Raw genomic sequence first — 72,089 nt, 5'->3', positions numbered from 1 at the left:
TAAGGAAAAATATAGTATGTAAGTATGAAAGGAAGAACAGGTATCACAGAAGGGTATGCTATTTTTAGCTTCAATTTCCATTAAAATAACAATCTGCATTTTTGGTTATATGTTAATGTAAATAATTAAGCTTAATGGCAACTTTACTGTAAGCTTTGTGCAGATGAATGAACTTTAAACAACTAAAACGGTGTTATTCTATTAATTCATTTAAGACTCACAGTGTAAGACAAATTCTACCCTTCTTACCAGTAGGAGTAAGACAGTAAAATGCCATCTTGGCTTTTTCTTCATTATATTATATACATATATCATCTGTTGATTGCATATAGAATTGTATATGTCTGCATAAATGCACCCCTTAGATCTGTGTCTACAGTTATTACATACATTAAAAAAACACAAACCCAATGTCATAACAAAGACGGTTTTTCACTATTTAAGAGGTACAGCACGGCACATTTGTAAAAATTGTTATTTAATGTGACTGAGGGAAATTTGATATTCCCAAGTGCTGAAGTAAAATCCTCAAATCAGGAGATTTCTTAAACATTCAGGGTATTTTTGCCTTAATGAAAAATACATATATCGTGTGCTCCTTGATTTGCATCTCTAGATGCACTTTTTACATGGCTTCAGCCATCTTTCTCTGCAACCCTGAGGACTAGAAAGTTTGCCTCCTTATAATCTGAGACAAATTAATGTTGTGACTGCAGTAGTTATAAATGTACATGGGTTGCAAACCTGATAGCAAGTATTTGAGAACTGGGCATACTGGTACAACCCAGTTTGCTCAGAGCAGACTAATGGACTAGTGGTGAGTCTCCTACATGTTCACAGGCAGAAACAGCAAAACCTTCCTTACCACTAATTATCTCCCTTGGATTTTGTTTTGCTTTCATTCCTCCAGTCTACTTGTTAACTGGTGTTTGTTAGCTATAGAGTGAGTCCCCAGTAGGAAGCGGTACCTTGAGATATGCAGCAGCAAAAACTCTAAAAATGTTTGGCGTGGATGCATCAATACGTGGATGCTGTCAATAAGAAATGAGCATGGTGTGTTCTCCTAATACTCACTGAAGGTCAGCATTTTAAGAAGCAATAATTGTAAGCCACTAGGAAATGGAGGTATTATACTTTATCTACGATTATATTTAGGATGCAGAAAAGAAGATGCAATTAAAAGAGTCATCTTCTACCCCTCCTTCATAAAGAGCCTTGGCTAGTTGAGGGGAGAGTTGTCACCTTTTGAGTTAAATATGCTTTTTCCCCCCCAAAAAAATGCATATAAATTGGTGTCCATCAAAATACAAATACAGATAAACACTTGTGATTCAAGTATAACATACAGATTTTAAAGATGACAGCTACTTTCGTCTTAATAGTAGAATTGAAGCTGACTTAGAGAATCCATGAACACATGCACAGTTAAACCTGTGTACAGCCTTTGATGGTGTGTCTGTGTTTGCAAGCAGTGCTGAAAAGCAAGACCAAACCTCTGAGATGCCGATCAGTGTGCAATGAGTGGGGGAGACTGGAGATTTGCCTCAGAAGCACGCTTCTGATCTGAAGTGCTGGAGGAGAAACTCCCTTTGAGTTCTTTGCAAAAGGACCTCAGCGGTCCTTATGGATAAGGGTTAGAGGAGGTGATCAGAGTATTAGAGAAAGAAGAAAAAAGAGGTTGCATTTGTTGCTTGCCCTACTGGCTACCTTCAGGCAAGTAACAAACCACAAGAGAAAAACAGTTTTGAAGATAGATGACTGTTTCTCTGAATTTTTTGTGCAGTCAGCATTATTGCAGCATGTTTTTTATTTCTTCATTTGTTGGCACAAAGATTTGAATAAGAGATGTGAGCATTTAGTACCTAAAAAAGCATGATGGTGTGCATGTGCAAATGCATAATACAACTGGAGTGTCCTCTCACACCACTGTATTATGTTTGGTCACGCATGTAATAACTTTGCTGAAAAATGCGTAAAGTTCGGTGGGCAAACTGACATACACAAAGCAGGTAGAAAAAAAAGGAAACAGAGGGTTTGAGCTAAAAGAGAAAGGCCACTAGTGTTACATTTTGGAGAGGAGAGGGAGCAAACCATATAACAGGAGAAAGTAAGAACGTGGAGGATGTGGCAGTTAGGTGGTCACATGCGTGACATCTACCAAGAAGCAGGTCCGACAGCCCCTGTTCAAGCAAATAGATTTGCTTGCCATTGAGACTGTATAACAGAACTGCTTTTGCATTGGGATTTGTTGGGTTTTTTCCAGTTCTCCATGCACAGTGCAGTAAATACCATGTGGAAACATGTGCAGCAACACTCCTCAAAAACTTTGCTGTTCACTGGTAATTAGTTCAACTCTTTAATTACAGCAAAAAGCACGCTAAGCATTTTAATGTATTCTGATACTGACTTTCAGGCCCCAAAGCATCAGCTTTTCATAGAAAAGGGCAAACTTATCCAACACTGAAATATTTAGTCACTCAGAAAACTACCTTCCTCCAGCAATGGCTTCATTCTCAGGGAAAGTGTTTTGTCACCGGGCATCTCCCACATCAGTCATGGTTTGTTGCTCTGCAGAAATCATGTTCTGTAGATATTAACAGCAGCTAAAATATCTAATTATTTCATGTGTATTATATCTTTTCTAGGCAGCAGGAAGAAGACAAAAATAGCTCATTTTATGCTGCTAATTATGTACATATACACAGGCAGGAATAGGCAGTCGAGCATGAGGAAGACATCACAAATCAAAACAAAGGCATGTGTCTAGTATTCCTGTCCCTCTGATGTGAGTTTTGTATGCAAGCAAGAATTGTGTAGTTTGATATGCCCTCTGTGAAAGTCATCACTATTGCACGATTCAGCAAAATATAATTAATTGCTTTAGGCTACCACTTGTTTTAGCTCTGTATTGCTACCACCTAACACAACCAGAGAGATGGTTACAGACTCACAGATCTAGAAGGTCCACCCATTGCCTCAAAGCCAGAGTGAACTGCCCTTATACTACTCGTAGCACATTTCCCTGATGAGTACTTCTCACGGTGGGGATTCCTCCGCCTTCCCAGGCTATGTACTCAAACACTTGGCTATCCTTGCTAGCAGAAAGGCTTAATGTGTAAGCCAAGTCGTCTTTGTTGCAATTTCAGCCCATCATTTTTTGTGCTCTCCTTAGCAGACACAATGAACAGTTCCTCATTACCGCAACCCCTTATATCACAGAATCACAGAATGTTAGGGATCCGAAGGGACCTCAAAAGATCATCTAGTCCAATCCCCCTGCTGGAGCAGGAACACCCAGATGAGGTTACACAGGAAGGCGTCCAGGCGGGTTTTTGAATGTCTCCAGAGAAGGAGACTCCACAACCCCCCTGGGCAGCCTGTTCCAGTGTTCTGTTACCCTCACTGTGAAGAAGTTTCTTCTCATATTTAAGTGGAACCTCTTGTGATCCAGTTTGTACCCATTGCCCCTTGTCTTACCATGGGGTGTCACTGAGAACAGCCTGGCTCCATCCTCATGACACTCACCATTTACATATTTATAAACATTAATGAGGTTACCCCTCAATCTCCTCGAAGCTAAAGAGACCCAGCCTTTCCTGGAGATGCTCCACTCCCTTAATCATCTTTGTTGCCCTACACTGGACTCTCTCCCTGTTCTACTTGAACTGAGGGGCCCAGAACTGGACACAATAATCCAGATGAGGTCTCACCAGGGCAGAGTAGAGGGGAAGGAGAACCTCTCTCGACCTGCTAAGCACCCCCCTTCTAATACACCCCAGGATGCCATTGGCCTTCTTGGCCACAAGGGCACAGTGCTGGCTCATGGTCATCCTGCTGTCTACCAGGATCCGCAGGTCCTTTTCCCCTACACTGCTCTCTAACACGTCATTCCCCAACTCATACTGGAACCTGGGGTTGTTCTTGCCCAGATGCAAGACTCTGCACTTTCCCTTGTTATATTTCATTAAATTTTTCCCCGCCCAACTCTCCAGCCTGTCCAGGTCTCTCTGGATGGCAGCACAGCCTCCTGGCATGTCAGCCGCTCCTCCCAGTTTGGTGTCATCAGCAAACTTGCTGACAGTGCACTCTAGTCCCTCATTCAAGTCATTGATGAATATATTGAATAATACTGGTTCCAGTAATGACCCTTGAGGGACTCCACTAGATACAGGCCTCCAACCAGACTCTGCCCCATTGACCACGACTCTCTGGCTTCTTTCCTTCAGCCAGTTTACAGTCCACATCACTACCCAATCGTCCAGACCACACTTCCTCAGTTTAGCTGCAAGGATACTGTGGGAGACTGTGTCAAATGCTTTACTAAAATCAAGATAGATGACATCCACTGCTCTACCATCATCTATCCACCTTGTTATGTCCTCATAAAAGGCTATGAGGTTGGTTAAGCATGACTTCCCCTTGGTGAAGCCATGTTGACTGCCCCTGATGACCCTCTTATCCTTGATATGCCTTGAGATGACACCAAGAATAAGGTCACTTTTCCAGGGATGGAGGTGAGGCTGACCGGTCTATAGTTACCCAGGTCCTCCTTCTTGCCCTTTTTGAAGACCGGAGTAACATTTGCTTTCCTCCAGTCCTCAGGCACCTCTCCTGTTTCCCATGACTTAGCAAAGATGATGGAGACTGGCCTAGAAATGACTTCAGCCATTTCCCTAAGCACCCGCAGGTACATCCCATCTGGACCCATGGATTTATGGATGTCCAGATTGCTTAATTGCTCCCTAACCCAGTCCTCATCAACCAAGGCAAACTCCTCCATTGCCCTGCCTTCCTCTGGGGCCTCAGGGGTACGGGGCTCCTCAGGACAGCCTCCGGCAGAGTAGACAGAGACAAAGGAGGCATTCAGTAACTCTGCCTTCTCTGTATCTTCTGTCACCAGGGCACTCACCTCATTCCTCAGTTGGCCTGCATTGCCTCTAGTGTTAGTTTCATCTGCCATGTATTTGAAGAAGCTCTTTCTGTTGTCCTTGACAACAGCCTTATATTCTTCCCAAGTGGCCAGCCCCTACTTCCATGATCTGTAAACTCTCCTCTTCCACGATCTGTAAACTCTCCTCTTCCACTTGAGCTTGCCCAGCAGTTCCCTGTTTAACCACGCAGGTCTCCTGGCTTCCTTCCTTGACTTCCTATGTGTCAGGATGCTCTGATCTTGAGCTTGGAAGAAGCACTCTCTGAATGTTAACAAACTATCTTGGGCCCCTCTACCTTCAAGTACGCTTTCCCATGGGATTTCCCCTAGCAACTGCTAGGTCAAAGTTGGCCCTACTGAAGTATTTAAAGATTGTTCTCACACCCTTTCCTCTGTTTTCTTTTCCATTCAATCACTCCTGACAAAAATACACTCTCTAAGCCTCTGATTAGCTTCTCACAAAGATATTACCTAGACTTTGTACAACTAGCCCATGTCTTTCTTGAAATCTGGACACTCAGCAATGGGTACGGTTTTTCACTAAAAGCCCAGCATGTGCTGAGTAGAGTAGGATTTGTTCACGTGCTGCATAGACTATAACTCTATCTATACATCACCTTGCAGCATTTGCCTCGCTCACTACAACATGATACTGGTGACTCATAGTTCACCCAGGAGCCAGAATAAGCTTCAGATCTTTTCTCTGGAAAAATGCCATTTAGTTAAACTACTGAATGAAATGCCCTTTCATGGTGAAACTTCAAGTAATGATAAACCTAAAATGACCTCTGCGTGGATCTAAAAATTTGCACCTGGAATTTTGTATGCAGAGCACTTACATGTTTCTATTGACTTTTGAATGACAGTACTTTCGAACAAACACGAGTGCTTGACATTCTGCTTCTACAGACCTAGAATCTGTGTTAAGACCTTCTTGAAAACCTGAATTTCAACACTGAAAATCCTGCATGGCAAATAGCAAGACACAAACCTGGGCCTGTGAAAACAGACATTTCAAAGCTGCTGCATAAGGAATGAAGCTGATACACGAGCACAAAGGCAGAGAGAAAAAGGCAGGCAATTAGAAATTATAAACTAGTTGAGTTTAAATTATATTCTTACTAAAATGAAACCAAAATTAAACATGCTGAAGGCTGAGAAAAGGATCATGTGCAGCTCTTCAGTTCATCACTCTTCAGTCATCAGTTTTCTCTTTTGGAGAGTTCTGCTCTTCCTGCTGCCAGCAGGTGCTTTGTAGATACTGCAGAGATGTGGAAATCACTTCAAGCAACTTGAGAGCAAGCATTCAGACAGCCCCACAGATTTGGCAAGAGGGCTCATCAGGGGGATGCACGAGAGCTTCTGCTCTCTGTCGCAAACACACTTTGCTTACAAGTTAAGTGCTGGTGACATATTTGGGCCCAAATAAATTCCCCCTTGACTGTCTGGTGGCAATTATAACCAACTTGCAATTTTTTCTGTTGATCTTCACCTCCATGGTGTTATTACTTCAGTGTAATCCTCGGGTCACCTAGGCAAAAACTGTCTGGGTCAGATCCTAGAATCTGCAGCTATTTTTTCATTTGGTTGTAGCATTTCTGTAGGAGTAAAAGACTGAAAACAAACTGATATAAATTGAATAAGAAATTTAGTATGTAGCTTCTTGTTAGAGAATTTTATAGCATAAAGATTCATGAAGTTATATTTCTACAAATATTTGGTCGTTAGAATGGTAAGGGACAAATACATTACTCTATTGCACATGAGGAACTTTCTGCACAGTAGATCTCATTGATAATATATGCTTTTTCTCCTGTTCTAAGTCACCACCGGTTAAAGCTAAGATACAATTATGAAAAAATATGAGATTATTCTTCCCTGCATTTATGGCTACTTTTATGGAAGGAGAACTTCAGTAGCTGATAGAAACAATTCCTGAGCAATAAAATAATTGGTCATGTTTCAAAAAAAAAAAGTGTTGCTTTCTCTTGTGCTTGTAGAAATCACAAATAAGTAATCCAAGGATTAAAGTCTGAAGAAAACAGAGCTGTTTATTTGAGCAATGAGAGCAGCAGTGGGAATTAAGTGAATAATTCTAAGACAACCCCTGACTGCAGAACTGTTGTCATAGTGCTTTATGGATATAACTTCTCTGCAAAAATACTGAATTTCTACTCTGTAAAAATTCCTTATGAATGGCCCATTCTACTAAAAGCTTCCCCAGCCTCAGCCATACACCCTTTTGTGGGACTTACCAAGGGGCATATAGCCCTCTAATTGAGTTCAGGCATTGCCAAAAGTTGGCATGCTAAACCTTGAAGTTGAAAAGTGTGTTTAATCGTCACATTTTCAGGGCTGAGCTGTGCAGAGCCAGAAGAAGATAAGTCCCGGGCAGCTTCAGAGGATACAAGGAACTAAAATTTCTGGAAGAGATCCATGTCAGGGCAGGCGTTCTGGGCTCTGTGGGGCAGCTGTGCCGCAGGAGCAAGCCGGCGGTCTGCCTCCTGTAAGCACTGGCTGCCAGGCATCCATCAGCCCCGGCTCTGCTCTGTGCCAGCTCTGCTCCCAGCGGGTGGGTGCTGCACGCTCCAGCCTACAGACACCCACAGGCGTGGGGCCATGTGTGCGAAAACACCTAGCACATGCCTAAATCTGTCTTTGCGCTCAAAATAAAGGCAATGGCCAGACCGTCAAGGATAAGCGACCTTCCATGAGTCTCACCAAATCCAAAGCAGCAGGCCATAATGTGAAGCCGTAATGTCACAATTGTTGAGACCTGGCAGTAAGTAGAAGATAACTCAGCAGGTTAATGAGTCTGCCTGCACCTCAATTACATCAGTAAGTGTTTTTATTGTTGTCTTTAGTCACCAAGGCTTCCACTCTAGGTAAACACAGAGTGTATTGTGCATTCGAAGAACAATGTGAATATTAGCACTGTGCTCTGAAAACTGAGGAGAGATGCTAAAGCTTTAACATCTCTTCTTAATCCACTAAAGAAAGAAGAAAAACTCTGCCAGAGGACTTTCTAGACAAGACAGAAACATTAATTCATTAAAGAACTGTGTCACAAGGTTTTACATATTGTCAGGTTGCAGCAGCCCTGGGCATATGAGGCCGTGTTGTATATTGTATTACTGTTTAAATACAGATTTTCTTTCCCATGTCCATCTGTTTTTTCTTTCAGATTAGTAATAATAATAATAGCAATAATAATTCTTATATCATTACTAGAAAGAGGATGAGCAGCCTGCCCGCTTGGGATCAAGGCATGAGTAGTCAACGTGAAGGAAAAGTTTATAAAACATTTCCTGGTGTTATTACACCCACTCAAGCTCCAAGGAAAATTATTGTCAATACTTTGTACTGAACTCTTATCGGTTGTCTCAAGGACTTCACTGTTATGCAAAATTACAAATAATTTAAGATCAAAAGAACTATATTAGCACGTAAAATTTGTCTTTCTGATAAAATTAATAATAACAAAGATAATTGACCTGCTTATGAAAGATAATTGTCTCTGAAGAAGAATAGTTAGTGTTATATTTATTAAGTAGGGAGGGCAAGCACACATAAGGATTAGTAATGTAATAAGGCATATATGAACTGATAGCATGAGAAAGTAATGTAAACATGCTATGTTCCTATTTAGATTTTATTTTTAAGATTTCTAGATTTCTGTAGTTAATAAAATTAGAATGAATATTCATATAATAATTTGGGAATATTTTATTGGATCTTTTATACTTGTAAAATGCTTTTATATATTAGTAGTAGTTTTTAATAATCTGTTTAAAATTTGAGCTGCGCCTTCATCAGACAAGTTCAATTATCTCCCATTTGATCATCTATTATCTTGCTAAAGAGAAGGAAAATCAGTTCCTCTGAAAAAATGATTGACTTAATAAGTCACCAAATGCAACCCATTGCCTTAAATTAAAAAAAAAAAAGTAAAAGAAAAAAACCCCAAACCTAGCAGTGTGCACCCTGTAGGACAGAAAATAAAGCCCACTATTCCAACTAGAAGGAACAAAAAATTTACCAAGTGACCGTTCTTCAAAAGCTCATTTCTTACCTTGCCAAATTCTACATCATGACTGTAACTCTCTGACCTTAGGTAGCATGCACAATTGCTAGGAGAACGGCGGTGTACAGTGGGAATAAATGGCTGAAATGCAGTCTTTTGTGCAACACTGGAAGGAGTTTTCTTCCAGCAGCCGTTTACAAAGTATGGGGCTAGGAACTGCAGAAAGAAGGTGCTTTGGGGTGAAGAGGAATTTATAAAGTGCTGCCATGCAGCTAGGGGCGAAGAGAACAACACCAGGAGGAACAGGGAGTTAACAGGATAGTCACCATGTTGCTGCAGCTAAAAAATACAAATTTTGAGGGCTTGAGACAGAGCTGTCTGTGGAGACTGCAAGCACAGTGCCCAGCATGTGGGGTGCCAGAGAAAGTGAGCTGCATCCCTGACCCCAGTGCCTGCACTTGGGCTCCCTCAGCAGAAACCTAAATTGGTTTCTGTCAGCTTGTCTACGTAGGCAAAAGTGAAATGCTTCTTCCATCAATGGACAGAACTTGTGAAGTACGGTCGTTTGGATGTAGAGAGGTACAACTGTACCTATGCAGAGTATCTCGTTTTCCAGCAGAAAGCACAAGCCCCTGTTAATGGGGCCAAAGTGGCTCCTGAATGGGAGCTCAGTCTATAATGAAGCTCCTGCATGGACACTTGCACCTGACACTGGAGATGTCTTGTTTCACTGTTATATATAGTTTTCTAAAAAGGATTGTCCAGGCATGGCATAGTTTGCAGTATAAGATGCACCCAGTGAAAGGGAACTGCTCAGCACACTGATTTTCTTGGTTCCCAAAAGTCCTGTGACTTCCTCTGTCACCCTCACAGTCCAACATAGCACAGCTCACCAGGTGAGGTAAGAACAAGGTCTTACACTCAGTTTCCTGCTGTCTCACTCCAGCCCTTTGACCTTGTGTTCAAATTTCTCCATGGATTACTTCAAATATAATCTCCTTCACCCTCGCAATACCTTTCAGATCTTGTTCCCATCCAACATCACACTCTTCCTGTAGTGCTGATTCCTCCTGCCTCTGACCAGCCCCTGACATGATTGCCATCTCCATCTCTTGTTAACGTTTCCATAAAAACATTTTCATGACTTTCTCCATGCTACTTCTCACTTTTGGAAGGCTTTCCCCATAAACACAAATGCAGCTATGCCATTCTTCCCCTTTATCTCCCTATGTAAATTTTTTCTTTGTCTAGATGCCAACAACACAACCAGCAGCAGTTAGGCTCAATTAGCAGCAGTTAGGCTACGAGCATGCTGGTGGCTAGCAGGACGGCTGATCTGATAACATTTTTTCTTATATCGTTTATCTTATTTTTTTCTCCTCCATCTGCCCTGGCACATCATGCATTATCTGCTGCTGTAGATCTCAATCATAAGCAGCTGGGGATAGGGAACCCACCCCCCCCTTTTTCTTTAGGTTTTGCTCTATGACTGACACAGCTGGGTCTCATATTATTATATTTGGAGAATCCTTAAAAATGTACCTAATGTTGAAATAATGCATTCCTTTGCAGCAGCAAAGAAATGAGCAGATCTCCTCCTTTCAGATTATTTCTCAGGAGCTTCATAAGAGATGCTGGTAAGGTACAAATGAAGGTAAAACCATCAATATTTAGCCCACACAACCACACCGTAAGGGAGACTTGTCACAGTACTGAATATTTCCGTGTTATAGGAATTTAATTATGTCTTGCCTGTTTCATGGAAACTGTAACCTAGATACAGAGACACCACCACACTGATAAACATAACTCAATATTTGGCATGTTATGAACAACCATATTTCAGAGGAAATTATTTGAATTCATTTATATAGATCATAAGCCTGAAACTAAATTACAGCCATGAATTTTGGCTCAGCAGAGTTCTCTGAACTGTAATAGCAAAGTCTGAGATAAGGTCTGGGGTTTTTAGACTTCCAGAAAACAGAGTGAAACTTCTCTTTCTTCTTATGATGTCAACCCTACCACTGCATATTTCAGCCTACAGTAACATTTTTAATTATAAACCTCATTTTTCTGTAGAGTTTGACTAAGTGAAAAACAAGTGTTTCAGGGTCAAAGGAATTGCCACAGGTTGAAAGCAAATGATAAACAGTTTTGTTCAGTTATTTTATTTATGTGCAAGAAAAACAACAGATTAAGACTGACTTGGGAATGTCTTTACCTCTATATAAAATTAAAATGTGACTGTTTCACCCTTTTTTTCAACCACTCAAGGTATTTTCTGATGCAGTACATCAAACTACAATTTTCATAAGCAAACACAACTGGTAACACTAACTGTAGAAAGTTCAGCTTTCTTTTTTCCAGCATCCTTAAAAGGAAGGTACCTTGAGTCTCTCTGGTTGATAAATGAATAATGAATTTAGCTCACTGTGCCTCAGCAGAGGAAAACACATTGTGTGAAAATCTCAAAAATAGTACTACTTTTTCAAATAAAACATAACTGTAATAGTTTCCCACCTATAGATGCCATAGATTAACGTTTCAATCCCATGTTGATCTTGAGTATTTACGACTTCACAAGTGAAATAATAAAAGCCCAAACTTGACTGGAAACTCTTGTTTTTTTCAAACATCCAAATTATTCTCATGCAGCGTTAGAGCACCACAGGAAAAACAGGCCACATGTAAACTAGTGCAGAAAGTCAGTGCTGCTTTGCTTAAATTTGTGCTAGTGTCACCAAGGAACTTATCATGTAGTTCAGTCTGACACAATCTTATTTTAATTCTAAATACTTGTGGATTTCTGCATACCTCTCTACAAATAAAAATTACGTTATTCTTGAATATCATATGATATTTAAATGATTTAAAAAAATAAAAAACTTGCTGGATCAATTTCCCAAATTCAGCTGAGCTACATTTGACACTGACCTTGCAAGGAAACAGAAGATAAAAGTCACTTTTGTCATCTTCACCTTCTTTCCTTTGTCATGTCTCTGGTAGTTGCAGGAGTGTCTTTTGAGAGGCTCTTCATTTCAAGGTGCTTCAGACTTCATCGGTATCATCTCTGTTTATCTCCAGCAATTATACACTTATCAGGCTGACTAAAAATAATTCAAAAGAAGACTTTGTTCCACTCTATTAAGGAGTTTTCAGCATATCTGATACAAGCTATGTAGCAATAAAAGCTGCATAATCATGCAATTAATTATTCTATTTCCTTGTGTAAATGATGCATAAAGTTTTGTTACCAAGAGAAAGGGATGGTCCTCTATTCACTTAGACATTAAAATTACTAGGCATTTAGATGTGAAAATGTATACTGAATTAGGGTTACCACTTGAACTTCTGAAAGTCAAGGTATTCAAATAGTTGATATCCAGTCTAACCCACCTGCTGGTCTTTACTTGTCTGATCAAGCCCAAAATAATACTATTATTAATTTTTCATTGCTGGCCTTCATTGTTTTCTCATCTCCCTGAAAACGTGATACTCCCTGTTTAGCTTTAGAATTAAATTGTACGTCGTCACTTGTCATCTTCCTCCATATTCTCACTTTGTTTCACATGATAGGTCTTAAGACTGCCAGACTTACACTTGGGAGAGAGTGGTGAGTGTCTGAACTCTGAAACTTTGTAGAGGTGGTTACCCAAGGCCATCCAGACTGATCGGACATGGTGGTTGTGATTGCAAAGTAGAAAGCTACTTGTGACAGTGAGACCACGAAGTTGTAACATAGGCTAGAAATCAAATTTTGTACTGACAGCTACTCACCGAAGTTCACCTTGTCATAGAGAATCTTCCATTTTAGTGTTTAACTATTTTGAGACCGTGTTTTAGAAGTTCTTGTGAATCCTTGTCCCACTGCCTTACCTGGGAGGAACCTGAAAAATAGCAGCTAGAAAGTAAAATAGCTGAAAGGAACTGCTCAGATTCCTGCCAAGAGCACACAAATATACTTTATTTTCTACTCCACAAGACACCGCAGTGCTTTTATATACAGCAGAATCTCATTATTTTGTACTTCATTATTCATATCTTGGGTAAGCCACACAATCCAAGCAGAAGTTAACAAGTTCTCCCCACATCCAGGATGCTTTGTTTCCAGTAAACTGTTGGTTTTACAGAAATAAGATTTGCTGCTTTCACTTGTCTGCAAATAATTAAAACTAAAACTGAATTGCCAGTATTAACTAAAGCTAATTCCCAGATTCCACTGTTCTTCAAGATACCTATACCGTTACATTCCTCAAGAATGCACTTTCTTTTCAAAGAAAGAGGTATAAGGCTGCCAACAAAATTTCTCTGAAGCTTTGAATCTTCCCCTTCCACGGGGAAGTATGTAAACAGATGAGTGAAATTGAAATTGTTATGTAAAAAACTGAATCAGCCAGAAAAAAATAAATTACTTAAAAAAAAAATCGTCGTCATCATGAGATTATACTAATATGGAATCTAAACAAGTCTGTACTATAAGCAGAACTAAGGATCAACACAATGTCTCCTTCAGGATGGACATATTTTCAGTGCTTTCATTTTAAAGAATTTGTTCCATTCGTCTAGAGTGCAAGGTTAGTATAAATCAACCTTTCTGAGTAATAACTAAGTGGAAACAAATCATGTATGGCAGATAAAGAAAAAACATTTAATTCAAGATTTGAACAATTTTCTGATATTTAATTCAGGTTCTGAAGAACTGCTTTGTGTCTGCTCTTGTTAGTTCATTTATAACCCATAGCAGCTTGGGCCTAGCCTAAGAATGCCAAAAACTGAAAATTAAACTGAGTACCATTATGTAAAATAACAGATGGGAAAAGGAGTGGTTTAAACACAAAGCTAAATCCCACTGCTGGAAATTAAGCACAAGGCAAGGAACAAAAAACGATTTATTCAAAGGACTAAGTCCAGCAACTGAAAGGCAAGAAACTCATGAATATCCTTCTGTACAACATTAAAAATAAGAACATCTGTTTCACTACAATTGTTACAAACCTCCAGGTTTAGTGCAAGTCATTATTTTTATGTATAAGGCCATCATCCTAATCAACAAAGGAACAGCACTGCAGAAGTGGAATCCAGCCCAAAGGTTTTGTGCAGTTTGAAATCTTGCAGGCTTTTTGCACCTTATTAATGAATATTCTGGCTGTTGCTTTTCATCCAACTTCTGTCTGTGGTCATACTTCCATATAGCAGGTCTTGTGCCAAAGTCCTGCAACAAATCAGACAAAGATGGAGATGGACAGGAGATACACTTTATTTGAGAAAAATATTTTATGTTTTTTTTGTTTAAGTGAATCTGTTGTTAAGGATATATTACAGGAGATACTGACCTCTATTTTCTCATGTGATCCCTTAGTTTATTTCTTGATCTGGTGCTTTCTCCCAGTGTGGTCTCCACTCAGGCAGGAGATGGTGAATGGCTGACCAGCAGCCACTCAGGAGAAAACCAGAGGTTTTCCTGAGGAGAGGAACTCCCTTCTGCATGGTTTGCCCCATGACACCTGTCCTGAGAAAGGGGAGCAGAAGTCATGAGAGAGCAGATTGCTGCTACATGAGTTCCTAATTCAGGTGCTCAAGACTGAACACCTGACCACTGCATCCCTCTGACCCAGGTGTCCAGCTTTTCTCTCCAGATACCCAAGTATGGTAAGGATAGGACATGCCTGGGCCATGCCCTGATGTGTGGTTGAAACATGCACTCTGATCCAAGATCCCAAAAGCACTTCTAGGTAGCACAGTGCAGGCTTTAAGTCATGGTGTCTGTTCCAATGGTCTCTTGGCTGTTCTAGCAAACACCAGAAAGAAACACGTAACACAGCTGGTAGCTCCAAGCGCTGTTTTCTCCCCCAGCATTGAGCAGAACTCGTGTACTGCAAGAATCCGATTTAGTAAAGTGTAGAAGTATAAAAATGGACTGCCACAAGTCATTATTCCTGAATGGTTTATGGGTGATTTACAGTTTTCTGTCCTTATTTTGATATATATCAATTACAATATCATAAAATAAATTGGAAGTAGAAAGCGTAAGTTATTATCTTGCCTACAACTGGATAAGTCAGGGAACATGAACTGAACAAGCCGTATAGAGGAAGTAAAGGGAAAACTGGCAATTCAGAGTGAGCCTAATTCATCACAGGCACATGTGGAATTGTCTGCTGTTCTGGCATTTAATTAGGACTCTTGTGTGTAAGAAAACAAATTTTAAAATATTCTTAAACCAATCCTTCAGAAGAAAGGAAGATCAATGTAAAAGCATCTTTAAATGTTTTAACATTTAATTTTCATGTGTAATTTGGTAGACAAAATGAAGAGATTTACACTGAAATTTCCTGACAGTTACATATATTACTTCAAAAAAGAATTATAAGATTAACTTCCTGGTTCTGACTAAAGTTACAATGTAGTTAGCAACCACCAGACAGCTTTAAAGAAGGATTGATTTGAAAGTGTCCTTCTTTTAACCTATTTGCCTAAATGAAACTAAATACCTTTTCAGCTGCCTTAAAACTCTCAAGCCCCTCTGTGAATCTCTTCACTTCTCTTTCTTTCGTCTACCACATTAGATTTTCTCTTTGTGGATGAAATCCTACTCCCTACACACACCTCCAAGTGCTCTCTTCAACAAGGGCAAGAATCCACCTTTAACCCTGACTGGGTGGTCTAATCCTTTCCACAGAGCATTTACTACCAACTTATTGACTCAGCTTGTGCCCTTCTCTCACCCTGTGCGTGCTGACCATACTCCTTCCTCTCTTTCACAGAATCACAAAATCTCAGAATGTTAGGGATCCGAAGGGACCTCAAAAGATCATCTAGTCAAATCCCCCTGCCGGAGCAGAAACACCTAGATGAGGTTACACGGGAATGTGTCCAGGTGGGTTTTGAATGTCTCCAGAGAAGGAGACTCCACAACCCCCCTGGGCAGCCTGTTCCAGTGTTCTGTTACCCTCACTGTGAAGAAGTTTCTTCTCATATTTAAGTGGAACCTCTTGTGTTCCAGTTTGAACCCATTACCCCTTGTCCTATCATTGTTTGTCACCGAGAAGAGCCTGGCTCCATCCTCGTGGCACTCACCCTTTACATATTTATAAACATTAATGAGGTCACCCCTCAGTCTCCTCGAAGCTAAAGAGACCCAGTTCCTTCAGCCTTTCCTCATAAAGCAGATACTCCACTCCCTTAATCATCTTTGTTGCCCTACACTGGACTCTCTCCAGCAGTTCCCTGTTCTTCTTGAACTGAGGGGCCCAGAACTGGACACAATATTCCAGATGAAGTCTCACCAGGGCAGAGTAGAGGGGAAGGAGAACCTCTCTCGACCTGCTAAGCACCCCCCTTCTAATACACCCCAGGATGCCATTGGCCTTCTTGGCCACAAGGGCACAGTGCTGGCTCATGGTCATCCTGCTGTCCACCAGGACCCCCATGTCCCTATCCCCTACACTGCTCTCTAACACATCATTCCCCAACTCATACTGGAACCTGGGGTTGTTCCTACCCAGATGCAAGACTCTGCACTTTCCCTTGTTATATTTCATTAAATTTTCCCCGCCCAACTCTCCAGCCTGTCCAGGTCTCGCTGGATGGCAGCACAGCCTTCTGGCATGTCAGCCGCTCCTCCCAGTTTGGTGTCATCAGCAAACTTGCTGATAGTACACTCAATTCCCTCATTTCCAGTTTATTGTTTCTCCAACAGATGCTCTCTTCTTCACATCTGTCCAAAGAAGTGCTAATCTAATAAAACAGAGCAGGATTATGATAATCGCTTTTATTAGAATGATCAGTGACTTATATGGTTACATCTGTTCCTTACATGTCATCATTTGTCCACAAAGCTCCTAAGACCCATGGGTCAGACAGGAGCAATTGGATGCATTTATCATGCTATGAGATGGCTTTGGGCACTGCTGAGCCACTATCCATTGAATGTCCCTATTCCTGTGGGCATCAGCCACAGCTTTCTGGTCTTGCACAGTGGCACAGTGGATTTACATTGAAGGATCACCTGCAAATTAATGCTTCATATTTTCTAAGGCAGAAACTTGCTGAAGTCATCTTTTGACATGGAAAAACAGATCCTGGACCTCGCTGAAAAGAGTCATTGCATTTTAGGATCTCGTGGAAGTGTCATACCTGCCCAAACCCAGACAGGTTTATTGAACAATGAGCTCCCTGTTAGGACCCCTAACTTCTGATGCAGGAAAAAAACAATCAACCAACCACAAAAAAAAACAACCAACCAACTGACCAAAAATGAACAACCCCCCAAACAAATAAATAAACCAAACCAAAACAAGAAAACCACATACACAACATTCTCACACTCTAAACAATTGTGTAAGTCAGACAGAAGTCTGCAAGCATCAGTCCGAGAGGCACTGCCTTTTTGTCAACATACGTGAATTTTCCTGAGTACTGTGCTCTAGTTTTCTGATGTACTATGCAAGGTGCATCAACATTCACTGTTCTCTGCTTACTCTTCAAAACATTAGCTAAGGTCTTTTCAGGTTTTGATCCAAAGAGTTGAGGCTGAGCAGCAAGTCCATTTATTGCCAACACCGTTCCAGGCAAGGCCAGTTGCATGAGGGCAAATGTTCTCAGCACCATGTCTTGCCCCAAGGCTGATACTTGTTCCTGGAGGCAAAGGACCATATCTCTTTATCTAGTTATTTTAGCAGGTAGAGAGTCTGCAAGTCTATCTTAGTATTCAAAGCAATTTGACTTTGTCTGCTGATAGCTTCACAGTTAATTTCAGAAAATTTGTGCTGGTAGATGATTTATGATTTATTTTTGCATGTGATCGAATAACCTAACCCTTCACTTGAAAGAGTTTGTAGATTGTTCACAGAAAATACATTTCGTCTGTCATCAGAAATAACACCTTTTTTCTCCTCCATACTTAGGCTTCAACTTACAGTGGATGTGTTTCTAGATTACATCTTTTTTTTGTTGGTCTCTGTGAGACTTCACAGATGAAACAAGTCTTGCTGTGAGGTGAGTCACTGTTGTCATTTCAATTACTAAACAATTGCCTTTCTAAATAATATGAGCATTTATATTTAAGAAAAGTTACAATCTACATCCAAACATCACAATTCTCTGTATTATTTTTGTTCTCCTCATACTCAATGCACAACTAGTAACACTTTTAGTGATTAACATCTTCCACAGCCACAAACTCTTTGCTCACACTGGCTGAGATGTTGCTGTCTTTCCATGTTAGGGCACTGTAGACTGGTGTAGCAGCATGCAGTGCATCACACCTGCCCAGCTTTCCAGAAAAGCTTTGCATGTCCCCCTCTGAAGCTACACCTCATAACCAATATACCCCTCAGGAAGCTGCTGCAGGGATTCACAGAAGTTTCTCCCTTGGTAGACACCTTGTCATCCACCTCTTTTCATAGTGGGTGAAGTTTTCCACTACCCATGACATTGAAACTGCATCAGGTTAAGCCAAATTTCTGTAACAACCAAATTGGATGTAGTTTAGATTCTGAACAGCATTTAAAGGGATGGGGGGGGGGGGGGGGGGAATACCAACGTTATCTAACAAACAGTTTTTATTTGCTATTCAGAGTGTCTTTTAAGGATTCTTCAATACTGTCAAACAGTTAGTTCTACTGGCAAGTACCATGCAAACATACATGCAGTACAAACTGTGAAAACAGCTAGTCCAAATGACATCTACTTCCCATTTTTGACAATTACCCAGACTGGCAAATTCTGTAAAGGTCAAGGAGGCAGATAATGCTTAAGATTATGTTGTTTCTGTGTGTGCACAGATTTTCCTATTTGGTCCCAATAGACTTCCTACAAATCTCGATTTGAAAATATTTCTGTTAATGAATCATATGCTAAAATCCCCCTATCAATCTTACAGCTATGAAGCAGCAAACCCAGTCTGGCACAGTGAATCATAATACTTAGCATCTGAAGAGAGAACTCACAAAAAGAGAGATCTAAAATTCAGAATCACAGTTACAGAAGTAACATTTCTCCCTCCCACTTCTCCAACTGCAAGTGCAAAATGATTTGGGGTCATGTCGTAACTAGTCAAAGCTGTGTATGCTCAGTGTAGCATGCAAACCACCACCCTTTTTTTCACAGAACACATTTAATGGGAAAAAAATGAAAAATGTTAGTAAGACCAGTTTTACCAGAGAAAGAACAACTAATTCTAAGAAAGTTCAGTGCAGAATGGTGCTGCAATAAAGATGATAACATTTGCCTCAACAGAAGCCATGCCTTTCTGGATCAGTTAATTATTCCCCTTATCTGCTATTTCAAACCTCCTGTTAATTTGCCTTCAAATTTTACCATTTGTTTTCAGCCAACTAGAAATGAACTTCAGACTAGTTATTGCAGCCAGTAAATAAAAAAATATTTGCCAATAAAAGTCTGAAAAACGTGAAGGCCATCTTTATTCTGAAGGTTTACTAAGGAGCCACTTTTGCTAATTTATTTTTACTGTGTTGTTAGCTAAGATGGTTTCACTGGAATTTTTCCCTTCTGTGAACTCTGTGCCCTCTACTCTTTTGTGCTTCATGGGGTCTGAGTGGATGTGAAGAAAGTGCACAGCCCCTGGGTGAGCACTTACGCGCTCTAGTAGTCCTTATGAGAGAAGCAATGAACTATGTCCAGCAGCTTCCCTAGAGTCTGTTACAGAAGTCATCGATTTCTTTACACCAGTAGTGAGTGGTGTTTTGGGCAGAGAAATAAGTTCTTCAGCTTTGTGACCTAGGAGTGAAACATGCTTTGTGGAGAGTTTTGTCCATGCTTGAGATTTATCCTAAATTGTTCTTCTGCTCCACATTTTCTGGAACTTCAGTAATTGCAAACAAAATTCTGTTCCCCACCTGATCTGATGTGAATTATTCATAATTGGCTAGAGAGCTCCAAAGAGGAGCTTGGGCATTTTTGCACCTCTGTCTCTGCCAAGAGCTGAGGAGAAGGGCTCTTGTTCTGACATTTCCTGGCAGCGAATGACAACCATCTCCCTGCTCCACCACTAGTTTGAGATGTGCTGGAACGGCCAAGCTCTATCCTCCCTCAGTCTGTTGGCTTGCCACCTCACACATGTCCTTGTTTTGTGTCATTGGGATATTTTCATTCCCTTATCAATGAGTTTTACATATTAATTTTCTACCATATAATACTAGTATCTAAAAAAGTTTCATGCTTTCTTGTTGCTCTTCTTTCTCTGTTCAAAAGTAAATATTTGTTTTCTGCCCATCTCTTTCCTTTGTACTTTTACAGGAAAAAAAAACCTTTGGTCAAAACACAAGCAGTGGATAAGGAATTTATAAGCAAAGTGCAACTACTGCCTAGGAAACACACTTAAAATTCTTATTTTTGACCAAGAGGCGGGTCTTCATCAAACAATCTGAAATACTGGCTCAGAAGTAAGTTTCATATCATAAACACTCATTTTCCTAAAAATGTGACATTTCAACACACCTGTGGTCCAAAGGGAAGGTGTTCTGAGTACGTCCTATCCAACCCCCAAGATCTTCTGTTTCACTGTTATTGGCACTGTCATTCGATCATCATACTGTGTCTTAGTAAAGGGAGAACACTGAACTCCAAAAGAAATACAATAGATGTCACTATGAAGAAATAATTTTTGTTAGAGCAAAAGTGTGAAGATGTCTGGATTCATCAGAGGCTACTGCTCACGTACAGTATACACATTTGATAATTTTAGTCAGACAAAGATCTTCTGTTAGTGAACCTGCACTGGGAATTGTTAATTGCCATCCTATCACCTATATATCCTCTTTTGCATTATTCCATATAGAAATTTTTCAAGGAGCAGGCTTTGATTTGCACTAACCACTGACATTTATATAATATGTATGTATTATCTGTCATTTCCATTTGCAAGACTACAATGGAGAGTGAAAATAAATTCCTAAGTCTCCAGCATAAAGCTCTTATACAAACCTCCATGGATGCTGAAGTTCTGCTCCTTATAAAGAATATTTCAGAGAAGTTATCAAAATTAGGCAGCAATAAGAAAAAAGTAAAATGATACAATTCGCTAAACTTTTTTTTTTTCTAATAATCCTGATTCTTTTGTACTGTCACTAGCTTTACCAACTTTTGAGAGTCTGTGAATGCCATAAGTACTTCATAGGTACTGATAATTTCTTTCAGAATTACACAGTAATCACAGTACCATTTTATTGCCTCAAATACTTTTATCTGAATAATACTAATTCTTGTATAATGATTTTTTTATTTACAAAGTGTTTATCTAAGTAAGAATCAACACCATGTATTAGTAAGTAATTAGATTACTCAACTGTTAATTATAAGACTGCATTGACTAAACTAACTGCTTGAGTTTTTTACTAAGAGTTCATATCTAGAATCTTTACCCTTTACATTCTTTGTAATATTTTTTAAAAATTTACTAAACCACATACATGTATATGTATATATGTATTTCTGCCAGTAACGGTCAAGTGATCAGAATTGCCACAGTTAATAGGCAGCCTTCAGTGATGGCACATACGAAGGAAACAAACATCATAAAAGCAGTCACTTGAAAAAACTTATGGCAATCGAAGGACAGATCAACCACGGACCAAATTAAGCTCCTCGGAATGATCAGTCCAGACGAACCCGTGACATCAGCTATCCCCAATATGATCTTGGGAGAAGTCAGACAACCCAGATCAAAAGATGTTACATTCCTGACAGCGGGAGGGGGATGTTAACAATATGTCACTCCCTCCACAGGAGTCACTGGAGATGGATCTCTGTGGTTCATGCAGAGCCATCGGCAGCATCCACACGTGAACACGGACTTGGCAGGCACTTTCTGAACAAGAGTTTGCAGGAGGAAACATGCAAACAGAAAAACAAGAACCGAGAAGAGCAGAAGAGAGGGTTTCAAGACTTTTTGTCCTAGAACAAAATCTACTCCTTTGAAACATTTCATAAATACCAAAACCTCACTGCCCCAAGAAAAAAAATAAGCAGACAGCAACAACTGTCTGAACACTGGTCTTTCTAGAAGCAGCTTAATTACAGCAACTTTTTATTAATGTCATAAATAGCAACACTGAGAGAATCAACAATTACTAGTTTCTTTCCTATTTTACATAAAGATTAAGCTCTCTAACATGAACCTTACCCAGAACCTGTTGCTGAAATCAACATTTTCAGTTAAAGAAAATGTGAAGTCAGGTGTGAGAAGAGGAAAACAAAATGCTTACTGTACCCTTGTGTTTTCCCCGGTGGAGAAGCTCTTTACAGACTCTGGCAGCAGGCAATTTCTGGCTGAGGACTTTTACCGACAGCCACTATGTTTATCGATTCCTGGAAGCCCCCAGGTGAAGACCAGCAAAAGATCTCATAGCAGAGTCCTCAATACATAGCCTGGGGATCCATCTGGATGCTTAAAAATCTAGTGCAGGTTTGTTGAAAGGATCTGTCAGGAGCCTTGGCTGCCTCCGGTGCTGTGGGACTGTGCTCTGCCATGGCGGCACTGCCTCCCAATCCCTGCCCAGGCCTGGTCCTGCCTGCCCCTGCCTGGCCCTGCCTGCCCCTGCCTGCCCAGGCCTGGTCCTGCCTGCCCTTGCCTGGCCCTGCCTGCCCAGGCCTGGTCCTGCCTGCCCAGGCCTGCCCCTGCCTGGTCCTGCCTGCCCAGGCCTGGTCCTACCTGCCCCTGCCTGGTCCTCCCTGCCCAGGCCTGGCCCTGCCTGCCCCTGCCTGCCCCTGCCTGCCCCTGCCTGGTCCTGCCTGGTCCTGCCTGCCCAGGCCTGGCCCTACCTGGCCCTGCCTGCCCCTGCCTGCCCCTGCCTGGTCCTGCCTGGCCCTGCCTGGTCCTGCCTGGCCAGGCCTGGCCCTGCCTGCCCAGGCCTGCCCCTGCCTGGTCCTGCCTGCCCAGGCCTGCCCCTGCCTGGTCCTGCCTGCCCCTGCCTGCCCCTGCCTGGTCCTGCCTGGCCCTGCCTGCCCAGGCCTGCCCCTGCCTGCCCCTGCCTGGTCCTGCCTGCCCCTGCCTGCCCCTGCCTGCCCCTGCCTGGTCCTGCCTGGCCCTGCCTGCCCAGGCCTGCCATGTGGCTGCCTCCCAGCTCACCATCCCTTGGGGAGCAGCCCAGCTCTTGCTGATCCCCAACAGAATTGTGTATGAGATGATTTTAAAACCTTCCTCTAAATGTCAAAGCACTTTCCTCAGCTGAACGTGTTACATGGCAACGCATGATTTCTTGGCCCTTGGTTCAAGGCCAGGCACTATATTTTATGGTCAGTGTGGGAAAGGGAGCAAGAATCTTTTCCTGCTCTGCTTTGCTCTGTAAGCAGAGCAATTACTGCCATGCACCACATAAGACTTTCTAGCCATGGGAAGTCCCACAGGAGAAATTTTGAGGAACAAAATCCCTCTAGGGTAATCTGTTAGCAGGTTACTCGCTGCTCACTGCACTGCCTAGGCAGATAACTGATCCTTTGTTAAAGAGCCGTACAGCACAATGCCAGATGTGACAACTAGAAGATCACAGCAACTTCTGTGAGATTCATATGCTATCAGATAACTGACCCTCACGGATCTCACCTGTCCCCGTATCTCCTCTCTCAAGGAGGTCCAAATATAGGAGGAGAAAAATAAAGCATAGTGCTAGCAAGTGGAGAAAGTCCTGAAGATGTTTCCAGGAAATCCATGAAATGCTTAAGACGTGTTAGGCTTCTGACAGTGGCTGTCTGCCTCCAGATGAAATAGACATACAACTGCTGGAGTATCAGGATTGTGTTATTTACAAAATGTTTTCCGGGATGTTCCATCCTGTGCTCAATATTGATTCACTGCCTATTTCCTGGCCAAAGAGCAGTGCTCAGAGCAACACTGATGTGCTTTTCTGAGGGCTTCTTACCATGGGACCATGACAACTCTTAATTAGCGGGTTTTCAGTGGGTTTTGCCCAAAGCCACTGTCCGAATATCTCAGCACTGCTCTCTTCAATGATTAGAGCTATTCTGAGTTTTTTCATTTGTATATTGATACATTTACAAATATAGATATATCATCCATTGTAGCTTTGCAACAGCTTGCAAAGCCTTGGAATAATATCAGATAGATATAATTTGTCACTCAACTTTTCAACCCATACCTGCACTTGTGTCCCTAACCTATCTGCCCAGGACACCACTAAGAATTTCAAACTGCTCAGCAAAGTCTAGCAGCTCCCATCCCCTCAAAAAAAAAAAAAGAAAACACAACAGTCTCACAGAATCATGTTTTCTCCTTCCTCTTCAACTGTGCAATTCACACACACACACGGATTTGCCTTCCCTCAAAACCTCCTGGCATGAAGGTTGGATGCAGTTCAGAAGCAACGGGACAAGGAAGAGTTAGTGACCAAAGTGCAATTTTTCTCTGAGTTTTCCATGCCCCATAACTCCATGCTGAGACTGTGTGTCCTGTTACTTAGTAAAGGGTGGCACTAGAGGCAGCGGAATACCAGCAAGAGGAGAGAGGAGGGCAATGGTGCAGCTAGTACTGATGCTATGAAGAGTCTTAGTTCCTACCTTCCCTTTCAAGCTCCAGACATAACCTCAAAACCTCTGAGGCAGCAGGAAAAAATGAAGTCCAGCAGTAATTTGCAGGGAAAATACAATTAGTGCATTAAGGTTATTTCACTAAGTAATCCCTTTTGCTCCATCACAGTAGTGCCTTTCCCGACCTCTGCTGACAAGGACTGTGAACTCCACAGGCTGAAAACCCCCACTGAAAGTTACTCAATGGCTGTTTTTCTGCACAGAAGCTCTGTTGGAGTACTGTGCCTCTGGAGTAAAGGGGGTGCACAGCTACCACCCTTTTAACCTTTCAGAGAGACTGTGGAGAACAAAGGGCTGCCCATAGGACATTTGAGCACTCTTCTGGGGACATTTGCTGTTGTCGGTTTTTGGTTTTGTTTTGTTTTTCCCAAACGAAATTGTGGACTTTTTTTTAACTTTGAGCTGGTAGCATGATCACAGTTTACCTAACCTCGCCATCTAGTGCCCGAGTCCGCAGCACTTGCTAACAGCAACAAAAGCCCAGGAAGACCCTAAGACATTTAACAGTATTACATCAAATCCGTGTTGTTTTGCACCGAAGATAAGCTTGTTCTTGGGTTTCTTGGCATAACTCCAGAGTTACTCCACTAGCTTTGTTGGACTACTTGTTCTAGAGGCAGTATCGATTTCAGAGAATTAAAATAATTGAATGTCATGTCTAGTGCAAAGGAAGTTTCAAACTTCATATGATAATTCAAAATGTTTTAACAGAATGTTTTAAGAAGTGTCATTCTTGCAAAGGGCTTGATGGTAATTGCTTTCTTCACAATACAGGTACCAAATAAATGATTATTTTTGTGTTGATAATCCTTTTTCACAGGAACATTGGAAGAATGATAGAAGAAACTGTCTGAAGAACCGCATTTGCAGATACTGTCATTGTAAATACCACTTCAGCTGTCTCGTATCGGATGCTACATACTCCTTCTTTGACTGGCATCTGAATCTGAGTTTTCTCCAGCAGCACTGCAAGTTCTCCAAGTGGCTTTTTCAATGATCAGTTTAGCTTACAAGAACTTTCAAAGTAAAATCTGTTAAATCAGCTACAGGAGAAGTGATTTATCATAGCTACCTACCACCTCTTCCTCTGCTGGAACACTTAAATAGATGCACTTTAGAGGAACAAAACAGATTACAAATCCCAGCAGAAAGAACATGAAAGCAGGAGACAAGCTGTCCTCAGACACTGGAGTCCAGCTCTTATCGACAAATACTTGTGCGACAAAATACGTGTGCAGAGTATTTACTTAAATTTTCTATTTATATTTATTTAAACCTTAGTATTTTTAAATTGTATGTTTATTTAACTCTTATTGTTTAGTATATTTATTTATTTAGTATAAGGCACAAAACCTTGGTATTTCTGAGCTACAATGAAAACTATTCCACTTTGTTAAATATTTTCCATCACAACTAAAGTAAAACGTCAGTAACCGTGTAGTCCCTTCCTGCAACCAAACACCAAAGAATTTGTCCATCCATCCATCTGTCCCTGCAAGAGTGAGTTAACCCTTTCACTGGTTTCATGTTATGAATCTGTTACCTGGAAGGGCTCAGATACACTAAACCACAGTTAGCAATAAAACCTTAAGGGCGAAGAACATAAAGACATTCCTCACAAAATAGTTTGAGTTAAGACTGGTAACAGTGACTGTATGAATTCACCCATTCTTATCCTGCTGTAAATTTGAGATTCAGAAGAGGACAATGGAGAGAAAAAGAGGGTCAGGAGCAGGCTGGACACCTTGTGCTCACTGGGAACATGGGCATGGGAACATACTTGAGCAGTTACCAGGGAACCACTGGAGCACCACTGATCCACATTTTAGCTTGGTTTATGGTTACTGCTCATATAAACCATAAGATAAGTAGACCTGGTGTGAAAAAAATGAAAATTATTTGCAACTAGTGGGAGGCAAACAAAGTGGCTTGGGCTTTGCCTATACCTCAGACTAGGACTCTAAAGCCCTTTGCTTTCCTACAAAACATGGTATCAAGAGGCTGTCTGTAAGACAAGAAATTTGTAAGAGTTAACTTCCATGGACCCAAAAAATGCTTGAAATAAAATCCTCTCACCAAAGATGGAGACGATGTGTCATTGGAATTGTTGATTAATTACTTGTTTCAATCAAATATTTAAGCCGTTCTTGTCTAAACTGCATGAAGATAGAAGAAGAAATATTTTTAAAGCTCTGTGTGTTTCTTGGCAACAGATTATTTGGATTGGCAAAGTGAAATGCATTTCCATAGGACCTCTGTTGGAGCTCGGCAGGAAGGTAATACATGCAAAACTCGTTTGTCTTGGCAGTATGAACTAAATGGTGGCAGAGTGATGAATGATAATGTTACATCTATTTTTATAGTTATACAGTATTTATATTATTTATACAGTACCTTTTAAAAATAATAGCACTTTAAGATTTTCCACAACAGAATCCTAAGAACTTACAGCACCTGTGGAAACACAGCCCAGTGCTGTACCAAACTGTTCAATGGGAACTTACACCTGAGAGGAGCCAGCCTTCCCACAAGCTGCAAAATACTCTGCTTTTTAATTCCGTTAAATTCTAGAAGGCTACAGGCGACAAATGTATGTTTCCTCTGTATTTCCTTCTCCCAGATCTTGACTGAATAAATTGTAAATAATCTTCCAAATGGTACAAATACTAGAGTTGGCTGCACTTACCATGGTAATGATATGGGTATGGTATGAGTATGGTATGGCAATGAACACATGACATGTAATTATGGCTGAAAACACTGTGTGATCACAGACACAGCTATACACACCACCAAAGCAGCAAATCTTTGAAAATTGATCATTAATTTATTAATATATACTCCAAATGAGTAACTTTCAGGTATTTGAATGTAAATATTGGTGGTGTGATAAGGCTTAATGATCTCCCACATTTATCAGTAGCACATTCCAAGAGCATGGGACTTTCAAAGAAATCAAGCCTTTCATTAGAGCGGAGGATTCAGCACTAGAGGCTCCTTAGGTCTCCTCCAAGTATGTACCTTAACAAATAGACATCACACATTAAGAGGACAGACAACAGCCACAACTATCTGACAACTCAATCTTTCAGATTGTATAAGGAATGACTGGAGATGTTCATGAGAGCAACCTCTGTGCAGCAGTCGTTGAGAACTGCACCAGTGAGAGGTGTAGTATAGGTGAATAGATAAGAAGAAATGACACTAGAGATTAAAAAAAACCCACAGAACAAAAAAAAAATTAAAAATAATACCTCTTATCTGAGTGTAGGAATTTGCTTATTAGCTCAGCTAGACAATTCTAGCAAAGAAAAGCCAAAAACCATAAATAACTTCTCTGATCACTGAAATTTCAGGGTCAGGTCTGTTGCTGAGGTGAATTTGCCTCAGATGGGTCAATCAAGGGAAGAACTGTCTCCTTGCACACAGCGATTCTCTTCCACTTAATAACAGCTCTGCTGCCAAAGCATTTTGTAATCTTAAACCGATCGGCAGATTTTACAGAGGAGATGTCAGACCCCACTGGATTCCAGCAAACCCTCCTGTAATATTTTAACCACGGGTACACAGTGCCAGAGAGCAGCCCAAGGAGAGGGGTGGCAGCGGGGACCACAGCGTGACACACAGAACTGCAGCTCCTCAGCAGAGCTGTGGCAGGGGGAGTTGATTTTGGGCCTCTGGGACAAATTGGAAATGGACAGAAATGTATTTGGGGTCAATCCTAATGTTTCCCTCAGCCTGAAAAAAAATATTTCACACCATCCTTTATACTTCAGGTTTCAGTATTTCTTCCCTCATTTGGCTTTATAGATTTGAATAAAGTAGGCAAATTTGGTCTCCAAACATTTTTTTAAATTAAAATTTTTGATAGATAAAACATCTAAAGAAATATTTTGATGAACAAAGCATTTTGGCCTTATTGCATATTAGTTTGAAGGAAGCCAAAATTGCATTTAGATAAATAAACTTTACATCTAAAACATTTTCACCAAGTTTGTGAAAATTATTCTAACTTATGCACTAATGCTGATTTTCTGTAAACACATAATTCAAAATTTCAATTTTTAAAATTTCAAATTTTTTTCTGCTACGTCAAAGGAGATAGTGATGCTTCCTCCTCCGGAGAAATCAAAATCTAGTTTGCGTATTATTTAAATGAATAACACATTACATAACTAGTTGGAATCGTATTATGCTGCAGTTTGGGAAGAAAGCAGGAAACTCTGAAGCCTCAGAGGAAATGTGCATAGTGGAATGTAATTAGTTGTATTCGTTTCTGGCCAACAGATTAGATTTTATATCTACACACTTATTAAAAGTTTTACTAAGTGATGGCAACTGGCAAAGACTTTCTAATTGTATCCAAAAGATAGCAATAAAGATATTTGGCTGTGGCACGACGTTTTATACGGGGAACTGCATTTTCTGAAGCACTGAGAAGACTTTATGATGGGTCAGGCTGCAAGAGACAAAGCATCTTTTGAAAATCTAGATTCCGTTCTTGAGCCACTCAGTTCTCCACCTATAGCCTGCTTTATGATATTTGACGTGGATGTGTGATTAAGTCATGGCAATAAAAGGGGAGCCCTGTCCTAAAAAAAAAAAAAATAAAAAATGGATACAACACTCTACAGCAGGCATCATTCTATAATGTTTGAATCAAATGTTTATCATTAGCACCATTCACTGCTTATCCAACAACTTCATTCCGACTGCGTGTAAACCACTACCGGAGAAAGACACCTTGCAGGTTGTTCGCGGGGAGGTTTCTGATATTACCTGGTAGCAATTGTACCAAAGTGTGGCTTTAACTCTTCCTCGGACCTGTTCTACCAAAAAGAAGCTTTCACACCTGCACACCTGCCTTAAGCAAATGTTTTCTTCTGTAACAGATGCCAGGAAGATACACTCACTGTATGAGTGCTGGTAGGCATGTCCTGAACTTCAAAAGACCCTTATTTTTTCCTCATCTGAAGACCAGAGGTCCACTCACCTGCTGAGTCTTCTTTTAGGCCCGGATTGTACTGTTTTATACACCTTTATTTGTTTGGACATATAGGTGTTGATATATCTTAGCAGCTTCATTTTTCTTCCTATATTTGCAGCTGATTCTTGTACAGACTTTTCTTCAAACTAAAATAAATGTACTGAATCCAAAGGTAACCTGTGCCACTGATGCAAGTGCTATTTTTAGTTGTACTATGAAGAAATATACGCTGTCAGTGTTGTCGTCAGTATTAAAAACATACATATGATTGTCGCTATTGGAAATAAATCAGATGCAAACATACTAATGGTGTTTTAAGTATCACAGGGCTTAACACCAAAATGTAGAAGGCTAGTTTAGGCATTCAGACACTGATGCTATGTCTTGTCTTTTTTTTTCTTTTTTTTTTTTTTCCAGAAATACAACTTAAAAAACCAGCCTTAATAAATGCAAAATAACGAGTGTCCCACAAGAATTTCTTTAAAAGCTCTTGTCTAGAATAATCAGATTATAGATTAATATTATAGAAAACAGATAATTTGAAGAAAGTAAAATTCCCCCATATAAGCAGAAGCTTAGGGGGTTTCTGTAGTCAGCATTAGAATTTCCAAACAAATTACCGAGAGCAGCTGTCCCTGCTGAATAACTCTCCAGCTTTTCCATGAACCTGGACCAAAATCCACAGTTAATAATCACGATTCCCCCAACTCATAGCTCTGGGCAGCAGTACTAAAATGTACTAATTTGAGCTAACTCTGCTGCAGTATTTCAAGAAGAAAGGTTATTTTTTTCACTTCTTTGGCAGGTTATTTTAAGGTGTCAATATAAAGTTTTGGCAAAGACGTCAAATCCTTCCACAGAAAAGCTGTTCCTATTCTCCGCAGGGCTATTAAATGTAGAAGCAATAGACTTCATTTTCCACTAACTGTAATTTTTCCACTATCCTATTACTATAATTTTCCAACATGCTCTTGACAGCCTTGTTGGCTCTCCCGTACCAGAAGAAAGGGTTCTGTTTATTTGTTTTGTCTTGATGACATTTTCATCATGAAAGAGGAGGCGAGTTTCAGTATACACAGCGTGCGTTGGAGCAGAAAGGAGAGGAGCGGTAGCTGTGGCCATACTGTGAACACATATATAGCTCACAGCTGTATATTTCACAGGAAGAATAAATCTGATAACACTAGTAATAATAATAATGACGATGATGTGTGTGGTGACATTTGACAACGCAGAAAGTTTTTCAGACCAACCTTGACTCTAAGTATCCGAATGTGACACTAAAAAATGTCGCTGAACAGCCTCTATCTGCAAATGTCCTATGAAGATAAGGACCCAGATCTCTTGTCTCAAAGACTGCTGCCTTACTGCAACAAATTCCTCTATTTCAGTATGTCTCTTTGTACAATAAGGTGCTGCTAAATGGCAGTCGCACTTCAAAAGCTTAGAATAGTGAAAGTAGTAAGCAATATATTAATATAAAGTAATTCACCAGGAAAATGCACAATGCAACAAACCTGCTCTCCATGCTTAAACGCCTCACTCCTCCTTACCACCTTACCCCAAGGACTGAACTGAGTGGTACTTCAGGTAATCCCAGCTGGAGCAAGGCGCTCAGGGAAGGTCAAGGCTTCTGGCTCTGTGTCCAGCAGTATTTCCTACACAGCATAAATTATTCCTCTTGTGTCAGCTCAGGATGTCAGGAAAGCAAAATATTTAAAAATGGGATGCTTGTCAAACTTGCCATCATAAACATGTGGGAGGAGAGAGCCAACTGCTCTGCTTTCTCCATTTAGCCAGGAATGAACCTGCCATTTGGGATTTTAAAACCATTTAATCACGCCTCCAATCAGTTTTATCAGTAAGCAAATGTTTAATTCTATTTCATCCTTTGTATTACTTTTTAAAAAACAGGAAGCAGATTTTTAAGCTCATTTTTCTTGGTTGGATGTTTGGTTTCTGGAGCTATTGCCTTGCAGACAGCTTATCTTAGAGGTGTACGTGTGCTGACAAAGGCGAGCGCAGTGAAACTCCCAGGCACTGAACTGCAACACCTGTCCCGGGGAGGTGGTTGTTCTCCTAAAGGAGCAGAAGATCATTCTACCATTTTTTCCTCAGATTTCCAGTCTTATAGAATGCTTCGACTGCAGCCCCGAAAGAGGGGCTCTCTCCTTACAAGGCATTGAAAGATATTACAGGAGAGACTGGACTGTTTTAGCCTTATCTCCCTCAGCAAGTCAGTTTGATAGAGAGTTGCTGAACTTTCTACAACCAGGAGCCCATAGCTAGTTCTCCTCATGCAAGGAGAAGGTTGTAAAGTCTTTTCTTGCCCCTGTATATGCACAAGATTCAGAACAGCTGATAGGATAAAACATTTACCGTTCCTTTCCTACAACACCAACAGTTTTTGCCATCTGCATGTGAGCTGCCTTAGCTTTATAACATTCAGTATTATAATTCTCTGGCAGCTAAAAGCTGAGTAAAATGTTAGCATTTATAAATGAGCATTTCTCAGATCACCGTGCCACGAAACAATTACTTAAGCTAATTGGAAAAAGAGAATGGAGAAGATACCAGTTCAGGTGAACTTAGAAATGAAACAGTTGATGATGAGTGAAATACAGATCATACAATTATGCTGTGAATGTGTAATTCAGCTGAGTGGAAAGGCCAGCAGATGATAGCTCCACAGAAACATGCTTGCGATGTTGGTGCAGAATGGGAGTACTCAGCTCTGACTTGCGTTTGCAGCCTGGTACCACTGGCTTGAAGTCAGGCATTTCCCTAACGCTTAAGGCCTTGAGATTACCATGCAAAATTGTAGGGTAGTTAGTAAAACTGCTGGAAGAAGTAATGCCGTCAGAACCTTTGAACAGGTTCATCTGTTCTTCTTTTCCTCGCTGCTCTTCCCATTTTAAAAGGGTTTATGAAAAACAGAGGATGATACTCTTTTGCCTACTGAGGGATCCTATGTATTGAAGCTGTGACTCAATTATCTGTGAAGCTTTTCAGAAATCTTCAGCACTGCAGTAAAATTTAGTGTGGATTAGCTTCCAGCTGGGAAAATAATAGGTGGGAGGTTTGTTCCTTTACATATGGGAGAACAAATACGTGGATATTTCTACATAAAATAGTAGCAATTTTTTTCTGTGTATAAATAACTGCTGATAACTTGATGTAGTGGAAGGAGCTAATGATCTTGCGACTCAGCCCTGTACCTACAACACCATGTGCCTAATCTTTTGGCCTTGTTCGTGTGTTTAGCCTTACTCCTTCAGCCTTGAACCCCTTCTGTTTGCTGAGAACACGGACTAGAAGAGTAGAGAAGTGACTACAGTGAGCATTTTCATTTGAAATCTCATTTCTAGGTTGCTGCAATATTTGCAGCACAGTGACATTAGAAGGAAAAACAAAGGCTTGGGGTTAAATTCCATGGCCTGTTTCGGTCTTTTTAAATTACTGACGATCAAACCCCTATATAGCCACTGTGAATTAAACTGGAAATGAGCAAAACCCACTATTGCCTTCCTCAGGAGTTCAAAGTAATGCCTGTAATGGTTTCACAGATTTTTGGCTCAGGCTGAACGTGCTTAAAATGACCATTATGCACCTAGAACTTCTGCAGCTCTAACCCAGCAACCCTCTTGCACAGAGTCCTTTCAGGAACGTTGTGATTACCTCAGGGGTGCACTCCTCTTTCCCCAGAGAAGAGCACTGGGCCAGGTCCTCAGCACCAAAGAAGTTTTACGCCCCTGAGGGACCTGCAGGACAAATTACTCATTGCTGTCAGCTGTGGCTTGGGGCAGACCAGGATCTGGGCAGGGGGCTGGCAGGTCCAACACCTTACAGCTGAGCTAAGGGGGGAGCAGGACCCTGCACTGAGCTGCTGTATGCTCTGAGGAAAAGAAGTCACAAGAGCATATTTTCTTCTTGCATTCTGGGGATATATGATGGACGTGTGCTGTTGAAAGCTCTGTCAGGTAAGGGAATACTGGTTTTGTGTGACTTATTTTTTTGGGTAAGCTTTGATGCTTGGTCCTAGCTGTATGCTACTGTATGTTAGGTATCCTTGTTTCTTGTGAAGACTGGGTTTTTACTGCTGCTCTAAATCCTATCTGTAGTGTTTACCAGCAAGTCAGTTCTCACTATTATTGCCGGCGAAGAGCATTTTAAGTGATGTTCTGGCTCATGATATGGTCAAACTGGTGCTGAAATTCTATTTGCAGAAATCGTGTTGATGAAGGTGATGGGGCAGAAAAATAGAGCTTGTTTGTAGCCAAGTGGTTTGAGCACAAGGTACTGGTAGTTTACTTGCTATGTAAACTGAGAAATATGAATATAGCTGAGAAAGACGAAACGACCGTGTTCTGCTGTTTCCTTCCATAGTTGTACTTTTCAAGCTGTTTTCATAAGCTATTATGCTTGCGTCTGAAAAGTTGTGCTCTGATGTGGGAGGTAGCTATATGAAGAAATAAGTCTGAAATGTAGTCAGAGAATATTCCCTTCTGTCAACATCTAGGGGTTCTTTCAGTAGGTGTAGAGAGCTCTACTGGTGGGAAGGAGAGAAGAAGAGAAAATGGTCTGCTCTAGTATTTTATCTGAGGGAAACACTGTGGAAAAAAAAAAAGCACCTCTGTAGAGAGGAGGGAAAAACTAAAGAGTGAAACAAGCAACATATTTAGGTTCTGAGACGAGGAAATGAATGATATTCATCAACACCCTAGCTTATACTAACACAGTGGGTAGCTGATTACAAGAGGAAGCATTTATGTTAATATCTTACTTTGTGATTCAATTTTCTTTCAGCTCCTACCATCTGTTTTAAAATACATGTTTCTGTTAGGATGCTAATAAGTACACGTTGTTTAATGCTGCATGCTAGTCACCAGTAGCTCTCACTGATGTAAATGTAAATTGTGTTTTGCCTGAAGCTGGTCTGCTAGATCTGGTCCCTGTTTGAATTACAGTTTCTGGTAAATGCTGAAGGGGGGAAAATGTTTACGGAAAGATATGCTCATGTGTCTCTTCTGCTTTATTTGGAAATGGTCCCTCAAAATGTAGCTAAACTTTGTAATGTTTGGAATTGTGTTTGGAGCCAAGGGAACCCATTGTTCAATGTCAGGTTTTCTTCATTAGCTGCTGTGTGATAGTTTTCATGACTAAAGGTGGCACTGTTTGGGCATTTCCTTCAGTTATAAGTGGGATTTATTTGGCTATAACTAAATAGAAGTGTTGAAAAATGGGAAGTTAATTTGTTGGGGTAGTGTGAAGTTTCCTCCCAAGCAAGGAAGAAAGTTGGTGGTTTTGAAGAGTTTAATGAAGCTCTTCTCAAAGGGGGGATGGTGAATGCTTTGCATTCAGGATTTGTGTGAAACTTTTAATACCTAGAACCTCCGAGAGCTGTGGCACAAACTAGCCTGACAGTTTTCAGCATCATCGCACCCCTTGCCTTAAACCTGAGTGTTTAGCACTTCATGTAAAGTTTTTCTGCTCCTGAATAAAAAAAGCCTGTGTGAATACATGTGTGCGTAAAACCTTTATGCAACTGTGCAGACCAATGGCATGGAATAGTCAGAGAAAATGAGTAAATGTGGCGTCCTCAGCTCAGCCATAAACCAAATATTTTTCTTCTGTAGGCACGTGGATCACCATCGCTTTCCTTCCAGAGCCCACAAGAATCAAAGAATGCAGTCAAATCTTGAATTTGGCTGGTTCCTGGGGATCTGCATGACTCACTTCTGCTAAAATTAGCTAAGCTTAATTTGTAGCTTGTTGCTCAGTAAACAAAAGAAAACAAACAAACAAACCTGAAAGATCAATCAGGCACCAAGGGATGGTGTTGATTTTGTTTTCTTGATGACAAACTTGAAAATTAATACCACTTACTGGTGTTTCTGATAATGTCACAAGATGACGTGCAGATGAGCAAGCTGCAACATTTTGTCTCTCTCCCTGGTCTCGCCTGAGTTTCGCTGCTGCTGAGCAACACGTGAGAACATATGAACCCTACATAGAAGTTAGTGCTGCAGGTTGGAGTCCAACTAGAAGATGTGGTTTTGTTATATAGCAGATGCTGTCCAGTGTAGAAATAGGAGTTAATGTTAACCTTGCCATTTAAGCTCAGGCTTAGTGCCAAAGATACTATAATCATAACTAGTTTAACCAAATTTAACAAACTTCAATAAATATATATTTTTAATGTTAAGATCTTTAATGTAGTTGTTTTCATGTGTAGCTTTTCTTTCTTTGAAGATGGATGTTGGGATATTTTTTTTCATTGAAATGACAGCTACACTACCCAGGAGAGTTAAAACTGGTTTTGTGCTACTGAAAAATAACCACATCTTCCCAAAACAGAGGTTTGTTTTCCTAAAAGAGTGACCCCCAACTCAGTTTTAACTTATTTGATTTCGTGGATGGACATTAATACTAAGAAGATGATGAATCCCTCTGGATTTGCATTTTTACATATTTTTAGTACCAAAAAACTTAATCGTTACTAAGTTCATTTTCAGTGTGGTAATAAAACTTAATCAGAAATTACTGTCTTTCACGCTGAATGTTATAAATCACATACAAGTTTTACACCTTAAAAAAACTTATTTGCACAGAGGATTAGACAGGATCTTCTAATCCTCATTCCATTTCATCTGTTTTATTAATAAACTATAAATACTCATTCTAAGTATGTCACGCTTGCCATGGGCCTGATCCCGAGAGGTGCTGAGTATCTGGGACCACATGGACCATCACTGACGTCCTGTTCCAGCATCACTCCTGCTTTCTCAGCAGCCTGCTTTAGCCAGAGCTGTTTTGTCCTCCCGTTGATTACGTATGTGCCATCAGTGTTTTTTCCAAGCAGGCTACCAGCATATTGCAACACTTTAGATGTCCATGCTCAACAAGGATGGTGTAGCTGTAGCAGATTTTAAGGCTGCAGCAGATTTCACAGGGCATCAAGGCTGCAGAGGCATGCCTGTGCTTGAAATTCTACCTTGTGTGTTCCACCGGGCCTTACACGCGTGCAAGTAGCTGAATGGCTCAGGATGCATTATATTTTACAAAGTAAGATAAAAAAATTGCGAGTTTATGTCTTGCTGTGTTTTTTAATGCCGGCAGTCTCAGCTAGAGAGGATGGAATGCTTGCATGCACGGGAGAAGAATGTGGGATTTTAACACCAGTATCGAGTGAGGACTTGCAATGTAACTACAGCTAAAATTTGTCCACCTGACGTGTCCCACCTGCCATTTAATAATATATAATGTTGATTAAATTTGAAAGGACCTTGCATTTGCATTTGGCATAGTCAGGCTTTTGCAGATCATCACTAATAATGCTGCTATGAGATGAGAGAGCCTTTAAATGGATGTGGGTGGGGAAATAGAGGAAGGGGACAATATATTGTGGGCACCTAGTGCAAACGGGACAGCGACGGCGTAAAATTGCTACTGCTACCTCTGTGATAAATTCATGCAGTCAAGAGGAGTACAGAAACAAGCTGAACAGCATATTTCAGGTAACTCCATCCAAGTAATTTTCCTTTTACTGCTTTTTACAGTCCTACAGTGCAGTGCTACGCCAATAAATGAGATTGATAGCAGGTCTCTTGGAACAAAGGTGCCTCAGCAATTATCCAGGACAGCTTGCCAGTTTTCCTGGGGCCTGCCAGGAGTGGGCTCTGAGCCAGGTGTGACTTCTTTGGTGTGTGTATATAGATATGCTCCGGACCCTGGGGGCTTCCGTCTGTGCAAAGGCTGGGGCATGTCCAGTTGTGGAGTGGGGAAGTTTGAGGAAGTTATGGAGGACGAGGATGGCTGGAAGCTGTTTGCACCGGTGTCACCTGATGTGCCGTTATCTCCAGTCTGGTCTCGAGTTGTACCTAAGAAAGGGTGAGCCGTTGCATGAGATGAGATTAGACGGATGGCATCGCATGAGAAGTTCTGATGGTGGCTGACTGCTCTTTCTTGGGAACAGACTGGAGGGAGTCATGAGCTCCATAAGTCTGAGGAAGAGCCCTCGTTGACCAAGGCAGGTTGAGTGAGACGGGACAGGGATCTGTGCGTGCGTGTGTCTGCTGCGACATTTGACAGATGGCCCTGCTCAGACAACTCATAAAGACAAATAGAGATGGTCTTGGGAAGGTGGGAGGAAAACTAGATGGATGAAAACCACCCAGCAAGTTCTGTGTTCATCAAACCATGCAATTTTTAACTTTTAACAACCACCTGAAAGAAAACATTGAAACTCACAGTAACTCTCAAAATGCACTTACTGCATATTACCAAACTCTTGAGACAGATCCCTCAAATAGTACTAAAATAATACACAGTATGTTTTGTAGGTCTTGTTAAAAATTTATTATTTGTCTTCCGATTTTTGAGATGCCAGAGTTCCCCTGAGCCATACCGGCAAGTTTTCCTTTGTAACTAGTGTCCACAGGAAAACATCGCTTAATTGGTTAGACTGTTGTGTTTTTTTCTTTTCCTGCTCCAGAAGCCAGAGCTCAAAGTAAACCGCATGACAAAAAATTTCAACAAATTAGTGAAAGCTGGTGATGTTGAGGCTTGAATCAGTGATTAGCAAATACAAAGGTTAGATCTTTCTTTTAGTAAAGTAAGGACGAGGAGGGGAGGAACTGTGGCCTTCAGAGAGTAAACAGCTATGTAAGTCGGAGAGTGGCATTAGGAAAAAACACAGGAGTAAAATTGGCCACAAATAAACCTTCGTGGCAAAATGTGAAAAAGTCCTAACTTGGAAAAGCAAAGCTCTGGGACAAGCCCTTGTCATAGTAAAAGGAGCAGCAGTGGTTGTATTCTAAGAGGAGACCTGGTTTGTGGAGGGAATGGAGTTGGGTGCTCTGCTTCCTCCATGAACATCTTGAGGGTCCCTGATCTTCCTAAAAAGAGAAACTTGCGCTATGGAAATTCGCCAGTGGTGCTTACTTGAAAACAGCAAAGCACTTCTAAAGCAAGTCCAAAATGTTTCAAGTATCTCATTTTAGCTCCACAGTAAGAGACTGTGAAATTTTCTTTGAGACTTAAACCAATAATTGTCCATACAGTACTTAATTATGTATCCAATAAAAGACCTAATTATCTAGGTTAGATTGAGAGTTTTGTTAGTGTCTCCCAGATCATGGGATGCTGGCTGGGCATGATTTCTTTGGTCCTTTGTACATCTCCTGAAAAGTAATTTCAACTTGTTTAATTCTAGCTTGTGGCATTGTTGTTGTGTGTTTAAAACATTAAACACTTCACAGTCTTTTTTCTTTTCTGGTCATCTGAAACAAAATTTCTTTGATATAACTTGCGAGAGAAGAAACAGGATTTGAACCATGCCCTCTAAATGAAGACTTGTACAGTAGTTTCCTACAAATTATAGTGTAGTAAAATGCAATTAATATTTTGATGTGACTCAAAAGTGACCTTTCCTGGTCTCCAATAGCAAGTTTGCTCTCACGAATGTACTGCTCTGAAAAGCTGATGTGTGTGTTGGGCATACTAAAATGAAAATTATTTCTCCACCACCCCCAATTCTTACTGAACTATCACAAATTCTTACAAAAAATGGTGCAGGTCTTCAGGCCTACAGGGTTGAGGAGCACTGCTTGCTGGTGTGTCAGTCTACTGCAAGGACACCCTTGCACCTTTCTGCATTACGTCCTTTGCTGGAAACTAGTCTCCTCCACACAGACACCAACACCACCACATTATCAGCTCCTCACCCCCAGAGCAGTTAGGTACGGATGCAATTCATAACTTTTTGGATACATTAGGAGGAGCGCACAGATGTGATTTTACATGCTGTCCTGATTTTAAAGATTGTGAGACATCTTCCATCCAGGCAACTAAGAGATTTTTTTTTTTTTGGCTTACCCTATGTGTTTTCTAGTTTTATGGCCTCATTCAAGTTGGACAGGACCTCTGGAGGTCTCTAGTCCAACCCTTGCTCTAGCAAGACCAACATCTAAGCCAGATCAAGCACCAAGGATCTTGTCCAGAGGAGTTTTGAGCATCTGCAAGGACAGAGATTTGATATCCTCTCCAGGCATCCTTTTGCAGGGCTTAACCACCTTCATTGGCGAGGCAGAGGTGGGAAGGAATTTCCCTTGCTCCTACCTGTGACCATTGCTTCTGGTACTCTCACCATGTGCTTCTGAGAAGGATCTGACTGTCTTCTCTCCAGCCTCCCCATGCTAGCCATAGTGGCAGCCAGCCATCAGGTACTTTTGCAGGCTGAGAATGCTCCTCGTGCATGGTGTGCTCCAGCCCTTGACTGTCACACTAGCCCTCTACTAAGCTCCCTCTCTCCTGTGCTGGGGGACACACAGCTGGACACTGTTCCAGGTGCAGCTCTAAATGATGGACAGCAGGGGAAAAATACTTTCCTTGACCTTTTGGCTAATTCTTGCCTGACCCCACATGTAGCTGGCCTTCATCATCACAAGGATGTTCTGCTGCCCTGTCTGTCTGCCTGCGTCCTTCTGCAGAGCTGGTCCCCAGCAAATCCTGGGCTGTGCACATAGCCAGTGGTGTTGCAGCAACCCAGCAGACAGAGGTTGCCTTCCAGGTTAGCACGGAATCCTTTTCTCCACGTGCTGGATCGCATTTTGCGTGAACCACGTTTTTATCAGTCACACGCTACATCACTGTGTAGATAAGATTAGTGCCTACCTCTTGCTAAGGGTGACGCTTGGCAGCGCAGAACTACTCCAGAGTGATGCTGGATGATTTGGGACGATCCCCTCGCTGGTGTGCTATGTGTAAATAATATGCATTTGACATAGTATTCTTGTATACAGTCATTTGAGAATGTTCCCTCAGCAGATCAAAAAGCTGTGACTTAATCCTTTTCCTAACGTAGGAAACATTTGACACGTTACTGCTAAAGCTGAGTTCTATTTATAGGTTGTTTTAGTATTTAGTTCTGAACTCATGGTGATTAATGATAAAAATGATACTGTACAACCATCAAGTATTTTTAAATACTCTCTGGTAGGTCTCTCCTAATGCTTTACTTTGATTATTTTTTTCCATGAAGTAAGGATGGGGGAAAGTTTCTAAAAGTTGTTCCTTTCCCTTTCGGGGACAAAAAACTACCAAAGAGCGTAATTCTAATCCAGTGCCTATTTAAAAAAAGTTGGATAACAAAATTTCAAAATTGAAATATCAGCTCACTGAAGTCAATGGGATTTTTGACAGCAATTCCTTTACACCCTTTTTCTGCTGAGGGAAGGAGGTTGAATCAAAAATGCGAGCGTGTTGCCTGCGGGGAATTCAGTTTGTGTTAATTCAGTGAAGTTCTTCCCTGAGCCAGAACAAGTCTCTGCCTCTCGTTTCGAAGCCTATTTTTTAGCCTATTTTAATTGCATAAATAGATTTAAGTTGTGCAGGTGTGATACCAGACGAATGTCTCCACAGTGGCAATATTATTATACTTAGACTATAAGATGCTTCAACCAGTAACCTTGGCTGTCACCGCTGGGATGCAGCCACCAGGCTGGGAGGCCCTTTTCCAATTTCTTTAGAAAGTTAGTGGTTGGTGAGAGGTAGAGAAGTATCACAGGACGGACTCTGCCACAGAAAGCAACGTTACTCCCATTTCTATGCCCTCTGCATCTCACGAGTAAACTCCTCCGCGCTGCAGTGGCAGCATCTGTCCTCTCCCACAGCTGGAGGCACTTCAAGCTTGAGGAGGGTGGACTGAGAAATGGGGGAGGGAAAAGAAGTGGGCATAGGCTTTACCCCACAGGGTACAGCAGCTTGGATAGGTCTCCAGTAATCCATTTATGTCAGACTAAATGTGTATGAGGGGAGGCAAGTTGTTAAAAGGGCACAGAGGTGGGACTCACCAAGATTACTTGCATCAAAAGGCTGAATTTGCAGGGCCTGTGTTACAACATATAGATCAACTCTTTTGGGCTTGTGTAAGTATTCCTGATGGAATCTGAGGAGCAAGAGAAGTGGGAGCTGCTGCTGCTGTAGGGGCTGCCCCTCGGGAGCTGCTGCCTCCTCCCTGCCCGGCATGGGACGGCTCCCTGAGCCCCCACCGTGTGCCTTGTTCTTCACATCACAGGCTAATGCAGAATTATAGTTCGTTTGTCTGGGCCAATTAAGTCAGATAAATAAAATGGCCTTTTCTTTTTTCCCCTCTGTCAGATTAATCTCTTAGCCATGGTGTTAGAATTATGACTTCTTTTATTCATCTTTTAAAAACTCATTTTCTGTGCCTGTGTGCTGAGACCCCGGTTCAAAATAACAGCAGTGTAACAAAACAAGCCAAGCTGTTCCTGCATGAGAGAAGCCAGGGGAGTTACTAGAAACGTGGTGAGAACTGGTAGGATCTGGCTGCCTTTGTGCCGTGAAAGGCATTCTTAATTTCTTTTAAAACTGGAAGTTAGCCAAGTCCCTAACTTTTGAGCATGCTGCAATTTATTGTATGGCTGGAAGAGGAATTTTTGCATGCTTACAGCCCTTTGCTGCCCCTGGGGCTCCCCAGGAAGGCAGGCAGGTGTGCCCGCAGAGCTGCCCGGGGCTGCCCCAGGGACCTGAGGGCGGCAACATTCTCCATGCCCCGGGTGTCACCCGTGGTTAGGATGTCACCTGGGTTAGGATGTTGTTGCTGGCGCTGTCCTGTCCCTCGGCTTTCTCTGTTAAACTTGTCTTCAACAGCAACAAAAACAAGTTCTTCAAGCCAAGCCTTGCTCCTTTCCTCTTCACCTCTTCTCTACCCTGCCTGGATATTTCAGGATACAAAAATATAAACGTATGTCTGAGGCTTATTAGGTGTGCACACCTTTCAAAACTGGCCGTTATTTTAAACATTTGACACTGAGTTTTGGCTGTGGAGGTGTTCTACTGAATGCAGGCTCTGTTCCATCACAGCTGAACAAAGCCAAGCCAGACTCAAGACTGATCTTGTTGTCCTTCTGTGATGCGCGTACACTTGTAAAACTGATTAATTAGTTGCAGTACAGAGGCTTTGTTCAGTGAAAATCTATTCTGAAAATCAGTTATCGCAGTGAGTGTCTTTGATTATGGTGGCATGAATAAGTGCTTTGGAAAAAAAATAAAGGAATATTAAATAAGAAGCTCATACACGAGAATCTGTCTCTTGAAAACCTCTAAAATTCTTCACTTATTATCAGGTATTGCAAAGTTGGAGATCAAAGTAACCAACATTTAAAAAATTATAATATCTTTTCATAAAGCTGTAAGTTAATCAGAGCCTTCATTTTCTCAATAATTTAAACTACCATTAGTTGCCTGTCATCATAGGCTGATATTAATGACTGTTAGATATTGCTCTCAGTCTGGTACCTTGCATGTACAAGGTTTCATCCTGACACCACGTTTTATCTTTCATGTAACTGCTGCTATTAGAGCTATCACTGAGCTTGGCTGCCTTCAAAGCCTAACTTGAGCCACAGACTTCATTCCCCTGATTTCCACCAGGATTTAGTCTGATAGGGAGAGCGTGGTCATATCAGAAATTCAATTTAATGAGAACAATGTTTTGAAAGCAGTGCTGATTGAAAAGGAGAAGACATTTTTATTCCCTTGTCAGGCTTGTGCTCGTGTTCTTCCCAGCCGAGGTGCAATGTCCCTTTCCAGCACAAGTCAGCACATGGTGTGAAACTTCCAGTACCAAAAGAAACAGGGGTAGAAATTTCCAGAAGAACCTAACACAGAAATCCCAAGCAAGCCTCCACTTTTGTCCCCCCATGTTATAGTTTAATAGCTCAAGACTTTAAGATGTGATTTTGATAGGATTTGATTAAGAACTCGCTTTAACGTTTTGATGGGATGTTTAGGAAAACAGTGTCTTCATGTTGCTCTCCATAATTTTGATTTGTACCTACTGGAAAATAAACTTCTCAGTGATTTTTTTTTTTTTTTTTTTTAAGTCTGCTTCACCAATACCATTAACATTCTGTGAATTAAATAGTTGTAGATTTATCTCTTGATCCCTTATTAAATTAGTGCTTAGTCAAATATTCAAATATAGCTTTCATAATCTTTCCTCAAACATTTGTCCCTCCAGAACCACAGTCCCTTTGATGCTTTTCTTTGAGCTCCATGCGAATGTCTTTGTTTTGGATTATTTTTCCCCAGAGGTAATAGTTTTCATATTTTTCAAGCCAAAAAATCGTGTTACTGTCTGTCCTGGAACTGTACATTTTTCTCATCGATGACTGGAATGTTTCCAGGTCGAGGACATTTTGTAACTCTAATTATGTATTTAATTTCTCATATAGGTCGGGTCTTAAGACACATGTGTTGGCAAATACACGCACTGAGTATTTCTTCCTGATTTGGGTTGGTGTTTACTTTAAATGTTAATTGTTTACAGCCCTTTTGGTTCTCCACTTCCAATTTAGCAGAAAAATTGCAGAGGCTGATCTACCTTGAGGGCTGCTAAGGGCTTTGCAGGCCCTCCGTTATCTCCCTCAGCAGGGGATCTGGGATTATCCCAGCTCCTCAGCACCCTGCCTTTCCTGCAGCCAGATGTTTGAAACCTCCCTCTTCCCGTCTTTGAACTCGATGCCATCAGGGACTGTGTCCAACCAGGTCCAGGTGGCCTCACCGAATGCCTCTGGGCATCGGGCAAGTCCAAAAAGACTGGAAACTACAAACAGATGAAAAAGTAGAGGTAAACAAATGCATGTCTTAATGTGTGTTGACTTGTTAATTTGTACGCTAAAGATAAAAACCCAGCTCTCACTAATTGGACATCATGCATGCATGTACATGAAATAGTCTGGAGATGGAGAGCACTGCTGCTCTGGCCCAGGCAAAGCAAGAGATGGGCAGAGGCATTGCCAGCGCGGTGGGGTCAGCTCGGGCAGGTGAAACTCAGCAGGATGGGAGGGAAAGCTGCAGGGAAGGAAAGCAAATCACTATTAAGCTTCCCCTCTTCCATAAAGAAGAAAGATCTTGCCCTACTGTCATGAACCTGTGTCTACTTTTGAAAAACTTCGACTGAATATCACTTAGCCATTGATTATACAGGAACAAAGTTTACAATACCAAAACTAAATAGCCATTTCTTTCTGTTACAAATTCTGTTAGTATGGACGGTCCTTCACAAAAACAGCTCTCTGGAGAAGGGATTCCCAATGTGCTGCAAGAGCTTTTTGAAGACAGCAGCTAACGTGGGTGTTGTGGCAACCTGAGTGCCTCCTGGGTTAGGGAACACATCCTGGGAGCGTCAGCGATGAGCTGGACTCGTGCGGTCTGTGTCTCTCTGCATCCTGAGCTCAAAAATCTCCTTTCAGAAAGCTGTTCTTCACTTTGAATATTTTTACCCCCCATACCTCTGCCACCTGGAGATCAACCGCATTGTGAACTTTTGTATACTTCACCTGTACTTTGCTTCTAACTTCCTCTTGCAATCCCCTAGTTAATTTTCAGTAGAGATTTTGGCTGCCGTGGCCCAAGTTTGTTTTATACATCCTCCACTCCCTGTATCTCCCAGAACTGACCATGTAATGAACACTGAAGGCTGGTGAGGTGCTCAGTGAATTGTGTTTGCACACATGAAATGATTCTTCAAAGATACTGTACTACCACAGCACCTGTTTATTAGATATATTAACATATACTCAATGATCATGTGGGACCATTTTTCCACTGAGTAGGTATCTTCTTGCCAAAGAATTAAAGATGTGGTAGATGCATCGAACTCTCCCTTTGTGAAAAAACACTTATAAAAGACTACTGATCATGAAAAGAACTGAGATTCCATTTGGTACTTGGCAGAAGTCTGTAATGTAAGCTTCCACGGCACTGTCACAGGCTCTGTTAAGGATATGAGAAAAGATAACCAGTGACAGACACAGCTGAGCTGGCAGGAGCCTGCGTGCTAGTGATGCAGAATCCATACTCAAAGTGATATTCTGGCACCTTATCTCAAAAGCACCCTTAAAGATGGGCATTTTTCTGTTTGGAAGTAGTCTCGAAACACACAATAGAAGAATATTTTGATACCAAATAGTGTAACTGAGAGCACTCAGTACTATTTTAATTAGAAGAATCAGAAAATATATGCTTTGAGGAGTGTTCTGGGTTTTGGATTTCTTTTTAAAGAAAAAAACATGTGAGTTGACAGGGAAAAAGCAGAAAATAGTTTTCACTTAAATACAGTAGTAGACTAAAGCTTATTGCGGAAAAATAATCAGTGACTGAGGTCAAGTTGGACGGGGCTCTGAGCCATCTGATCTAGCTGAAGATGTCCCTGCTCATTGCAGGGGAATTGGACTAGACGAGCTTTGAAGGTCCCTTCCAACCCAAACTATTCTATGACGCAGAAGAATTTTGAGGGGGGAAAAATGCCAAGCAAGGTCCACAAAATGATGAAGTAGCAATGAAACAAGGAGAATCTAAAGACAGCTGATGAGAAACGCAGTACAGTTTGAGATATAGCTTGCTGAACTGTCTTGTAAATTAAACCAAAAAGTGCAAACATATAGTGAAAAAGTTGAGCATAGTTCACTTTCAGGAGCTGTAATATATCTGAGTCTTACCTACACCAACTAAGATTGTTTGAATGTACTCTCATTTATAGTCAAACATCTGCTTATCCTAGCATTATGAATCGTAATAATCCAACAAGTTTTTTAAAAGTTACGAAAGTCATCCATGTAATGCAATTAAAAATATCTATTGGTACTTAGATTTTTATCATTACTTTTCTCATCTTCTCTGCAACTCCCTCCTATGCAATGGTAATTAAATTGTTGGTGAGTTTGTTTACTTGGGGTTTGTGTTTGTTTGTTTGGTTTTTTAATGAACTGTTAAACTGCCAAAATCATATTATAATAAATTTCATTTAAAGTGGTATTTTTACAATGTTTCCCAAAAATCCTTCATAAACTCTTTCATCAGCTTTCAAACAAGATACTGTCATGAAGTTTCCGTGAGTTATACCGATCCTCCTCTTCAGGCTGCTGGTACATTCTTCCTTGGTTAGATGGCTCTCCTACCTCTGCTGGCTCCTGTTTGACAAACAGTGCACAAGGATGTGAGCATAAAATACTGATCTCTCTACAGTGACTGGTTTAAAAAAAAAAAAAAGGCTTTTAAATTACTGCTGGCTAGCTTGTAATAGTACAGAGTGAGGAAGGGATGTGGCCAGCTTAGCATCAAAATAAGAACCTTCAAAATATGCAAAGTGATTTTTTTTCCAGTTTTCTTCCCTCAGTACAGTATTCTCCATATCCCAGTGGATTGCTGAAAATTTAAGAAAGAATAGCTTAGAAAAAGTCAAGTCATACCTATACAGGAGAGCAGCTTCTTTCCATTATGAATATACTGGTATATCATGCAATTGAAATTGATTTAACAAGCACAAATTCAGTATGAAATGGAAAAACTGCCTTTCAGGCAAATAATTCTAGAGTAGGAGAGCGAAAGATCAGCAGACACTCTACTACAGCAGGATTCTTGTGCCAGCCTTTCCCAGCCTATGCCTGTTTGCTTTTACTGGGGTGTGAATTTTAGGTGTGGAAAATGGGAAGCGGAGCTTCCAAAAGACTCCAGTGTTGTGCAGAATCATTTGAGAGTTCAGTAACCTCCTGCTCCAACTGGTGCAGTGTGCACTAGACATCCCTTCCCCCAGCATCAGAAGAGCCTAAATAAGCAGTAGTAGAATTGTTTACAGAAATGACAAGATCTTATGCTCTTAGAGAATTCCTGTTCTACGTTAGGACGAAAATATTTCATATCGTTAGATTTTTAAATGCGCGTATTTGTCCAGATGATCCGTGAAAGACTGATGGACAGATAGATAAACCATCCTTCTGTGAACGCTTGCATCCACGTTTGCCCCCAAACTCCCCAGTGAGAGCGCCTTGCTCCAGCTCCTCTTAGAAACTCAAGACCTCTGCTTCACCAGCAGCTTGGGTCCAGGGCCCCTGTGAATTGCGGGCTGTTGTCCCTCCTCCAGGTCAGATAAACCAAAACCAGGGGAATGAGCTCTGGTAATGCACAGCTCTCACCAGTTTGGCTGTGGAACAGGACTAGCCCGTGAGCCCTGTTGTGCAGGTTCGCCAGGGCTAAATATGGTTGATCTCCACATGCTTCACAGCTTGCTGGAGCCCAGCTATAGTGTTATTCACACAGCTATTCAGTAGTTACTGAAATATTAGACGAATTTCACGTGAGATTGTGAAAGAGAAGCAGGAAACTACAGCTGACAGCTATTAATAGCGACAAGCTGTTACCAGTGTGTAGAGCTGGTAGGTAGCTTTGAAAATTTCCTGAGCTCAAAGCAAAAGGAGATATCAAGAGTTTAGGAAATAGCCTCTGTATGTGGATAGGAGAAATCAAGTATTTTTGCAATAAAGTACTGCATCTGTTCAAAGTTAAGAAACCGTGATCCAATTAATGTTGCAAGAGTTGGCACCTTGTGGACTTTGATGCCTTTCTGGAAGATGTGCTTTCATCAGCTGTTCTTGGGCTTGCTCCAGGAGCATGTAACGAAATTCAGTGATGTTTGGACTGCTGGACAAACTGGGTGATACGACTGTTACTCAATCTACCACTTTCATAGCTTAAATCCTTTACTAGGATGAATGGATAAAGTAGTTATGATTTCATGGTAGCTAAAAACCGTATGCCTTTTTTTAGGGAAAAATACATAGTGAAAGTTTCATCAAAATATATGCCCTAAAGAGAGTCCAGATAGCTTTCTTTCATGAACGCTGCTTTAGGTAGTGGAGGTGGATGGTTTTGTTGTCTTGGGGTTTTTTTGCCTTTGTTTACATTTTTCCTAGTTTAGAAAAAAAACCAAACTTTTAATCAGTGTTTCTAAGATCATAGTTTTTACTGTAGGACTTTCACTGTAGGACCTAAGAAACAGGTGTGATAGATGCTCACCATCTCCCCTTAGAAAGCTAGTGCTACAAATGAGTTGTCATCCAGCTTCTGACATACCTCTGTTTTCTTTGTAAAAATAATGTATTAACAACCAAACATCCCCTTGTATTCTTTGAAGAAGTTGAGCTTTAACCTTATTGTCTAAAGCAGGGGTGTCAAACTCATTTTCACTGGGGGCCACATCAGCCCTGCGGTCGCCTTCAAAGGGCCAAATGTAATTTTAGGACTGTATAAATGTAGCTACTCCTACGTTTATAGAGTCCTAAAATTACGTTCGGCCCTTTGAAGGTGACTGTGAGGCTGATGTGGCCCCCAGTGAAAATGAGTTTGACACTGAAACTGGGCACTCAGATCTTGTTGTGTGGTCCTCAGTATCTGTATCATCCTGCAGGCACCTTGAGTTGATTTTTCTGCACGCACCCAAGCCCTCCTTTGCTATTTCAGTTTCTGGGGAACCTGAACTTCCTCCTCAACTAGAACCTCTTAATTCCTGAAAGATCATGACAGCTTCTTGCTCTGGGCCCAGTTAGACTTTGGGCAGAATAACATCTGTTGGGAATCTTCCTGAGACTGTTTTACCTATGTCAAAGGTGCATATGTTAAAGTTTGTACTTAAAAATAATACAATGATCACTGTCACTTTTTTCTTAAAAAAAAAAGGGGGGAGGGGATGTCAAAGGCCTCTTACCACACCAGTCTGAATCCAACCTACTACTACTCGGTCACCTCTAGGAGTGTGTTGCAAAGTTCTGCCTGTGAAAAGGTACTGGGAAATCAGAAGAATTGTTCTTCCCCTCCCTTGCTGTTGAATCTGTAGAGCAGAGTGAGGAGATATCAGGATTTGGGACAGAAGGACCTTTTTGCTGCACGGACCAGCTGAGCACTCCACACAGCTAGGGAAGGTCACACACTTGCTGCTTCAGGAACGTTTGCCTATCTCAGGACAGCTCAGGATCCAGGAGTCACATCCTCTTCTCAAACACAAGGGGCAGAGATCAGTTTTGGAATGAAGAAATACAGAGCTGAGATGGAAGCACACACCCAGGGATAAATAGGAAAATCCAAGGCCATTCTTTCTAAAACAGTCTTTTTTTTTTTTTTTTCCTCTTCATTAGAGTAACAACATCAGTATTGAGGCCCAGAGGTAATCTCCTAAATCATAAAGGGGTAAGATTTAAGATGCCTTTTTTGTATTTCCCATTGATTTGATAGGCTTTCTTTGCTCAGAGAGCAATTTTGTCGCTTGAAATACTTTGACTTCTCTTTAAAAACTGAGTAACTCAGTGAATGCCATTCTTGACACTCTTAGACTTTTGCTTTGCTTGCATACAGAGGCATTTCCAGCTTTGACAATTTCACTCGGTATTTGTTTTTCATACACTAGCGAATACTTCCCTCTGCAGGAAATTGTAAGTGAATTGCAGCGATAGCCTGTGGCAGGGTAGGAAAAAGGCTTAAGGCCTGAAGTGGTAACTCACATAGTTAATTTTACTGAAATAGGTACTCGTTTCTTGGCAAACTGCCACAGTGGTATGGTCATGTTTTACATTAAGTTTTCCATCCAGCTACATCCATTCCACATAGATATTTTTTTTTTCCCCCCAGTGGATTTTGACAGCAAATAAATAATCTGCCACTATCCACCTGTAATTTTCTAACACAGGTGCTTACAAACATTTCTGTTCTTTCACGTCACTCATACTGACAGGGCTTTCTAAAGGAACTTCCTACCTAAACTGAACTGTACCAAACAGACCAGCCTCCCTGAGCTACAATTGACCTTCGTAGATGCTTCTGGTTCCCGAGCTGCTTGATTTCAATTTCTGATTGGGTCAATTATTTTGTGACAGTCAAACTCCTGTACCTCACTGCTTTCCCCTCCCCTTCTAAAAATGGCAACATTCTGCCTTCTTTCTGAAGCACCACAGGTTTTAAAATGCAGAGTACAATCACTACTCTTTGATCTACAAGCTAGTACTGTGCTCAATGGTTATTACCCTGGATTATTCACCTCTTTCAACTCTAAAGCATTATCTGGCACCTTAGTTAAAAGCAAGCATCGCTGCATTCTCAAAATGTAAGACTGGAACAATCCTGGTTTTGAAGGCTTCTCTTTGAAGTGGCCTTGTACTTCTAGAAATTTCACCTATCTTCAAGCATTATGCAATATTTTCTTTCAATTCCCACGAGCAGGTATTCGCATTCTAGAGTTCTAAAAATTCCACCTGGTTCAAAAATGGCTGTGTTGTTCAATTGTTCTATGGCTGTTGACATTTTTTTGAGATAGAAAAGCTTCTTTTGAAGAAAAGGACTAGCCTTACAAAAATTAAGCCCATCTGCAGTTAAGGCCAAAGCTACATCAGTTGGATGGAAGACCATTTAAGCAAAAATTAAGCTATTGTTGAAGTATACTTAGATAATTCTTGTCAACTAATGCTTCTGCATGGTAGTTTTGCAGTGTGTGTACGTTTGGAGAAGACTTGTCCTCATCCTGGTCCCATATGCCTGGTGCCATTCGGGTGGCTTGAGCCACCAAGGCTTGTTGCCTCTCGGGCTCTGCCCCCTGAGGAGGTGAAGGGTGTTTGTTATTTCATTAGTAATGAGGACGGCAAGCGCTTTTACTCTGACTCTTAAGCTGAATTGTTCAGCCACACATAATTGGAATGATTACAAGTTGTGGTGGCTCATAACAGTTTTCTTAGCATGGTGAAAAACTATGAGGGATGGAGCTTGAAGTGACTGCTCTAAACCTCCCCTTTTCTTGGCCATTTTGGGGTCTATTAGGGCTCTCTCTAACTGCAGGGAAGTTATATTTAAGACTGCTGGATCATTACCTGTTTACCTTCCTCTGCCTGTCCATTAAGTTGAACACTAAATAGCATGAAGAGATGATGAACTGGTCATTCTTTGTTATGCATAGCAACTCTCCTAAGAAATTCACTGAAAGAGAAGACTTGTAACAACTCATTTCTTGGGGGTTGCTTTTACCTCATGCATGTTACCCTACTAACACCCAGCAGACTTGCTCTTTAATACTGTTTCCTATTTAAAAGAAATTCCCATTAATTTAATAGCTCTTGTTCATATTATTATATAGGATGCTAGCTCTTGGTGACAAACAGCCTTAGATCCTCCCACCCCATCTACTGTTTTTTTCCCCAGGAAAAACAAACAAACAAACAAACAAACAAAAACCCCAGACCTGGAAGATAGAGGCCACTGTCCATAACACGCTTGCTCCATAAGATTGGGTTTATCGTCTGTCACCAACCACAAGGTAGTAATAACAATGTTTAAAAAGAAAAAAATAAAAGGGGGAGAGGGGGTAGGGGTGAAAAAAGGAAGCCAATAGTTTTTAATGCAGTGGGTTTAGCGCAAAGGAACGAAACTTTGTTTCACTAAAGTCAGTAACCTCTACTTTCAGAGGGACTTCTAGTTTCTACCCCAATTATAGAAAAGGATCATATACAGATTCACTTTTATGTTATACAACAGTACTGTAAAAAATATGCAACAACATGTTCTCCCTTTGTCGCATTTTTAACAATTTTTAGAAGAAATACATGGTGGTTTGTTTGGTCTTTTTTCAAAGGTTAATAAGCTCCAGTGAGACTCTTATAAATATGAAAAATATGCTTGCGATTTTGCACACTGATTAGAGATTTCTTAATGATGTGTTCCAAATAAACTTCAAAAAACCTGAACTACAGGTACTGAGTGCTACTGCTGCTTCAGCTGCTTATTCCTCACACCTTTGTTCTTATCTGCAAAACAAAGACCAAATTTTGAGAGTTGTATTTGGCTTACATCCACCCAGTACTCATTACACTCAAACGTTTGATCATGGTTTTGTAGAGTCACACTTGTTGGGAATACTGAAAATAATTGCCAAGGTACATGCTCTTGTTAATAATGATGGGAGTTACTAGTTTGTAACAAAACTGCTTTTTGCACAAGACTGCTTTAAGATGGGAGCAGGGTTAGAAATCTGACCAGGAGAGATGTTAGACAGCTGACAAATCCAATCCCACAGCTTTCTACAGTACTGGTCAGTACCTCCTTTTGTTCACTGGGTAAGTCACCTCTCTTACAGGTATTCATTTTAATGCTATGCAATCTTTGTGCAGCTCATCACGCAGTTCCCTCCAGTAGCTAACAATGCCAATTATACCTAGGTTTGGTTGGCTCAGGTTTCCACTAAAGTATTACAGAATATTGTTTTACTAAATCTTTCTTGCACATGCAAAAAGCCTACCGTGTTTTCGAGGTGTCACTAAAGATGTCTATATAAAAAACTTGCAATAAAAAAGTGAGTCTTAAGCAAGACACCTGAAAAATAAAAATCAAGATCATTTCAGTAGTCTGTAGATCAGAATTCTCAGGCTGCCAGGCACAAATACTTTCAAATTTGTTCTTTCATATCTTATCAGCATTATACTGTATCATTCTAGCTCAAACCCAGGTTATTGTCTTGGCCTCAGGAACCGCTTAATTTAAACATGAAGTAAGGCAACCCCCTGTGCTTTCCTCCAAACAGTTTCTAGGGAAATCGTAACAGTTTAGCAACTGTCAAATGTGACAGACACTACTAAACAAACTCGCTTTTTAAAAATTACTCTTCTTTTTTCAAGGTTTAATTAAGCCACCTAATTACCCCTTCTGCTTGCTCAGCAAAGCACCTGCACTGTAGCCTCTCGCCGTATCTTGCTAGTAGAGAAAGCAAAGTAAATCCTGTAAAGTAAGTTCACGAAGGTGCCATGTTTAAAATAAATATTTTCCTTTTACACACACCAAATACTAACAGCATAAATTTAATATAAATGTTAATTCAAGTACAGAAGTCAAACACATGATTTCAACATTAAAAATTACAACACTTAAAACAACGGCTATGTAGCTAATATCAAATGCAAATAAAATTAAACTGTTATAACTGCACCGAAATTAACATCAAAAAAGACAATTTAATATGCTGATGAAATAGGTTGAACTAAAATATGTAATGGACCACAATAGTTGACTGCTTTTAAGAAAACAATATTCAACTTTATATCTTTCCATTGCATTGTTTTCTGTCTACATAATATTCCGTTTTGACAAACACTTTTCAGACACGACAGCTTACAACCAATACTTGCATAGGTCAGGCTCTTAGACTCTTTACTTATGCTACTTAGCCCATTCCTTGACCAGGAACTGAAACTATACACCAAATTCAAAAAGAAGGATGATGTACTGTATTAGTTTCAGATTTTTAAAAAAGAAAAAAAAAAAAGGCCTTTATTTTTTATCATTCAATAAATAAGGCACTTTCCTGAGAAATGCTAAATAGTCACAATAAAAATAAAGATGTCTCACTCAAAATTAATTACATATACCCGATTTAAAAACTTGAAAACTATTCTCAGTTTAATGCTAAATGATGTTTTTAAGAAGAACATGGCCTGATTAGAAAGTAAGCAAGCTGCTGTTCAACATGGCAACCACGAGCAAGAGAAGTGCTGGTTATGAGGGATAGCCTGGGTAAGAGTCAGGCCCCTGTGACCATGGATGCACACGTGTCCCAGCAGAAAGGTGCTAACAAAGGGAAATGCAACTTAGTGAACTGTACATGAAAGTACACATAACTTGTACGTGTCAAGATGTTTTTGTTGCCCATTTTTGTCTCAAAGAATTATCTAAGGTATTAAACCTCTATATTATCACTACAGCAATATATGTCATGGAGCCTGATGGTATGTCAACGTAAAGCCCCTCAAAATACCACTCCTCCATTCATGTAATGTTATACCAGAAACAAAGATTTTATTGGACATGTTCTTCCTATAAGATTTTGCATCAAGTTACAGTAACAAATCTGAGGGTGGTATTTAAGTCTCATAGTATGTATATGTATGAAAAGGCAGGGTTGCCAGGGCAGTGAGTCTTCAGTGTTGCTTTTTTTTAAATGTTTGCTTAAGATGCATTAGTTACAACAGAAGCTGTAAAAATTCTGCGTGAAGCTCAAAATACAAGAGTAGGAATTGTAGCAAATTATTTAAACACTAAAAATAAGATACTGTTGTACAAACTATTACAGGTAATAAAAATCTTTTAAACAAATTATCTTTTCAAAACAAATTTAATCAAGCTAACCAAAACAATTTAACATTCAATGTCACTAATCTTTAAAGTTAAATGTTTAATACACACGTGTGCTTTGAAGACTTATTCATCAATAAAACATGTCATGTAAATTTCCAGTAATTATGTATCAGTGTGGTGTTCTTTTTTCTTTCATGGCAAGATCCAAAGCAACAAATTCCAAGCTTTTCTTCTTCAGGGCAATTCAAGCCAAATAGGGTGTGCAGTTGGCTGCAGAAAAAGAGAGGAAAAGAGGGAAGAAAGAGTTTTGATTTCAACAAGCATACTGCATTATCTATTCCAAGATGCACCTAACTATTAAGGAACGTAAGATAATGATGTAATGAAAGGATTTACAGTCTTATGCCAACACCGTATTCTTCCCTTTCCTTTGCACCCCTAATACTTACTCAAATAATTACAAAATTATGGTGAACTTACACATCTCAGAGCTTTTTTTTTCCTAAAAGCCTTATACTTCTAAAGAAACTCACATTCTTCAGTAATGAATGTATTTTATCAGTATATATATATTTTTTTAACCAAACTTTACAATAATGACCCTTTGTTTCACTTCCACTGAACACAAAATAGTCAGGAAGACAACTTCAATGCACATAATAGATTCTGAGCTGTATTAATCTTTTACTTGTACATATATACATGTGTACATATATGTATACACATATATATATATAGCAGCATTCATAATGCATCTTTAACACTTTACATTGGGGTGTACTATTAACCAAGTAACAAATTCTGCCAGACACACACTGCATAAACATGACCCAGCCTCACGATGGTCATCAATGGACTAGAAAAGGGCACTAAATCCAGTCCTGTTTTGAAGCGAATGACTCCACCAAAATCAGTCAATTATTTCGTGGATGAACATAGCCCAACATTGTTGTATTTTTCTTACTGATTTTTTCTCCAAGTTCTACACAGGCCCAGATTTACAAATTTATGTTCCCTGCCCATAAGTGGGAGCAGCAGAAGAATAACTGCATCTTCAGGACTAATCCTGGGTGACTCAGATTAGAAGCTTCCAGCAGTAAAGTTAACACCGAGCATGGATTTAATGTTATTTTCAAACTGCCTTATAAGCTTTTAAAAGCCAGTCTCACAACACTCAGAGAAGACGGTAATCCCCATTTTAAAAAATGAAGAGGTCTCAGAAGTGACAAGCATCCACACTTAAATTCATCCATTATAGCATATTTGAAAAAAAGAGCACATTTATCCTTGTAGCATAAACTGCAGAAAGTTAAAAATAATATTTTTTGCAAATCAAAGGAGACATTAGTCTCTCTCTTCTACATTAAACTGCCTACCCAAAGAAATAGTTCAAGTCACCAGTGTAGTTAACAACTCCACTTCTGAACATTAATTTAAACCCAAGATGGAAGCGCAAATAATCCAGAAATTACTGAAAAATGACTTGGAGTCATTTTAGCAGTAAAAACCATAACATTCCTTTGTGCTGCATAATCCATGTAAGCATCAGACTAGGTGACCCATCAGCAGGTCTACAGCAGTAGAGCTATGGTCTCCTTTGAAAAAAACAAACAAACAAACAAACTGGACAGAGTATTTCTACAATGCTCCTCAGAGGTGCATATGTGAGGAAATTATGTTGAGACCAACTTCTCTAACAAACAGCCCAAACAGTGCAGCTAAGACAATGTCTTTGAGGGGGCAAAAACCTGCACCAAACACAATTATGGGAGGTTCACTCACCTCTACTATCCCACAATGTTGCATTCAGGGACAGCAAAGTTCTATATGCTTGCTCAGGGGCTGTGATAAAAATGATTATGTGTAAGTCATTTGATAAATATTTAAGACTTCTAATTTCATACTGTTAAGGAACATCTTATACTACATTCTGAGCCTTTCTAAAAATCACTAAACCATCCTAACCCCCCCCCCACAATCAGCACTTATCATCTGTATTTGCTAAACAAAGCCAGCAATTTCTGTATTTTTTAAAACATCTTACATTTTGTACCTTGCTGTTGCTTGTTCCAACAGCAATATAGTTAATTTTGATAAAGCAAACCAAGGCAGTGTTGAAGAAAACCCCTACAACAAAACAGTAAAATACAAACATTTCACCTTAACTGTGACACCCTTTCGTTTAACATCCAAAATTTAGGACAGCAGTTACTGATATGTTTGTTCCAAGACCAAGATGCTGAGTAGAGGCTCTTGAACTAGTTTATACAAGTTTTATCCTTGATTTGTAAATTGCTACGGCATGCAGTACTTAAACTTAAACAAGTGAATTCATAGTAGTAAGATACAATGCTTGCTTCACCTGTTTCAGTACAGTTTACTATATACATTCTATGTGATTTACATGCTAAGTTAATTACTAAAATGCATTTCATTGATCCAGAGATTTATCAGTATATTTTTATTTTAAATACTTTCTCTTAAATATTTTAAAATACCCTCTTCTACCCAAACATTAATTTCTTAAGTTGTGTCTCAGGGAGACATCACATAGAGTAGCACGCGCGAGTGAACAAAAGAATACCCTGTTGTGGAACACATGTCTAAGACCTGGCAGATCCCTGAAACTGAGGAAACTTTACCAAAACTTTTTCCCTTCTTCCCTACCACCCTTAAGTCAGACTCAGTAGGGAGAGAACTCCTCAGACTCAGCCTTTGCTACACAGAGTGTTATCTTAAGGACTATAGAGATGTTCTGACATCTTCTGGTATTTCCTTAAACCAGTGGAATTCCACCAGCAGTAAGAGAAAACAAACAAACAAACCCCACATTCTCAGAAGAATGTTCTGCTTTTTCAAGGTTAATATGTTTACTCTTACTAAAGGAAGGGAGGTGGAAGTTCTCCTACAATTCAGAGCACATCTATGCAACTTCAAGTTCTCTTCTTGTCTATACTTCGAAGTCATCTGGATGACCCAGCTTGATTCCATAAGCTACAAAACTACATTACTGATGTAAAGCACCTGAATGATAAAGAAGACCTCCTATTTTGGGATTGAGTCTGCACCAACACTGCCTCTGGACCAGAGGTGGAATACAGAGCATGTGTTAATTAGCACAATGATTCAGTCTCCCAATTGGAGCTGCCTCACATCTAGTTAGCCTCCAAGATAGGCAAGAGAAGGAAGACTTACATGTTTTTCTAACTGGGTACCACATGTAACAGCCAAGCACCATTTTGCAAACAACACTAAGGTATTTTGCAATGTCTAAAGACACAGACTTATTTGTGTTGGAATGAGATTCAAATGAATGGAAAAGGTACTAATTTCCCCTACAGGCAATTCAGGTTTATCCCTATTCTGTTCTCCCCGCCTCCCTATTCACCTTCTGGAACTTCAACATATAGCTCTGCTCCCCTTCTCACAAATGGACATCCAGACACGTAATTTCCATACATTTAAACAAGTCTGAGTTTTTTCACTGGCTTGATCTGTTTATGATTTATCTATTAACATTAAAATATAGTTTATTCATCTTCCAGTGAAATCATAGCTCTCTGTATTTTCTCCAAGCATCATTTTCAAAATATTCAGGTGACACCAAGTGGTTAATTTTTGTACTGCTGTCTGTTCAGGACTACTGTATTCAGTAACAACCAAGTATTCATTATGTGAAAGTAAATACAGAAATACATATGACCAAAAAAAAGCCAGAGTGCTTTGAGATTATTAATCATAATAGTCCAATTTTAAGATTATATTAAAGCAGCCTTTTCTGATTCACTTACCTTAGTCTGCTTATATGCTTAAAAAAGAAAAAAAAACCACCAACACAACCCAGACACATCATCAAAAATTAAGTGGGCAAAAAAATCAAGTTCCTGTAAGAGAAGTTACTTACCAGAAAGAATTATTCCCTGCATCATCTTTGTACACGTGTGCTTACAGTAAGTTGTTTCCCAGAAGAAAAACACTTGGACTTTTCTCAAAATCACTGCTACTTATAAAAACAAAACAAACCCACTCACAACACATGCATCCATGCAGCACCATTCAATATGCGAAGCCATACAACAGATACTTCAGTGAGAAGGGATCCTCTGTCACATCTAGCAACTCTTCTTTAGCTTCAGATGTTTCTTTCAGCACAGCGTATACATTAAGTTGGAACAAAACCAAGTCAAGCCTGAAATAAATCTGCTATGAACTGCATACAGAAGGAAAAAAGTCTCACCACAGCCAAAGTACCAAGAGACTCCCAGAACAAGTGCTAAGTAGCAGTATTAGGAAGAGAAGGAGGGAAGTACTATTTTTACAGTTTGCTATCAGCAATAACATTTCCAATCCACCAAAACCAGAAAAGGTGAGGAAAAAAAAAATAGGTAAGAGAGGGGACCAGAAAAGTATTTCTTAAAGCATTTCTCAGGAACAGAAGCAGTCATCACTAACACAGGACTCCACTTAGCGTTTCAGTTACTATTTCTGGTTACATTTCCCTGAAAATTTAGTTTCACTGGGCCAAACTTAAGTAATATCATTTTAATAACCACTTCTTTATCTGTCCTCATTTCTCCTCCTTCCATTCCTAAAGCAAAATCAAGCTTTAAATCTTGCAGGTGCAGTCCTGGGTCTTGTATGCCTGCACAGCTAATCAGAAAAGGATCATTTAGTGTATTGTATGATCTCATTGTTCTTCTCTCTATAACTGCACTATACAGGATAACAAGTCTGATGCCTCAGACACTACCTGGCCCACACACAATAGATACACTCCCCAGAGAATGCCACTCCTTTGAAACCTGGAAGTCCATGGCTTAAGAAAGCAAATATTCTGAACTAGAATGTGTAAAAACACTAAGGTCTGCTAATAAACTGAAATAACAGTTACTGAAGCACAACCTGTTGGAATTCCTAGATACTGTAAGAAACTTGGAAAGAATTTGCCTACCACCACTCCAAAAACCAAAACGCTCCATCCCAAACAACTCTGGCATAGCTCCAGTTCTGAATAAAACCAAACCAAAACACATCCACACACACAAAAACAGGAAACAACACACCTTTCTATACACCATTACACAAGAAACTAGTTTTTATTATCTGAACAAGCCTATTGTCTCCAACGTAATTCTTCACAGAAAGAAAAAAGAAAAAAAGAAAAAAACCACACACACACCTCTGGCTCTAGGATTGATTAGAAACATTTTTTGTAATGACAGAAAAGTATTTATGTTCTACAAAAGACAAGCAAAAATTAATTTTGCGATACAGCATCTACTGATCTAATGCTGAAAGAAACCATGCAATAAATACATAAGAATGTTACTCAGCAGAGCAGAGAAATTAAGTGATAGTTCACAATACTTGCCAAATTATAAAGATCAGCCCTATATCATCTTCAAATACATCAGGATATAAAGGCCAGAAAAAGAGCTAACTAAGAAGAGAAACTGTTCAAAAGAGCAAGTGGAATAAATTACACAAAGCTTTGCCTGGAAGTATGAGGTTTCAAACCACTGTAGTATGACTCTGTAACAACATTCAAATCTGAGTACCAAAGAGTACCAAATCTGAGCCCAAATTCTGATTTCTTTGAGGATGAAGTCTGATGATGACTACAATTACTAATGAAACAATCTGGCACCATAAATCAGTTCTGTGTTCTAACTGCTGTGTGCTGAATGTTCGGAAAAAATGCTGGGCAGGAACTACATGGCAAAAGTGTTACGTTTTGTATTATTTATGTATTTCACTTTATGGAGCAACAGCAATAACATTGTCAAAACTGCAGTGATCTGTCATCTTAGTCATGAAAATAACAGGTTTTACCATCGCTTTTTTATAATATAAAAAAATCCCTTTTCTAGTAGTTGAATTCTAATATTAAGAAATGCAACATAAATAAATCAAGTTGCTAGACTTAGAAACTAATTAAGAATAATTGTATCCCTATTTTCTCCCATTTTCTATCTTACAAAAGAACATTAAATGACAGCACTCTTTACCCAAAGATAATATATGTAAAGCCATGTAATGACACTCTGCTATAGCCTTTAGAATGTCTATAAAGAAGAATCAAAAAAGCTGCCAAAAACTATTTATTCATCTCCCAAAACTATTTATTCACCTGAATATGGATCTACCGCTTCCGTTTTCCCTATTGATAATAAATCGAGAACACAGCCTTTCAAATACATTTTCAGCACCATAATGATCACACAAATGACCTTATACCTAAGTCACTTAACATATCATCTAGTTCTTCCTTATAAATCATTACAGTAGATAAATGAAAGCAAAAATGACCCTAGCATTGCACTGACTACATGTTTACACCATGGTTTTTTTCAGTGCTCTTGCCTGATGGTCCACACTCAGCTGACTATACATGAAACAATTCTTCTGTAGACTAACTCATAGGATATAAAGATACACACAGAAGCTGAGATATATACACAAACAACAATTTTAAAGTAAGTTTTCTAGCTTCGGTTCTTAAGAACTAATTGAAAGCATCTATGCTTACCTAGATGTAGAAGTGTGAACTGTGCTGCCAATTCCTTTGCACCTTCTACTGTTGTACAAAGTTTGTCTGGCATGAAGTAACTCTGCGAACTGTCTGCAATACTGGGAATAAACACCTTGTACACCAGGAGTATTTTCCCATCCTGACTTGTGGTTGAATACAAGTAGTATTCTGGTGGTGCCCAGTTATTTTTATTGCAAAAATAATCCAGATGCATCGCTGCAGAACTGAAGTGACTGGATTTTAAAGAATACACGCTAATTGGAGTAAGCTTTATTCCTGGAAAAAACTGGTATGTACATCTTTCTATTTCAGGAGGGCCTGGACTGTGCTGACCATTAAGACGAACCGAAAGACTTGCTGGTTTCCCTATGGATTTTTGATGACCATCTTCTTTGTTAGGAAACCCTAACAGATTTTCAGAACCCAGACTTATCTGACCGTTGAAGTGTTGCTTCCAAGTACTTTCTTTGTTAACTGGCTTTGCCAGTGTTACTTCAATACTAGCTCCATCAATGCACTTTCCATTCATTACAGACATAGCAGCAACTGCATCTTCTCGGTGGAAAAAATGAACAAAAGCATAGTCTCTCAGCTTCTTTACACGTTCAACTACTCCTGGCTTGAACTTGTTGAATTCAGCTTTAATTGTTTCTTCTGTAGTAGATATCATTAAATTTCTAACATATAATACTTTAACTCTCTGCATTGTTTCTTCATCAACTTCTTTCTCTGGGTCTGCCCAGTCTACTTGAATAGTATGACCCCAGAGTTGGAATGTTCCTACAGCAAAGAAGCATTACATCAATAAGAAATGTGCAGAGGAAAACAAAATAAGTCTTATCAACTACCTCTAGAAAAAGCAAACATGATGCATGCCACATGAAAGGGTCTTTTTTTGTTGCCTGCATCTACTTAAGCAAAATATGTAAAATATTACTACTTGAAATTATTAAGGAAAGTAAGAATCTGCAAAAATTAAAAATGTTTTATCTGTACCCTTTGGGTTCATTAAGCACCATAAGCTGTCAAAACAGAGACTTTGTGATTCTGAAACATGTATATACACACATATATAAAGCAATCATAACCAACATATTATTTTACTAGCTAGTAAACACAGCATCTTTGATAATATCGTCACCTCAAAAAAGTAAGGTCAATACCTGGAAAAAATCATCTAAATGTTTACGCACTAGTACAAGCCTTACACTATGTTGCAGCAGACACCAAAACCATAAATTCAAAAAACAAATCAAAACAACAAACCACCTTGTTATCATTTCAAGCCAACATTTTGAGTATTACACAACTAGTCTATTTTGCATTCAGTGATCTGGCCATGCTACTCCCATTACTTTGCAAGGCCTATGTAAATCTTAGGTAACACTCCTCCTTTACACTCTGTCAGTGATTAACTCAAGATTTGCCTAAATCTTAGCCTTAATGCAGGGAGTTCTATCATTCATTTCGGCAAGGCAAATGCCGTATTATCTGTTTTAATGACTTTGCTTCTCCAACTATATTGTTTCATTTCCTCCCTATTTATATTCTCTTCCAGAATTTACCTTTTTAACTGTACTTTTACCTATTCTCTCCTCTTTCGGTATATTTAATCCCTTCTATTTTCTTTCAAAAGGTATAAAATAAGGTACAAAGAAAAAGTCATCTCCTACTTGTTAAACTCTTAAAACTCTTTTCTAGTAGAAAATTAAAGACCTACTTCCAAATATTTTTAAAATATGAAACATCAATGACAATACTCATGACCCTCAAAGAAAATAAAGGACACATTCCAAGCATTGCATTTTTTAAGCTTAGCTTTTAAGAAAATTCACATGCAAATGAAAACTGAATGTGTGCCCAAAGAAACACATACCTTGGTGTAAATTAGAGAAACTTGTGTTTATAAAACAGATGTCTGCTCTTTCATTCTCAGAAAGGTTTAAATTATTGCTTCTTAAAAAACCAAACCAAACAAAAAAAGCCAAAACAAAACAAAAACAAACAAAACCCACCACACCCACAAAACCCAACCCCAATTCATAAATTCAAGAAAAAAAGAAATTCCTCCCTTAAAAAACCCAGGGATGATCCACCATTCCAACCCCGCAAAAATGGAGACATTCTCCCCCCAAAAATTCCATTTAATTACAAATAGGTTTACCTGGGATAAGCCGCCTTCTAGCCATCGCAGCTGCTCTGTGAGATTCATATTCTACAAATGCAAAGCCACGATTTTTGGTTTTGTCAGTGGCATTTGGATAAACAATGACATCCACCACTCCTTCTGTAACTTTTTTCATTTCATTCAGTATTTCGTCTTTCTTCTTTTCTTTTGGAATTGCTCCAATAAAGAGTCTGCAGTTGTCCAGACTTACGCAGACACCAATAAATTTCCCTGGACGAATTTCATAATTATTCAGAAATTTGATGGCTAGCTGGGCTTCCTCTTTAGTAGTGTACATCACGAAAGCATAGCCTCGATTCTCACCACTGAATTCCATCATCAGTCTGAACTCATAGATCCTCCCAGCTCTCTCGAAAACAGGAACTAATTCATCTTCGTACATATCACGAGGAATCTTACCCACAAAAACTTCACATCCACGAGGTGGTGGAGGACCTTCCCAACCTTAAAATAAAGTGTCCAACAACAATCTTAGTACAAATGCCAGATAGACACACTTCCCCCCACTATAATTTGGAGGAGAGAGATATTTATTTGTTTTTACTCTCAATTTAAAACTCATGCACTATTTAATTCTCATTTTTGATACGTTTAAATTAAAAATGACACAAGCCCACATTTTGTATTTAATTCCATCTTCTGTTTCTTTCTCTAGAATCTGTACGACAACCCACTGAACATTGGTAGGCTTGCTATAAGATGTACATTTCAATCATTTTTTGCCCCTTAAAATTTATGTCAGTTATTAATATGACTGATAGGTGATAACTGAGAAAGAACTTAAGCTGTATTTTCTACTCTAACATTTTAAAATTGCAAATGTTTGTCTATACTTCTTGCCCATATTTTAAGACATTTTGGTCAGGGCTCCCAGTACAGTTTTTACTTTTCCTTGACATAATTTGTTTGTTTGGGGTTTTGTTTTGGTTTGAGTTTTTTGGGGTTTGGGTGGGGTTTTTTTGTGGGGGTAATTTTTGTTTGGTTTTTTGTTTTTTTTTTTCCTTGTGTTGTTTTTTTTTTTAATTATTTTTTTAATTAGACAAGTCACACAGAAGTTTCAAAGGCAGACAGTCAAATCATCACTAACAGCTTTTTCTAAAGCTTTGACAATAAATGTTCTCTGCAAGAGAGAACGCAAGGAGTACAAAACTGGTCAAAAAAAAGAACATAAAATGTGGTAAGCAAGTAGTAATATGAAATGAAAAAGCATAGAGAGGGAAGATGAAAAAAAATTTACTGCTGACAAGTTAAAAGAAGAAGATAATTAATATTTTACTTTGGCTTGAAGTTCAGAATAAATTATATTTAGGTGATTTTGTAATTAACTTAATTTTTTTTTCCTTCATGTAAGTATCAAAGAGCACATAATTTACTCATGATTTTTTTTTTAACAACATTGGGAAATTTTTGCCTTCTCGCAGAATAAATTTTAATCTATGTGCTGTACACTAAGAACCACATGGTACAGAGGAAAGCTACCAAGGCATCAGAATTGACATGCATTTGGAGCCACGCTGCTATGGCTGATCTAGGAAAAAGTATGGGTCTGTTCCACATAGCATTTATTATTTTCAGCTTTATAAACTGAGGTCTGACTGGACATAGCAAGTAAGGCAGTTTCCAAGTTAGTACTGCATCACTCACAACGTGCCAGTCAGTTGCTGACACTAAAAAAGCATAAACAAACAGTACACCATTTAGGAGCTCCAAAGACAAAAGCAACTGCATACCTTAATCAAGAAAAAAGGAGGAGGCTATTCTTGATTGTGTATGGAAGTCATTAAATTAAATAACAATGTTCTCATTTATTAACTAGACAAACTTTTACCATCATCCTCAGACTGATAACTGATTCAACAGTGATTCTCAGCAAGTAAAAGCCATCTACCATTCAAAAAGCCCGCCTTCTAATTTTAAAGCTGCATACTCACTTAGCCTTATAGGACATTACTGCCAATCCAGAGCAAATTATTACTCCTGATTTAGAGAAAACCTGGTCTGTGCCACATCTGCCAATAAGCAGCATGTATTTGACAAAGTAAACACGGAAGTAGTTCACCAAAAGCACCATTCCTCAAGTAGTTACCAACTGACCAGAGAGTTTCCTTGACTAGATACTCGATCAATCGCTGGATGATTATGGGATTCCTTTTTTGCAGCAGTTCGAGTAATCAAACTTCAATCAATGTTATAGTTATAATCCTCTCACTGTTAGTAAGATCCATGCTGTCTTGAATTTTCTTCCATGTAAATCTAATGACTTACATACCTAATGACATCATTATGTCATCAGCAATCTAAACAGATGACCCAAACAAAGCAGTGAAATGTCATTTTCTTTTTTTAAACACTCTACAGATATATTTTCAATGAGTGGCATAACCTGAACAAGAACTGTGCTGCTGCCAATTGAGGTAGAAAAAGAATATCATTTTTAGGGTAATTTTGAGCTAAATCGGCTTCTTGCTCTGGACACCTGCCAGTCAGATAAACAAGATGGTAACAAAAAAACAGAGCTGACAGTGAAACCTTCTCTTCTGGCAGCAACACAAGCTTATAGAAACCACGTCTTGAACAAGCAAAATTCACAATGAAACTCTTCATTTACAAACAGTAATTGTATTTCTTACAAACCATCTCAAATGTTCAAGTCTCAGCTGGCCTAGAAAACCATTTATAGCAACTTACGGTAATTTCCAGCCTAGGTAAGCATAAAAGTACGTAAGATTTAAAGGAGAGATATATAATTAATGTCAATGAACAGATTTATGGAAGATACACCTTGTCAAACACATCTACTTTCAGAAAAGATTAACAATCTTCATTAATAAAAGTAACCTTGCCAAACAAATACACTTAAAACTGCCTAATGTTCTAATTAAAAATCATAATTATAATGTAAAAAAAGTATTAAATAACTTAAGAACAGGCTGAGCCCTCAGAACATAGTCAGCGATGCCCTGCAGTTCTTTGGTCAGTGTGATTTTCAAAATAATTACACAGGGCTCCATTTGCCTGTTTTATATAGGCTAGTAAAAATATGTATGTAATTTTAGACAGGAAAAACTTCCAAAGAGAAATAATTTTGATGCCATCTGTATCTTAAGCTACATATAGCAATGAGCAATACAGTTCATCCTTATGAGCATGACTTATACAGATACGGGATCACAGGCCACAAGTGAGAATGAACTGAAAGAGTAGCACAAAAAAGCTTCCTTCTTTCTGCTTGTGTAAGTGCATAAGCTGACTCAAAAAGAAGAGTTCCTGTACTCCGTGTGATACAACAAGGACTAATAGCAAAATTCTTGAACATTGATGATGTCAGTGATGCCAATGGGAAAACTATTCAAAGTAAAATAAATACTTCATAAAGATTTAAGGCACTTGATTCATTTCCTCAGAATAACAAATGTTAAGATAAAGGTAACTGACACAGCGTTATTACAGAGGGTAACTGGAACTAGTTGTTTTATCAAGAAAACTTTAAAATACTTAGTTCAGACTAAAAATAAAGCCCAAATTCAGCAGGAAAGATGCTAACCATTTTAACAAGCTAAGTCTAGGAGTAGATAATCCCACCTTTTAAAGTTTTCAAAATCAAAACCAGATACTTTTCTGAGAATGTGTCTTAACCAAAGTCTTCAAGCTCAACATAATAAATGAGCTGAACGTAAATGTGTAAGATACACAGAAGTTCAAACTAAATGATCTAGAAGCCACTCATTTTCTTAACATCTTCTTAACATAAGTGTTAACTCTTGAATAAGGGAATAATGACATCAAAATATAATTAGGAAAAAAAACACACCTACAGAACTACTACTTCTCCTGTGTCTTCACCCAAAACAATAACAAATTCAATCATTTGTGTTTTATTGATTTATCTCACAAACTTTCAGCCTTTGCAGCACAAGATAAACCGATTAGTTTCCAGTTTTCATATAAGCATTCGTTAAAGTTGAATGATCTTGCAACACCTTCAAACAAAAATACCCTTTATCAGTAGCACTTAAAACTAAGAGTAATTTCAATCTATTTTGGAAAGCAAATCTAAAGTGGTGAACAAAGGTTTTTCCTTGCAGTACCTGTGTTACTTGTTTTTTATTAACTAAATCTGCAGCACCAGTTTCATCAAAAGTATTTTATCAGGGGATAGGGCTATTTCAAGAGATTTATTAAGTTACTTAATCACAGTATCAGACATGTTTTTGAAATAGTATTTAACACACAAGAAAAAATTAAGTCTTCCAATGCAGTAATATCCTGAAAATCCAGTACCACTGTTTCCAAACTGCAAAGTACACATTCCATATACTGCAGGACTTAATTCTACATTTTTTGTCACTTACTTTAGTGGAAATATAATTTAGCATACAGAAAAACAATTTTTTCCACAGTTTGTTTTCACTGCAGTATTAACTTTCCAGTTCAAGGGTGTAAGTCTCCCTTTTCTACCATGACAATAAATCCCAAACCACTATAAATTAACCACGGAGATGAAAATGTACTTTTTATAGCATCAAGACAATCTCACTTATTCTCTGGGATTTTTATCAACTGTTATTTTTTATTTACACATGGATACATACTCAACAATTTCTGTTTTCTAGTGTATTAAGTGAAAGAACAAGAACACATGAATAATAAACTCCATTTGTACTTCACTGTTAAAAATGCACCCAAAGAATGATAAAAGCTCCAGAAGATCAGCATTTATCAATTTTTCTTCTCAGAATGAAGGTTAGGGTGGGGTTAATCTTAGACATGGAGAACAGATTAGTTAACTCTGAAAATGAGTTAGACTATCTTCACTGATACTATCTCAGAGAACAGAGGTTTGTAAAAAAATTAATGCTTTGGCCAATGCAAGTAGTAAGACAAGAAGTAAAGCATGTTATGCCTGCTATCACCAGCTTGTTTGTCCCTTCTGTGCCACTAAAGATTTTCAAGCGTGTTCTCAGTCATATGGAACATACTCAGTATTTCCAACTCCACATTTGTTTTGCTGTCAACTTTAGCTGTTTCTAAAGCTGTGACTTCAAATCCACCAAGAGCTAACGTTCAACATAGTCTAGCACAAGAACTGTAAAGCATATGAGGATCCTGGTATATGTTTGGTTTCTTACAGTCTTTCCTTAAGTATCTGCTACTGGTCACTCAAGATATGAGACATGAGGCAACACAAATTTTAAGTCTGATTCAGTATAGTTCTACTTACAGAAAATAAACTCCGAATTCATAATCTGAAAAGTGCTTACCTGGTGGAGGACCACCAAATTTTCTTTGCCCATTTTCTTGAACCAAGCTGTATCCGGTCTTCTCCATCAGGGCCAGTAAAGCAGCCTCATTCTGAGTGCCACTTCGGATTTTGCCACATCCATTTGCTGCACCTTTATTTTCCTCATGCATATCTGCAATAGCTTCAACATAACATTGCAAATATTTCAATTCAGATCATTCTAAGTTGTTATAAGTATACAGAAGCTGCCAAAGCACAGAAAGACAACTTATACTATACTTGCCTATTTATCCAACTACTATCATGTATATATTTGCTTTCAAAACATTGTTCTGTAGCTATGATAATATTGAACTTTAACCACTAACTATATATTCTATGAGCAAACTTTCTTAAGTGGTATCATAAGTATGCTGCCCGTCAAATACAATAATGAATTCTTTCACAAATCATGTTGTCACTGTTGCATAGAGACGTATATGCTACTCGAAGTGACAAGTTCCACTTTCTTACTACATTTTATAGAAATGACTTTAAAACTGTATTTTAGTACAAAAATACTTAAAAATAATATATTAAGTCCATGCCTGACTAATATAAATAATTCAAATAATTCAGGAAAAGAAAGTAATTTAATTAAAACCAATATGTAATAAAATTCAGCAGAACCGGCTGGCAAAAGTAAGGATTTGAAATAATCCCACTTCTGGGGTCCTTATTTTCATGCCTTTATCCATTTTCCCAATTTCCAATACCAAAAAAGTTCATCAACACAGTTGTTTCTGCTCTGCCCACTATTCCCCTGGCATGCCAAGATCTTGCACAACAGCTTTAGGTTTCTGTCATCTAGGTGATTGAAAAATCACACCAAGGAACCCGCTTGGTGATTACCAAATTTATTAGTCAGGCTCCTAAAAAAATCAACTTTCAAGCCCCTAAAAAAAATTAACTTCAAGTCAGATTTCTTTTTTCACTGCCTCTTTTCCTTCCTCAACTTATATCTTCTTTGCCCAACGTTTTCTGCCTTCAGATCTGCTAAACTTAGACAAGCAACCTTCTTCAACACTTCAATCCTTTGCCCAAATGCTACATCCAAGTGCTATGCCACTCATTCTCCAAAAGAAACGCTGCTCAAAAAATCACCACCAGTAAAATAAGCTACAACTGCAGTTTGTTCTTTAATGTCCCTTATGTTTTTAGCTTGCTTTGTCCTCAGGATCAGGCTCCGATAAATAATGTCCTGAAATCTCAGCAGTTTATCTTTTCCAAGAAAAACAGTTAAAAACAGCTTCAATTTCACACAAATGTTTCTTGCCAGCTCACTATTATTTGCTGAACAATGAAGCTTCCTAGTTAAGGCCTCAACTAATAAACTATCTGGAAAGCAGAGAAAAAAGGAAACTGAATTAAGAACAGTAAAGAGTGCATAAGCATTCACATGTCTGTCTCTTCATTAGACTTTCATTACTCAAGGTCCCAAGACACCAATTATCTCAAACACTGCAGTAAACTCAAACCTATTGCACTGGACTGAACGCTACTAAAATAGAGGGGAGTTCAAAACCAGTTACAATTGCATCCTTTTTATTCAGTCTGAAGCTACCTTCTCATCTTCAGCTGGTCACTTCTCCTGCTTTTGTACAAACCAAACTATCATTTTTAGCTTGATTATCCAAATGAGCACTGTTACCTACACACATTATTTATTTTACCTGACAGCTGACTATGTAACTCTCTACCACTACCAGAAACAAGAATTAGTAAAAATAAAGCCATACATAGCAGTTAATGTAACAAATGTTATCCCCCATGTCTTTATATATAAAGGCTTTCAAATGATTTCTGGTCACATTACGCAAGCTTTTGCCTCTGTATGCAAAACATTCACCAACCCTATGGCTGCTAGTCCTTTTATTCTTCAATGTTCCACTAAAAATTACTTTTCAAAACCTGAAGTTTCTCTAAAGATTACACACTATATTTATGGAGTGATTAAGCCCCTTCCACTGCCACATTCATACATGTTATGCAATATTAGTGTCCAAAGGTGGACTTCCTCCCCAACAGCTTAGCCATTTCAAATATGGTTTGAATCAAAGTAATAATGAAACTGTTCTTCAGTGCATTTTCACAACAGCCTTCATATGACATTATAATTTACTCTACACATCCCTTAATTAAAATGGTGACAGAACAAACACAACTCCTAGAAAAAGAAGATTTCTGGTGGAGATACATGTATTTTGTCTTTTCTATCAAGATGGTATTCATTTTGTGGCAGGAATCCAAGCAACCACCACTCCAGTGAAGTTAAATTTACATGACACCCATTGTGGGTCACTAAACAAGCCAATCCCTAAACTGCCAGCTTCATCAAAACGAGATTCCAGAAAGGAACCAGGGGAGAGTACAAATAGAGTCCTGACAGACAACAGCAGTAAAAGCATCACTCCTATCTGCTACAAATAGAGTCCTTTCAGAAAGTGAATTACATTTAGTGTTTTTCACAGCCTACAAGTTTCACAGCAATTCTGTAATCAGGGAATCTCTCACAGTTTTGGGCCTAAGAAGGTACAGAGATAGACAACAACAAAGCTGGGGCGAGGGAGACTTATAAATTAGTTTTCCCTTTGTCTCAGTGAGTTCAAACATCCAGCCAAGAAGAATGCTATCTGTAAGAGCTGCAAATGGATACCAGATTAAAATCGTGGGAGTTGATGAGGGGCCCACAGTGCTCCCAGAGAGGCAAAGAGGCACCGAGGAGCTCAGACAAGAAAACAGCAAGAGGAAGCAAGCAGGCCACGGGCAGGCCCAAGGAACAAAAATCGCCACCTGAAGAGGCAACATGGACATCTAGGACAGGGAGAGAAAAAAAAGAGAAAAACAGCAGCATCAGAAATACCCTGCGCTACTCTTGCCAGCTTGCACGTTGACGAGGGTATCCGCACCGGCCCCGTCTCCTCACGCCCTCCTCCTTCACACTGCCTCCGCCTTTCCCCACAGCACAGCAAGGGCCCGAACCCGCCGCTGTCCCCAGGGAGGCGAGGCCGCGGCACGACTTCCAGCCCTCCCGCGGGCGCTCGGCACCACCCCGACAGCACCGAGCGGAGCGGGGGAAACAACCCCTCCCGACCCCTCCGCCAGACACCTCACCCGCCTGGCCCCGCCGCCACGGCTTTCCCTCGCTCTGCCACAGCCCAGCCAATCACCGGGCGGCCAGGGTGGGCGCGGGCATAATTGACAGGCAACACCAACCAATCACAGCAAGGAAAAGGGCCGTGCCCGGCACGCGAGCCCTTTTAAAACAGGCGGCCGTTGGGCAGAGGGCTACTGCTGGGGCGCGTGCGGCGGCTGCGCGGGCTGTGGCGGCGGTTGGAGCCGCGTGACCGCGCTGAGGGCGGGGGCAGCGCTGCCGCCTCAGGCCCCTCCTGAGGGAGGGCTGGTCTGCGGCCCCCCTGCGCGGCCCCTGCCAGCGGGCTCTGTCTCTCCGTCCTTCCGAAAGGAGGGCAAGTTTGAAGCTCGCCGTCAGCTTTTCAGAACCTGGCTGCGATTTTTTTTTTTTCCCCCCTATCTTTCAGCTTACATCTGCTGTTAAAAGCTGTATTTGGGGCTTTAGGGTGTGCTCTGAGGTGCGCTGGTGCTTCAGGGAGCATTTA

The 72,089-nt window shown here is 39.8% G+C and overlaps 1 protein-coding gene across 1 annotated transcript; it reads right to left on the bottom strand.

The window, feature by feature from the left end:
• Positions 1-54,715: 54,715 nt before the first annotated feature.
• On the bottom strand, positions 54,716-71,381 carry RBM46 (RNA binding motif protein 46). The gene is made up of 6 exons (XM_065634294.1): positions 71,336-71,381; positions 68,453-68,614; positions 63,168-63,635; positions 61,001-61,783; positions 56,254-56,313; positions 54,716-54,741 (listed from the first exon to the last, which is right to left on the bottom strand). Exons 2-6 carry the CDS (start codon positions 68,601-68,603, stop codon positions 54,716-54,718), a joined length of 1,488 nt encoding a protein of 495 aa, XP_065490366.1. The 5' UTR covers positions 68,604-68,614; positions 71,336-71,381.
• Between the last annotated feature and the right edge of the window lie 708 nt (positions 71,382-72,089).

Source organism: Caloenas nicobarica, chromosome 4 (genome assembly GCF_036013445.1).
Source record: "Caloenas nicobarica isolate bCalNic1 chromosome 4, bCalNic1.hap1, whole genome shotgun sequence".
Classification (NCBI taxonomy): Eukaryota; Metazoa; Chordata; class Aves; order Columbiformes; family Columbidae; genus Caloenas; species Caloenas nicobarica.
Note: the sequence above shows the minus strand (reverse complement) of the source record. Positions and strands in the feature narration are given on the sequence as shown.

Coding starts and splice junctions, on each gene's coding strand:
- RBM46 (XM_065634294.1), bottom strand. CDS start 68,603: ATGCATGAGGAAAATAAAGGTGCAGCAAATGGATGTGGCAAAATCCGA. Junction 63,636..68,452: donor ATTTGGTGGTCCTCCACCAG/GTAAGCACTTTT, acceptor CTTTATTTTAAG/GTTGGGAAGGTCCTCCACCA. Junction 54,742..56,253: donor AACATTGTGGGATAGTAGAG/GTGAGTGAACCT, acceptor CTTTTTCTGCAG/CCAACTGCACACCCTATTTG.